Raw genomic sequence first — 68,947 nt, 5'->3', positions numbered from 1 at the left:
GCTCAGCTTCTGACGAAACTCCACCCTTCATTCTCTTCTTCTCATTCCCCTTCCCCTTTGCATTCCCCTGCACTTCCCACAAACCTTTCACAAATCTACCTGAATGTATGTCTGTTATCAACCTAACGAGTTGTGGATCGTCATCTTCACCTGGCCAAATAGGATACATCTCTTCAATTGAGTCTTTCAAAACCATTCTCCTCACACGCACCTGCAACACCAGGTTATAACAAAACTCAGCCTCCAAACTAACACAAAACTCAGCCATCAACTAAAATAATTAAGCCGTGATTTAACACATAACTCAGCCATCAACTAAAATAATTCAGCCGTAATTTAACACATAACTCAGCCATTAAGTAACTCCGAACTCAGCCATCAAAAAAATTAAGTCAGCGTTAAACCTTACCTCGCCATACTTTTCGATTTCGGCAGACAACAATTTATCAAAGCTTGTACGTGTACGCTTTCCACCCCATCGCAAAAGCAGAACGTCTTCGTTATTGATCACTCTCCCAAAACTCTCACTGAAGCATGTGACGGATTCATAAGCCCAAATCAATAACACGTCCTTCATGCCGCTTATTGTGTATGAACCTCCACCTGGAGCCAACGTTTTAATAGAGTCAATTAGAACTTCGTATGCAGTCCGACTCCATGGATACGACCTCATGGATTCATCGTCGAATACCCTTATTGCACTTTGAAAGGGTATCATTGAATTGTGATGCAAACAATAGACTCCCATGGCTTGAAGAAGTAGCAGCCCCAACCACTTGCGCTTTTCAAAACTCCAAAGCGGACAGAACGCTAATGCTGCCTTCAGTTCATCTAACTTTGGTCCCATCCCAAGCGGCACCTTCAACTCCCCCCAAAACTCGTTGTATTGACCAGGATCAAATTTTTCTGTTGGCAATGGACCTGTGTTTAGCCCAGTGATCTCACCAAACTCGAGCAAGCTAAACCTGATAGCCTCATCAGCCACGAGACACCATATCTCCTTCTTTATAACTCGCAGCTGTCTACACAGTAGATAGTGCACGGTCCTACCAGACCACATGCTTTCGCGTTCAGCTAGCCCAGCAACTACTCCAATGGGAGAGTTCACCAGTTCTTCCCACACATCAAGTCCTATTGTTTCTCTAACGTGGGGGAAATGCCATGGATGGAAATTGTGATTAATAACTTTACCATCTAGGTTAGAAGACCCTTCAGGGTAAAGTCTTGGTGGGTAATCCCCTGATTTAACTTCAGCAGCATCCATCTGATCATATAACCCAACAATAAAATCAGCCACAATAAAACAGTAACTCAGCCGCATTATAAGAGTAACACAGTCATAACATAACATTAGGTTATTCACGACACAAATATAACTCAGCCATAACATAACCATAACTCAGCCGCAGCAAAACCCTAACTCAGCCGCAGCAAAACCCTAACTCAGACGCAACGAAACCCCCAACAAAACAAAATCACAGCCGCAACACAACCCTATCTCAGTCGCAACAAAATATAAATCAGATGAAATATAATACATAACTGACCCACAAACTCAACAAAACACAATATATAACGTCGCGATATCCTACCGGAAAAGACGAACTCGGAGATAAGAATGCGGCGAAGACGGCGGCGAAGACGATTTCGTACAAACGAGTTCAGAATTCTGATTTCAGGCACGATGATAACAGAGAAAACAGAGTACACAGACAATGTCGATGACGGAGAATGGGAGTATCTTCGCGGTTCATTTTTCGACGGTTCTTCTTCAAGACGACAAAACGATGTTCTTAGTTAGTTTTTTTTAACTTCGATTTAGTTATGTTGGAGAAGAGACGGTTTGGTTTCTATTGTGGTGGTGATGTGTAATTTTAATTACTGATGTGGATTATATGTTTAAAAGTAATTTTAATTTAAAAAAACTAACCAAAGACCCTTAGAGTCATTTACTATGGGTGTCCAAACATTCTAATCATTTTAAAAAAATGTTTAACATTCTAGTAATAAACCAATTTTTGTTATACATTCTAGTCATTTTCTCATAAAATAATCGATCTCCTGGACGGTCGAATTTGGAGTGGTCTTAGCTGCACATTAGTTGTCCCTTCAAATCGCTTACGATTGATTGCATATGGCTTTAACAACAACAAAAAGTTTATATTGATTTATATATCATTTTCTAAAGAAAATTGCAATGGTTGAACAAGGAAAAAAACACATTATTGATCTCGATCCTGACGTTAAGAATTACAATACTATATCTAAACATGTTTTTGTTTGTATGTAAATGTACATTTAGGTTTAGGTTTAATTACAATATATATAAGCAACTATTGTAATTTAAGACCTCGGTGGTATAGGAACCTCGGCTGAGGTGCCCGCCATCACGAGTTCGAGCCCCGGCCACAGCGGATTTAACATACCTTCCGTTGGGGCGCTGGACTCTTTACGGGGAGATAGTTGGGAATGTGGCTGCCCATATACCAGAATTACCAAAAAAAAAAAAAAAAAAAAAAAAAAACTACTGTAATTTAAGACATGTCTTCATCTAAATCTCAGAGCTAGATATAACGTTTTGGGTTTTTTTAGAAGTATATATATATAATGTGTGTGTGTTTTGAGTGACGGTGAATTCTACATAAACAGTCTTGTTACTCTAGGGACAAAAATTACAGGAAATCTTGAAGGTAGATACACGATTATATAGATTTTGCTATAGAAAACATATCTCGTAACAATTTAAACTTTCGGTTTTAGTTTTTTTTTTTCTAAGGTTAATAGCTAGAGAATCTGGATTTCTCAAAAGTACAACAATTAGTAAGAACAACAATATTTTTTTTTTCAATATTTCTAGATGGTGAATTGATATGTTGATATGCGTATAATCAAAATCTTATGTCCAAAATGTGTGTGCACGCATTTTTCAGTAAGTATTTGAAAACGTCAAATGAATAAGTGCTTATTAATCAATCTTGATGACGTGTAGATGTTCCAACAAGTTGGGATATGAAAAAACAGAAATTCGTTGTCAGAAATGTGAAAAGTGAAAAGTCAACTACGTTGATGAGCTCAGTACTTTCTGTGTTGTTAAATTTGCAACATGTGTACTCTTGCTATATTAATCTGGGAGTATATAACAATGGAGGCAAGGGAATACTACAATAATGATTATCAATGTATTATCGTTCACCATGTGGTTTATTTATTCTGATTAAAGTCAAGACAGCTCTCAATTTGTAAACTTTTGTAAATATATATATATATATATATATATATATATATATAACTGAAATATACATAGATAGACATATTTTAAAATTGTTGACAAAAAAATCAATTTTCCGATTACAAGAGCAACCTTAATAAATAGTAGAAAATAAAAGATACTGATTTTAACAGTGGTTTTAAAATCAACTGTACACATCTTTCTTTGAACTTTATTCTAACTAGATCTTTTTTCCGCGCTACGCGCGGATTAGTGCACTAAAATATTTTTAGATATTTTGTTTTTATATTTAATTTTTTTTTTACATTTCTTTTCTCTCGAAATCATAAAAGGTTTAATAAAAAAACAAAAAAAAAATAATAACTCAACATAATTTATAGTGGTTTTTTTGAATTGGTGAATTTTACTTTGTTTTTTATTGTGTTTATATTAAACTTTTTCAACAATTTTATGCAACCCAAATCTTCTTGTTTGAGGTGTCTCGTAAATTAATAATTGAGTTTTCTCTATTATGTCACTTATATATATATAATATTGTGAATTTTTGTTGGATATTATTATTGTTATGATAAATGGTAAAAAAAAAAACCTTTCAACTGTAGATATTGCAGGTTTCTAGATATAAAAGATGTTGCCTTCGCTCATGTTTAAGCGTTAGGGACGCCAATGACAGATAAACAACAATAAGAAAACTATGTGTAGATTATTTCAAGATTTGTGTATTGCTGATGCTGTAATGCATGAGTTCGATCTTTATCACCGTTTTTACTAATTTATCATCGTACAAAGTTCATAAAGTCAATCAATTCAAAAAAAAATTTCAAAAAATCAAGAGTTTAACCAAAAATTTAACACTGCTTGACTTTGTTGTAGATATAGAGCAGGTGAGATGGAAGGAATCATTTATAAAGTATGTAAGAAGAAAGAGGAGAATATGGGAAATGAGTTCATTCCACCGAAATAAAACCTTAGAGACACTACATATGAGATTGATTAGCCTCGAGGAAATGTCTCGTATGAGAATATGATTATGTTGATATATGTAATTATATTTTTATTTATTTATTAGTATTACTGGATATATTTAAGTAAGATGGCTGATTGGAATATTTTGATTGGTTACTTTTTGTAAAATATTTTGGCTTATGTTGAAGGTCTCTCTTTGAAAGATGTTTTTATCTTCTTCTTTTTGTTTTTATGTGTCATTTTTGTTGTTTTCTCGTGTTTTAATTTTCCATTTTAGATTTTTATTAGTATGAATAATAATTTATTTAAAGTATAATAGATCATTTTTTATTATTTGATTAGTGTTTTTCTACTTAGTTATATCAAAATTTTAGGAATTTTTTTCTAAACTGCCACATTCTAAATACAACTTTTTATGTTTATCTTAACCATATTTCTCTCACTTTTAAAAAGATAAATAAACACTTCTAATAATATGGTTAATTAATCTAAAATTAGGGTTTAGATTTGAGGGATAGTGTTTTGGAAAATGGGTATATGATTTTAATAAATATATAAATAAATACTTAATATTTTAAAAAATGAAAATAGTTTCAAAAAAATTTCTAATTTGAAAACAAAATCGAAAAAAGAAATTTTGACCAAAAAAGAAAATTTGCAAAAAATATAAGAAGTTTCAATTTGAAAATGTATGATTCAAAAATTATAAATTTATTATTAATTATTTAAATTTGAATAAAAATTTTCAATTTTATATGTTTTTGTGTATCTTAATTTTTTAGTTTAACCATATTTTATTTTACTAAATTTCATTGTTTTATTATTTCCTTTGTTAAAATAAATATATACTATTAATTGTCTTCGTCTTATTTTGTTTTTTTATCTCTTACTTTTATTCAAAATATATAAATACATTAATCTTTACACCTGGTGTTTTCATATTTTTATATTAATTTTAGATTAACACAGAATTAATATTTTTGTATATGCAGTATACAATATATTATTGTTTTTTGCTGTAACTTTACAATATATTATTGTTAAGTCCGCTTAGGTGAAGAATCTGTGATTGTGATGCTTTTATCGCTTTTTCACAGCTTTAAAATTGTTGATGAATCACAGTTGTTGCTGTTTCATTGCTTCCTTCGTTTTTTTCAACTACCTATATCTCTAGCTCATCATATAAATGTGCAGTTCCAGATTCTATGAGTGTGCAGCGCCTGCAAGTATATCCCCAAATATTTTTTAGATTACATGCATTGAAGATTTTTATATTTTATTGTGATTAAAGAAAACTGTTTACCATGTTGCATACTGAAAGCAAGATGAGTAGTTTAAGATATGAGGTACTGGTTTAGTACTAAAAGATCTTCTTTGAGCTCAAATACTAAGGAAAAAAAGGAAATAAGGAGAAAAGAGTAACAGAGCACATCCCCCATATAGGAGCTCCTAAAATCACATTTTTTGTTCTCTTTATAATTTGAGCATCCTCACCTTCCACCTGAAATTCAAAATTTTCCACAGGCTAAGGAACTCACATTCACAATGTAAAGATTTTGTTTTAAGAAAAAAGAAAGACTATGTTTTTAGAAGATCACAAACATATTTGCCTTTGTTTTTTTTTTTTTGCAAACAATGAGACACTAAAAGAGAGATAAGCTTGAGAATCCAAGGCCTTGATTGTCGTCGAAGAACCAATATAATTTCTAACAAAAAGTCAAACCTCAGATGAAACAAACGACTTATTCTGTCTGAAGATCTGTTACAATTTAGGAGAATGTAAAACACAACTCCCACAAGGCATAACTTTTTCTTGCAAATTGTAACCAAAAATTATAGCAGATTCTAACTAAAAAGAAAGTTTGTAACACAAAAGTTAACTTCTTCAACTCAACCACAACATTCAACGTCATATTTTAAACCAAATCGTGTCTCCAACTACATACTACTTATGTACTGTACACACCCCAAAAAGATCATCCATGTACTTGGCCTTTATGGTTTTTGTTCTGTTTTTGAATCTTCTGCAGCAACTTTTCCTTCATTTGTTCAACATAAGGAACAAACTAAACTTATTACCAAATCGTTAGCAAAAAAACCTTAAGGAAATAAAAAAGAGAATAATAACCAACACTTTCCTGCAACTAAAGCGTGTTGCTGCCGTACGAATAGAGGTGCGTCTTTTTGAAAGAAAAACATCATGTAGGACCTTTCCATCATTGATACTACATTTATATTGTGAAACCTAAAGGGGTGTTTTTCCTAACCCTGGCTTGAAAAACGTTTTTCCTTGATCAATCTAGCCAATTCTCAAAGGGATATTACTCTTACCTATAATATAATCAAATACAACAACTGAGTGATTTCATATCTACAAAACAAATTCTACTTGAATCCAATTCAGTCTTAAGAATTCCGTGTTAACACCTTGATCAAGGCTGGTTCTGGCCACAACTATTCTCTGCTCTTAGCATTTTAGCTTCATTTGTTTCCTTAACAACAATCTCCATGGACTTTGATCGAACTGTGCATCGTATCCACCTTCTGTTAGACATAAGAAAACAATATTAGCAACATTGCACAAAAACAAATCTACTAAAACCAACTGAAAGATCGACACAAACCTGTGCGTAGTAGTGATTGTCACCGAACGTGTCAAGATTCTTATTGCAGGTGTCAACAAAGAAAAAATAACCAGCCTTGTAAGGACCTAAAAAAACTGCTGCAGCAGAGAATCTAGCATACAACCCTTCTGCTATGGAAACTACCTTGGACCATACACTTGTTACTATAGAAACAAACCAAAAATCATATTTTAAATCTAGATATTAGAAGATGGATAAAGAAATTGAAGCTTTTAGGTAACCTTACATACAAACATTAAACATATAGAGAATATTGTAAAGATTCTGAGAATCAGTAAGCCATCAAATACAAAGATTCTGACCGGGTTCGAGGTATTGCCCTGAAGTTTCCAATTGCTTCCGTACAAACGTATCTGTAAAACATGGCCAGAAAATATCATAAGGTATATGTACGCAGACATTAAAAAGATGTGTCAAGAATTTCAGACCTATATCAAGGATATGATCAGGACCGGAGAGATAATGGCTACTACAATGATTTTGTTCTTTCACGTTGAGTAGGCTTGGCTGTCTCGGGGGAGAGGAAGGCTTCTCATGGGATTAGGGTTAGACAGAACTATGACTCCTATAAATACAAAATATGAGAAGAAACCGAACCAGTTTTGTGTGTGCGATAAATGCTTACGTTGGGAGGAGGAAGCTGAAGAAACTAAGAACGTGAACTGATGAGATGATGTGGCTTGTGATTATAGTTATTGAGAGTTGACATAGCACAAACTCATATTCTAAGTGGCTGATTTAATTTGCTGAGGTGGATAGGTTCAATGGAGCTCATATCCCCCTTTTAGTATAGTATAGATTGTAAAAGTTCAGTAAAAAAAAACTTAATTCTAATTGATCGATTAGGATTCCAACTCGACCAAGTGTAGATACCCAAGACAGAATAGGCTAATTCTTGGGCTTATCCTTATTCTTACTACATTATTGACGTCTAATTGTGGGTATACACAACTTGCATATATATATAACATTTCAAGTAGATAAAGTCAGAACTCAAATAAACTAATTAAGACATTTCCTAATTAGCGCTTGGGATGTTGGAGAGACTTTTAGTAATTGTGATAATAGATTCATTAACCTTCATCGTGGTCTGCCGACTTATCAAATGCTGGCAACTGAATAATTCAGATATTTAATGACGACGCACCATTAGACTTTTCGTATAATTTTCCTAGATATAGACATCCTCGCTGACTCTCGAATATACAGACTACTATTCTGTTAAACTATGATTAGATTAGAACCGATCGTCCAAGTGTAGTTTAACTTCATAAACTAGCCGTTCGCTATATCTAGGGAACCACCCCCATGCATTTTGCTACTTGTGTTTGTGTATGCAGACGTACGTAGAAATATAATATACTCTTAGCAGCAAAAAAAATATACTAGAGACATATATTACAAAATCATATAAGTATTCAAAAACTATTGCTGATAACGTAAAAGTATAGTTATGTATAGATAATTAGCACAAAAATGTTATTTCTAAAGAATAAAAATAAGATTTAAAGTTTTGTTGGCACATGTGTTTATTATCATCGACTATTCGTCTGAAGCCAAATTGTATATCACAATTCACAAACATCAGTTACACGAGAACGGGGAGAAAGGGCCTTCGCAATTTATGGCATATGTAATCACTCTTCCAAATTAAATGATAGTGGGCTAATGATATGATTAGGCTCACGAAGATCCTCAAACTTAGAGTTTCATTTTGATTAAGAAAACTTACGAACAAATGTAAATTAAGTAGGCTTGGGCCAGAGTCAACAAATAGACGCACGCTAAGACCAAAATATTAAACCCATTGGGTTACAGCTAAACGCTGTCGTTTAGTTTACTTACACGTTAACTTAAGCGACTAAACTAAAGCTAGAACTTTTAGAAAAGTATAATGTTTTACTTTTACCTAACGGATCAACTTTTCTTAATTAAACATTTAAGAATGTATTTAATAAGACAAATGCTTTCCAAAGATTTATTTTCTCTAATTACTTATTTTAGTATATAGCATCAAAGTGTAAATTGTACAATTTTTTAAACTAATAATATCTATCACTTATAAATTTGCAATTAGGAGGAGTAAAATAAGGTATTTGTAACAATAAATGTAGTTAAACCCTTTCTCAAAAAAAGAAAAAACAATAAATATACTTAGATACGATTTTATCTCAAAATTGACATGAGTAAAAAGTATAATAAACAGTTGACCGATATTTACTAAATTATTATATACATACTTAAAAGTCTTATAAAATTGAACAATTCGCTTTCTTCTTCCTTCGGCAACCGCTTCTTCCTTCCTTCCTTCTCTAGTCTTTGTGATCAAAACTTTATCCATCGAAACTCCCCTTTGATTTCATCTACTCTTAAGAGAATGGAGAACCCAAAAAACTCTCCCGATCCTTCGTCTCCTCCTCCTCCTCGCTCTACTTCTTCTTCAGGCCTCCCTTTCTCTAAGGTTCGCTCTCTTCTCCTTTATGACTCTTATTATCTCTGTAACCGAAAGTAAAGGTTATGACTATTTTAGGGTTTTTAATCCACCGATCGTCTCAATTAGGGTTAGGGTTAGGGTTAAAGATTGTATTGTTTTTTTTTTTTTGTGAAATTTTGCAGAGTAAATGCGCGATTTGTTTAGATGAGATTAGGCAGGAAGACGGCAAAGCAATATTTACTGCAGAGTGCTCACATTCGTTCCACTTCGGTTGCATCACCTCCAACGTGAAACACGGCAACAGGATCTGCCCTTTGTGTAGAACCGAGTGGAAACAAGTCCCTTTGTTTGTTAATGACCGTGTTGTCCCTGCCCCTACCTTTCCGGTTCAAACCGGTTTTGAAGATGATGAGCCTTTACCTCATGGAGTAGCAGTGAGTCAGCCTTCTGGTGTTGCTGCTGAACATCAAGCTCTGGAGATTAAACTTCTCCCACAAGTCTCCGCGGTTGAGAAGTCTGTTGCTCGCGTCGATTTCGCTGTTCTGGTTCATCTCAAGGCCGCGGAGGGAGCGAGTGATGATAGACCAGCAACACGTGCGCCTTTGGATCTCATCGCGGTTCTTGATGTGAGTGGTAGCATGGAAGGAACGAAGCTGCACCTTTTGAAAAACGCTGTTGCGTTTGTGATTGATAATCTCGGCGAGACGGATAGGCTTTCAGTGATTGCCTTCTCCTCCGGCGCTCGCCGGCTGTTCCCTCTCAGGCTCATGTCTGAGAGGGGAAAGCGCGAGGCAATCCAGGCTGTTAACTCCCTGGTCGCTGGCGGCGGGACCAACATCGCGGAAGGGCTCAAGATTGGTGCTAGAGTGATTGAGGATAGGAGGTGGAAGAACCCTGTCTCAGGGATGATGCTGTTGTCTGATGGGCAGGATAACTTCACTCTTTCTCGCTCTCATTCTCATTCTCATTCTCATTCTCATTCTCTGGTTCGTCCAAGAGCTGATTACCAGTGTCTGATTCCGAGTTCTCGGATTCCGATACATACATTCGGGTTCGGCGCTGATCACGACGCCGAGCTGATGCACACTATCTCGCAAGTCTCGAGCGGTACCTTCTCGTTCATCGAGACGGAGACCGTGATTCGGGACGCGTTCGCGCAGTGCATTGGCGGGCTTCTCAGCGTTGTGGCTCTTGACCAAGTCGTTGAGATCGAGTGCCTTCACGAGGAAGGGCTGAAGATATCTTCTATCAAAGCAGGAAGCTATAGAAGCAGAGTCTCGTCTGATGGGAGAACCGCCAAGATCGATGTTGGCGACATGTACGCAGAAGAAGAAAGAGACTTCCTCGTGATTCTCGAGATCCCTCGTTGCGAGGACGAGTCGATGCCGTTGGTGAAGATCAGATGCGTTTATAAAGATGCTGTAAGCAGAGAGATAGTCCGCGTGGAGTCGGGAGAGCTTAGCATTCAAAGGCCGGAGCAGCTGACGGGAGAAGAAGTTGTGTCTGTAGAGGTTGACAGGCAGCTAAACAGGTTCCTTGTGTCAGAAGCTATGTCTGAGGCTAGGGTTTTAGCGGACGGTGGTGACCTGGAGGGGGCGGTTGGGATTCTGAGGAACCGTGAGAGGGAGTTGGCAGAGACGCAGTCTGCTCGGGCCAGAGATGGGCTTTGTCTGTCGCTGTCTTCAGAGCTTGGTGCTTTGCAAGAGAGGATGACTAGCAGGAGGATGTACGAGAGATCAGGTCGAGCCTATGCTTTCTCTAGCATGAGCTCGCATTCGGCACAAAGGGCAACGGCTCGTGAACCCGTATGCGGGTCGGCCGCGCCGCAGGCTTATCAGACGCCTTCAATGGCTAGAATGGTGAGTAGGTCTCAGGAGCTGGGGATTAAAAGCCCTAAACCGTCTCCTGCTCGTCGAGACCGAAGCTGAATTTGAGAGAAAAGAGACTAGTTATAATGGTTGTGTGTTGATTGCTTTGCTTTGCTTGTTTGGTTTTATATGGTTTGATTAAAAACTGAGTTGGTTCAGTCTGATCTCTATGGGACAATTGCTGTTTTTTTTTTCAGAAGTCATTTCAGATTTGATGAAGTTAAAAATGTTTTAAAAATTGGTTTATGCGTATGCCTTGGCCGAAAATCAATCATAGTCGAAACAATTTTTTTTTAAATCCGATTATTATGCGATTCAAATAAGTTTAAAATTACTTAATCATAATTTAGTATTAGTCCAATCCATAAATTTGTTTAATTATTTTTGTATCTAGTTTTATAATTCATCGAAATAATTTTATAAAAACTGAGTTGGCTCAGTCTGATCTCTAGGGGGACATGGTTTCTTTTGTGGGACAAGTGCTGTTTTTCTTTTTTCTTAAAAGACATTTTTCAAATAAACAATAAAAGACATTTTTCAAATAAACAATCCAACTTAGTACAAATAGTATACAAATTACCACAAGATCTTTGTGCAACAACATAACAAGACTAAAGTTAACTCCAATGTTAGAAGAGCTTTCTTTGGAATCCTGGATCCATGTTTCTTGAAAACCTTGTAAGCTTCAATGGAGCTCCAGGGCAAGGCGGAGACAGGTGTGTGTTGGAACCATCATTACCAGACTCCTCTAGTTGAAGACAGAGAACAATGCTAAAGAGGTTTTGATACAGAGACTCAATGATTTCTTCATCTGAACAAGTTGTAGGAGAATCAATCCTCATCTGATTGTTGTAGTGGTCACAGAGTGGAGAGAGTGCAATGAATCCACTGTCTCGTCTAGAGAGAGGAGACATGGGTTCCACATATGTTGTTACTTCTTCAGTGGAGTTTTCTAAAACTTCCCATCGATCTTCATTATTCATCTTGTTGTTATAGTATCTAGACAGAAAAAAAGTAAACAGTCATATGTATATATAACAATCATACAAGTTAATTTTTCTTTTCACTAGCCACCTAATTTCCATCAGAATCTTCTTATCATGTTCAAACCCCAGTAAATAAATAGCAAAGTTCATCATCACGAAGTTGCTAGTTTTTGTATAATCATAGACGTAGGAGTTTGATGTAATAGTCTAATAGAAGTGTACAATAAGATGTACTAACATACAAATGATTGATAATTTGATATCAAGAACATGAAACAACTCACGAGTTTCGTTACCAACTACGAAGGCCGAGTAATCACAACAAGGAAAAAATTATCCACGCAACGATTTGTATAATATCAGTGTTTTCTTCCCTCCTCACGATATGAGAAAGCAAGTGTTAGTGGATGTACAACAAAGGCATAACCTAGTGCCATAGCTGGATAGAATCTAATCTAAATGGACAATTTGATACGAGAAATTAGATGGTACGAACCATCGAAGCTTATTAAAAGGTTTAGGCATTTATCAGTAAGATGCTTCAATTCAAAGAAGATAAAAAGAGGGAGAAGAAATCATACCTTTGAGTCGTGAGGTCTTCTGTAACTTTTTTTGTTTATCCTTTTCACAGCCACTTTTGTTTACCTTTGCGCCTTTTTTTAGGGATTTTAATGTTTTATAATCTGGAGAAATGGAGAAACATAAGAAAAATCATTCTTGGCCCATTTAATTATTATACCCAATTTTTTTATTGGTTAAACAGATCCAATTTTATTATCTCAAACTCTTTAAAATAATTGGTTTTGGGTGCAAATTTAATTTCAGTTTAGTTAGTATGTAATTTAATTAGTGTTTATGGTTTACAACCTAATCAATTTTTTGAAACTCTACCGATTTGATGTTTTATTTAAATCCGTGTGCAAATATTCATAATCTTATAAATAAAATTTAAATGGAAAGTACAATTTTAAGTGCTAATATAGGCATCATATTATTTCGGAATCTTTCCAGTCCAAACATAATAATTACTAATATGTAAACAAATCTTGCATAATAGTTATTAATTTGCTGTTTATAGGAAAACATGTGGAGGTAATCTTTATCTCTATAGGAAAAAAATCTTTTGTACTTTTAGTTAAACACATTTGTTGATATGTTATTATATATAATAAAAAAAAGAACCTTATAAAAGAACATATGTAATCAATCTACTCTTATATTTAGTCATCAAAACGAAAATATCATCAGATAACAACTAAATCGATGACAAGAGTTGAAAGAAAACGTACATCGTTTCGCTAGGGTCAGACATATATGAACCCACAAGATTTTTATGGTCTGCACCTAAGGGTCGGAATGTTGGGCTGGTGATTTTATTGTTAATACAAAGACTAAAAAACGAGTGCATCGTTACCTGTATGCATGTGTGGTGTTTTTCATGTTTTGGTTTTGGGAGATTTAATTATTTTATATTTTTTGAAAATGGGAGATTTAATTATTACTGGATTTGATTCTTTAAAACCTTTTAGTTGAACATGTTTATTTATTGTCGTTAATGGGTTCAGTTTTCACACATTATGGTGATTTTGTATCTTCTTCTTTACCGGCCGTTATATTTATCCTTTTCATATCATCATTACATATGAACCCAACATGCATGACCGACTTTAAAACCAACGCGAAGGACTCCGATTAGTCTATAATATGCTTTAACATCCTATTGCATAAAATTTCAATACAAGTGGATCTCATGCCGAGTTCATAGTATCGAATATATACAAGTACGTGCGAGTCTAGCATAGTAGACATACAAACACATGATATGCCTAGCTAAACTTTTTCCAATGTTTTGAAAAACGGACCACACACTGACCAGTGGCGGTCCCAGAACTTGACTTTACTGGGGTCAGATATATCTGAATTTCAAAAAATTAACAAAATATGGTGTCACTGAGGTTTGAACCTGGATTATTTGTGGTGTCAAAGGGTACCAAAGAACCAGTTTTGCTACAGATCCTTCAAGAAAACCACTACAATTTTATTTATTTCACTGTTTTAGGGGTGTCATCTGACCCCACTTGGGTCTTACTGGGTCCGCCCGACTGACTCGGCATTGTAGTTGGGTCAATGGTCGAATCGGTCCAACCGGTTCAGCTGGATTTTTAAGTTTAATTTAATTTTAGATTAAGTAACTATGTATATATATATATATAAGTATCAAACTATTTTATAAAATTTATTTTATTGTTAGAATCTAAAAATAATATGAAAATAAAAAAAAAACTTGAAAATAATATTAAATATAATGAAAAATAATTTATTTAAATAAATATTTAAAACAATATGAAATTCTTATGAAATATTTTTAAAATTTGTAGATTTTTTATATTTTTAACTTGAATTTGAAAAAATCGGGTTTTAATATCGAACCGGGTTAGCGGTTTTAGTGAATTTCACCGGTTTTTAACCGGGCTTGCTGGTTTAACTCAAATCAAGTTTTTAATAAACTCGAAAAAAGCTGAATCACAGTGCAACCGGTCTGACCTGCCGGTTCGGTTTTCAAAACACTCACTTTTTCCCTAACCGTTTGTATTTTATTGTTATCATACGTATTAACCCAACTTACCCAACACAGACATTATACCATGCAATTAATGTTAAATATATCACCTTTATTAATTTTGACCAAAGTTAAAACACGGAAATGCAATCTGATCTGTTAATATAGAATCTTATTTTCTATCTAGTTATGAAGGTAGTCATTTAAATTTTAAAAGGTCCATGTGTTTATAATTTCATATGTCAATTTTTATTAACGTATATTAAAATTCTTAAATTGGTGGACTAACCAATATAAAATCGCTATTTTCTAGAGAAACGGAGACAACAAAAACTCCAAACTCTAAATCGCTGTTAGTGAAGGATGCAACTATGCATTAAAATAGTATTTTCATATTTTTGAATTTTTCTCAAAATCTATGGGTTTAACCCCTACGAAAATATTGAATTTTTCGGTAAATGCTCTATACACTGAAGCCTATGATCTTTAGTGTTTTTTTAAAAAATTTAAACACATTCTACATTTGTATTAATATATATTAAACTATCTTTCAAGGTACATGAAATCGTTTTAATTTTTTCAATTAATATAGTAAACTTCATAATACTCCCTAAATTGGTGGAGTAACCACTATAAAATCACTATTTTCTAGAAAAATGAGACAACAAAGGTTCTAAATCTCTTTGATCTTCATCATATGCTAGTGACTAGCATATGATGCAACTATGCATTAAAACAGTATTTTCATATTTTTGAATTTTTTTCCCAAAATCTATGTGTTCCCTACTAAAATATTGAGTTTTTCGGTAAACTCTCTATATAACGAAGCTTATGATCTTTAGTGTTGTTTTAAAATTTCTAAACACATTCTACATTTGTATTAATATATTAAACTTTCTTTCATGGTACATGAGCATCGTTTTAATGTTTTGTCAATTAATTTAGTAAAACTTCATAATAGTCCCTAAATTAGTGGACTAACAAATATAAAATCGTTGTTGTCTAGAGAAGCGGAGACAACAAAAGTTCCAAACCTCTTTGACCTTCATCATATGTTAGTGAAAGATGCAACTATGCATTAAAACAGTATTTTCATATTTTTGAATTTTTCTCAAAATCTATGTGTTAACCCCCATTGAAAATATTGAGTTTTTCGGTAAATGCTCTATATAACGAAGCCTATGATCTTTAGTATTGTTTTAAAATTTCTAAACACATTCTACATTTGTATTAATGTATATTAAACTCTCTTTCATGGTACATGAGCATCGTTTTAATTTTTTGTCAATTAATTTAGTAAAACTTCATAATACTCCCTAAACTAGGATAAGACCTGTGCCTTGCGCAGGATGAGTTTATTTGTATATATTATCGATAGTTTTTTTTATATATGTGATCATTTTATTTATATATATAAAATATTTTTTGTTGTTATTATATAATTTCTTTCCGATGGATCGGATCAATTTTTATTAAAAATAATGGAACAAAACTATAATTAATACATCATGGGTTGATCGGATTGGACATTAAACAAATTATGACATAAAAACCTTATTTTTTCCATCGAACACATTCTTGAAAAAAGTGAACAGTATTGTTTTCACAGTTGAATTATTTTGACTTTTATCTTCCATATGGTTTTGAAAGCTTTCAAATCAACCATCGAATTGATACATGTCATTTTAATGTTTTTAGTCGTATACTTAAGGAAAACTTACATTTTTGTAATTTAAAGTCGTTTTAAAAAATTCAAAATATAATATCTAAGAAAAAATCTAACATATAAGAAAAATCTAACATATAAGGTGTCCTCATTTTTGTATTTTAAAGTCGTTTTTAAAAAATATAACATATAAGGTTTTCTCATTTTTGTAATTTAAAGTCATTTTAAAAAATTCAAAATATAACATATAAGAAAAAATCTAATTTTTTAATATATGGTTAATGTGATTGTTTATTTTTTTTAATAATATAAAATTAAAGAAAAAGAAGAAGGATGCAAAAATTGTTATCAAATCTTTATTATTCATAATCATTAATTGACATATATATGTAAATCATATTAGGTAATTTCGTAGCTTTTATTTAGGGAACGAATACACACTTCTTATATTTTAAGTTAATATAATGTTCTCTAGTGGACATTATACAAATTATGACATAAAAACCTTATTTTTTTCCTCGAACACAATTTTGAAAAAGTGAATAGTATTGTTTTCACAGTTGAATTATTTTGACTTTTAACTTGCATATGGTTTTGAAAGCTTTCAAATCAACCATCGGACTGATACATGTCATTTTAATGTTTTTAGTCGTATACTTAAGGAAAACTTACATTTTTGTAATTTAAAGTTGTTTAAAAAAAATTCAAAATATAACATATAAGAAAAAATCTAACATATAAGGTGTCCTCATTTTTGTATTTTAAAGTCGTTTTAAAAAAAAAACATATAAGGTTTCCTCATTTTTGTAATTTAAAGTCATTTTAAAAAATTCAAAATATAACATATAAGAAAAAATCTAATTTTTTATTATATAGTTAATGTTATCAAATCTTTATTATTCATAATCATTAATTGTCATATATATGCAAATCATATTAGGTAATTTTGTAGCTTTTATTTAAGGAAAGAATACACACTTCTTATATTTTAGGTTAATATAATGTTCTCTAGTAGACATTAAACAAATTATGACATAAAAATCTTATTTTTTTCCAGCGAACACATTCTTGAAAAAAGTGAACAGTATTGTTTTCACAGTTGAATTATTTTGACTTTTATCTTCCATATGGTTTTGAAAGCTTTCAAATCAACCATCGAATTGATACATGTCATTTTAATGTTTTTAGTCGTATACTTAAGGAAAACTTACATTTTTGTAATTTAAAGTCGTTTTAAAAAAATTCAAAATATAGCATATAAGAAAATTCTAACATATAAGAAAAATATAACATATAAGGTGTACTCATTTTTGTATTTTAAAGTCGTTTAAAAAATATATATAACATATAAAGGTTTCTTTATTTTGTAATTTAAAGTCATTTTAAAAAATTGAAAATATAACATATAAGAAAAAATCTAATTTTTTTATTATATTGTTAATGTGATTGTTTAATTTTTTTTAATAATATAAATTTAACAAAAATGAAGAAGGATGCAAAAATTGTTATCAAATCTTTATTATTCATAATCATTAATTCCCGTATATATGTAAATCATATTAGGTAATTCCGTAGCCTTTATTTAAGGAAAAAATACACACTTCATATATTTTAGGTTAATATAATGTTCTCTGGTGTTATATAATTATGGAATAATGTGACACCATTAGATGAAACTATACTTTATATTAGATGCTCTAGAATTCTTTGAAATAGAATTTAGAAGGCATTTAGAGTGTCACCTAGGATTTGAGGTTTTTTTTAATTAATACAAAATTAAGGTTCTAATTTTTCAAATGCTTCTTAATTAATATATAGGGGATTAGTGGACTAACCAATATAAAATCGCTATTTTCTAGAGAAACGGAGACAACAAAAGTTCCAAACCTATTTGACATTCATAATATGTTAGTGAAGGATGCAACTATGCATTAAAACAGTATTTTCATATTTTTGAATTTTTTTTCTCAAAATCTATGTGTACCCCTACGAAAAAATTGAGTTTTTCGGTAAATGCTCTATATACTGAAGCCTATGATCTTTAGTGTTGTTTTAAAATTTCTAAACACATTCTACATTTGTATTAATGTATATTAAACTTTATTTCATGGTACATGGGCATCATTTTATTTTTTTTGTCAATTAATTTAGTAAAACTTCATAATACTCCCTAAATAGGTGGACTAACCACTATAAAATCGCTATTTTCTAGAAAAACGGAGACAACAAAGGTTGTAAACCTCTTTAGCCTTCATCATATGTTAGTGAAGGATGCAACTATGCATTAAAAAAGTATTTTCATATTTTTGAATTTTTTTTCTCAAAATCTATGTGTTCCCTACGAAAATATTGAGTTTTTTTGGTAAATTCTCTATATAACGAAACCTATGATCTTTAGTGTTGTTTTAAAATTTCTAACCACATTCTACATTTGTATTAATGTATATTAAACTCTCTTTCATGGTACATGGGCATCATTTTAATTTTTTGTCAATTAATTTAGTAAAACTTCATAATACTCCCTAAATTGGTGGACTAGCCAATATAAAATCGCTATTTTCTAGAGAAACGGAGACAACAAAAGTTCCAAACCTCTTTGACCTTCATCATATGTTAGTGAATGATGCAACTATGCATTAAAACAGTATTTTCATATTTTTGAATTTTTCTCAAAATCTATATGTTAACCCCCTTTGAAAATATTGAGTTTTTCGGTAAATGCTCGATATAACGATGCCTACGATCTTTAGTGTTGTTTTAAAATTTCTAAACACATTCTACATTTGTATTAATGTATATTAAACTCTCTTTCATGGTACATGGGCATCATTTTAATTTTTTGTTAATTAATTTAGTAAAACTTCATAATACTCCCTAAATTAGTGGACTACCAATATAAAATCGCTATTTTCTAAAGAAACGGAGACAACAAAAGTTCCAAACCTTTTTGACCTTCATATTATGTTAGTGAAGGATACAACTATGCATTAAAACAGTATTTTCATATTTTTGAATTTGTTTTCCCAAAATCTATGTCCCTGCGAAAATATTGAGTTTTTGGGTGAATGCTCTATATACAGAAGCCTATGATCTTTAGTGTTGTTTTAAAATTTCTAAACACATTCTACATTTGTATTAATATATATTAAACTCTCTTTCGTGGTACATGGACATCATTTTAATTTTTTGTCAATTAATTTAGTAAAACTTCATAATACTCCCTAAATTGGTGGACTAACTACTATAAAAAAGTTATTTTCTAGAGAAACAGAGACAACAAAAAATACAATCCTCTTTCACCTCCACTATATGTTAATGAATGATGCAACAATGCATTAAAATAGTACTTTCATATTTTTGAATTTTTCTCAAAATCTATGTGTTAACCCTAACGAAAATATTGAGTTTTTTGGTAAATGTTCTACAGACTGAAGCCTATGATTTTCAATGTTGTTTTAAAATTTCTAAACACATTCTAAATTTGTATTAATGTATATTAAACTCTTTTCACGGTACATGGACATTGTTTTAATTTGTTTTCAATTAATTTAGTAAAAACTTCGTAATACTCCCTAAATTGATGGAATAACCACTACAAAATCGTTATTTTCCAGAGAAACGGAGACAACAAAAGTTCCAAACCTCTTTGACCTTCATCATATGTTACTTAAGGATGCAACTATGCATTAAAACAGTATTTTCATATTTTTGAGTTTTCTCAAAATGTATGTGTTAACCGCTACGAAAAGATTGAAATTTTCGTTAAATGCTCTATATACTGTTTTAGTGTTGTTTTCTAGAGAAACGGAGACAACAAAAAATCCAAACCTCTTTGACCTCCACTATATATTAATTAATGATGCAACAATGCATTAAAATAGTATTTTCATATTTTTGAATTTTTCTCAAAATCTATGTGTTAACTCTAACGAAAATATTGAGTTTTTTGGTAAATGTTCTATATAATGAAGCCTATGATTTTCAATGTTGTTTTAAAATTTCTAAACACATTCTAAATTTGTATTAATGTATATTAAAGTCTCTTTCACGATACATGGACATTGTTTAAATTTTGTTTCAATTAATTTAGTAAAAACTTCGTAATACTCCCTAAATTGATGGAATAACCACTATAAAATCGCTATTTTCCCGAGAAACGGAGACAAAAGTTTCAAACCTCTTTGACCTTCGTAATATGTTAGTTAAGGATGCAACTATGCATTAAAACAATATTTTCATATTTTTGATTTTTTCTCAAAATCTATGTGTTAACCCCTTCAAAAATATTGAATTATTCGGTAAATGCTCTATATACTTAAGCCTATATTCTTTAGTGTTGTTAAAAAATTCTAAACACATTCTACATTTTTATTGATGTATATTAAATTCTTTTTCATGGTACATGGACATCGTTTTAATCTTTTGTCAATTAATTTAGTAAAACTTCATAATACACCCTAAATTGGTGGACTAACCACTATAAAATCGTAATTTTCCAGAAAAACGGAGACAACAAAAGTTTCAAACCTCTTTGACATTCATCATATGTTAGTGAAGGATGCAACTATACATTAAAACAGTATTTTCATATTTTTGAATTTTTCTCAAAATCTATGTTTACCCCTACGAAAATATTGAGTGTTTCGGAAAATGCTCTATATACTGAAGCCTATGACTTTTAGTGTTGTTTTAAAATTTCTAAACACATTCTACATTTGCATTAATGTATATTAAACTCTATTTCAAGGTACATGGACATCATTTTAATTTTTTTGTCAATTAATTTAGTAAAACTTCATAATATACTACTTAAATTGGTGGACTAACCACTATAAAATCGCTATTTTCTAGAGAAACGGAGACAACTAAAGTTCAAGACCTCTTTGAACTTCATCATATGTTAGTGAAGGATGCAACTATGCATTAAAACAGTATTTTCATATTTTTGAATTTTTTTCAAAATCTATTTGTACCCATACAAAAATATTGAGTTTTTCAGAAAATGCTCTATATACTGAAGCCTATGATCTTTAGTGTTGTTTTAAAATTTCTAAACACAGTCTACATTTGTATTAACGTATATTAAACTCTCTTTCAAGGTACATGGGCATCATTTTAATTTTTTGTCAATTAATTTAGTAAAACTTCATAATACTCCCTAAATTGGTGGACTAACCACTACAAAATCGCTATTTTCTAGAGAAACGGAGACAACAAAAGTTCAATACCTCTTTGAACTTCATCATATGTTAGTGAAGGATGCAACTATGCATTAAAACAGTACTTTCATATTTTTGAATTTTTCTCAAAATTTATGTGTTAACCCCCTACGAAAATATTGAGTTTTTCGGTATATGCTCTATATACTGAAGCCTATGATCTTTAGTGTCGTTTTAAAATTTCTAAACACATTCTACATTTGTATTAATGTATATTAAACTTTCTGTCGTGGTACATGGGCATCTTTTTAATTTTTTGTCAATTAATTAAGTAAAACTTCATAATACTCCCAAAATTGGTGGACTAACCTCTATAAAATTGTTATTTTATAGAGAAACGAAGACAACAAACGTTTCAAACCTCTTTGACCTTCATTATACGTTAGTGAAGGATGCAGCTATGCATTAAAACAGTATTTTTATATTTTTTATTTTTTTTCAAAATCTTTGTGCTAACCCCTACGAAAATATTGAATTTCTCGGTAAATGCTCTATATACCGAAGCATATGATCTTTAGTGTTGTTTTAAATTTTCTAACACATTATACATTTGTATTAATGTATAATAAACTCTCTTTCATGGTGTATGGGCATCATTTTAATTTGTTGTCAATTAATTTAGCAAAAGTTCATAATACTCTCTAAATTGGTTGACTAACCACTATAAAATCGCTATTTTCAAGAGAAGCGGAGACAACAAAGATTCTAAACCTCTTTGACCTTCATCATATGTTAGTGAAGGATGCAACTATGCATTAAAACAATATTTTCATATATTTGAATATTTCTCAAAATCTATGTGTCCCTACGAAAATATTGTGTTTTTCGGTAATTGCTTTATATACTGAAGTCTGTGATCTTTAGTGTTGTTTTAAAATATCTAAACACATTCTATATTTGTATTAATATATATTAAACTCTCTTTCATTCTATATGGGATTAATTTTAATTTTTTGTCAATTAATTTAGTAAAACTTCATAATACTCCCTAAATTGGTTGACTAACTACTATAAAATCGTTATTTTCAGGAAAAAACGAAGACAACAAAGATTCTAAATCTCTTTTACCTTCATCATATGTTAGTGAAGGATGCAACTATGCACTAAAAGAGTATTTTCGTATTTTTTAGTTTTTTTCAAAATCTAAATATTGAGTTTTCCGGTAAATGCTCTATATACTGAAGCCTATGATCTTTACTGTTGTTTTAAATTTTCTTAACACATTCGACATTTGTATTGATGTATATCAAACTCTCTTTCATGGTACATGGACATCGTTTTGATTTTTGTCAATTAATTTAGTAAAACTTCATTGTACACCCTAAATTAGTGGACTAATCACTATAAAATTGTTATTTGCTCGAGAAACGGAGACAACAAAAGTTTCAAATTTTTTTGAACTTAGTCATATGTTGGTGAAGGATGCAACTATGCATTAAAATAGTATTTTTATTTTTTTGATTTTTTCTCAAAATCTATGTGAAAATATTAAATTTTTCGGTAAATGCTCTATATATTGAAGCCTATGATCTTTAGTGTCGTTTTAAAATTTCTAAACACATTCTACATTTGTATTAATGTATATTAAACTTTCTTCCATGGTACATGGGCATCGTTTCAATTTTTTGTCAATTAATTAAGTAAAACTTAATAATACTCCCTAAATTGGTGGAATAACCTCTATAAAATTGTTATTTTATAGAGAAAGGAAGACAACAAAAGTTCCAAACCCCTTTGACCTTCATTATATGTTAGTGAAGGATGCAGCTATGCATTAAAACAGTATTTTCATGTTTTTTAATTTTTTCAAACTTTTTGTGTTAACCCCGACGAAAATATTGAATTTCTCGGTAAATGCTCTATATACTAAAGCATATGATCTTTAGTGTTGTTTTAAATTTTCTAACACATTCTACATTTATATTAATGTATAATAAACTCTCTTTCATGGTGTATGGGCATCGTTTTAATTTTTTTTGTCAATTAATTAAGTAAAACTTCATAATACACCCTAAATTGGTTGACTAACCACTATTAAATCGTTATTTTCTAGAGAAACGGAGACAACAAAGATTCTAAACCTCTTTGCCCTTCATCATATGTTAGTGAAAGATGCAACTATGCATTAAAACAGTATTTTCATATTTTTGAATTTTTATCAAAATCTATGTGTCCCTACGAAAATATTGAGTTTTTCGGTAATTGCTTTATATACTGAAGTCTGTGATCTTTAGTGTTGTTTTAAAATATCTAAACACATTCTATATTTGTATTAATATATATTAAACTCTCTTTCGTGGTATATGAACTTCATTTTAATTTTTTGTCAATTAATTTATTAAAACTTCATAATACTCCTTAAATTGGTTGACTAACCACTATAAAATCGCTATTTTCTAGAAAAACGAAGACAATAAACATTCTAAACCTCTTTGACATTCATCATATGTTAGTGAATGATGCAACTATGCATTTAAACAGTATTTTCGTATTTTTTAGTTTTTTTCAAAATCTATGTGTTAACTAACCCCCTACGAAAATATTGAGTTTTCCGGTAAATGCTCTATATACTGAAGCCTATGATCTTTAGTGTTGTTTTAAATTTTTTTAACACATTCTACATTTGTATTGATGTATATTAAACTCTATTTCATGGTACATGTGCATCGTTTTAATTTTTTGTCAATTAATTTAGTAAAACTTCATTATACGTCCTAAATTGGTGGACTAACTACTATAAAATTGTTATTTGCTTGAGAAACGGTGACAACAAAAGTTTCAAATCTTTTTGAAGTTAGTCATATGTTGGTGAAGGATACAACTATGCATTAAAACAATATTTTTATATTTTTGATTTTTTTCTCAAAATCTATGTGAAAATATTGAATTTTTCGGTAAATGCTCTATATACTGAAGCCTATGACCTTTAGTGTCGTTTTAAAATTTCTAACCACATTCTACATTTGTATTGATGTATATTAAACTTTCTTTCATTGTACATGGGCATCGTTTTAATTTTTTTTCAATTAATTTAGTAAAACTTCGTAATACTCCCCAAATTGGTTGACTAATCACTATAAAATCGCTATTTTCTAGAAAAACGAAGACAACAAAGATTTTAAACCTCTTTGACCTTCATCATATGTTAGTGAATGATGCAACTATGCATTAAAACAATATTTTCGCATTATTTAGTTTTTTTTCAAAATCTATGTGTTAACTAACCCCTACGAAAATATTGAGTTTTCCGGTAAATGCTCTATATACTGAAGCCTATGATCTTTAGTGTTGTTTTAAATTTTCTTAACACCTTCTACATTTGTATTGATATATATTAAACTCTATTTCAAGGTACATGGGCATCGTTTTAACTTTTTGTCAATTAATTTAGTAAAACTTCATTATACACCATAAATTGGTGGACTAACCACTATAAACTTGTTATTTTCTTGAGAAACGGAGACAACAAAAGTTCCAAATCTTTTTGAACTTAGTCATATGTTGGTGAAGGATGCAACTATGCATTAAAACAGTATTTTTATATTTTTTATTTTTTCTCAAAATCTAGGTGAAAATATTGAATTTTTCGGTAAATGCTCTATATACTGAAGCCTATGATCTTTAGTGTTGTTTTAAAATTTCTAAACATATTCTACATTTCTAGTGATGTATATCAAACTATCTTTCATGGTACATAGACATCGTTTTAATTTTTTGTCAATTAATTTAGTAAAACTTCATAATAAACCATAAATTGGTTGACTAACCACTATAAAATCGCTATTTTCTAGTAAAACGGAGACAACAAAAGTTTCAAACCTCTTTGACCTTCATCATATGTAAGTGAATGATGCAACTATACATTAAAACATTACTTTCATATTTTTTAATTTTTCTCAAAATCTATGTATTTTCGGTAATTGCTCTATATATTGAAGCATGTGATCTTTAGTGTTGTTTTAAAATATCTAAACATGTTCTATATTTGTATTAATATAAATTAAACTCTCTTTCATGGTATATGTGCTTCGCTTTAATTTTTTGTAAATTAATTTAGTAAAACTTCATAATACTCCCTAAATTGGTTGACTAACAACTATAAAATCGCTATTTTTTAGAAAAACGAAAACAACAAAGATTCTAAACCTCTTTGACATTCATCATATGTTAGTGAAGGATGCAACTATGCATTAAAATAGTATTTTAATATTTTTGAATTTTTCTCAAAATCTATGTGTTAACCCCAACGAAAATATTGAGTTTTTTTGTAAATGTTCTATATACTGGAGCCTAAGATCTTCAATGTTGTTTTAAAATTTCTAAAAACATTCTCAATTTGTGTTAATGTATAATAAACTCTCTTTCATGGTACATGGACATCGTTTTAATTTTTTGTCAATTAATTTAGTAAAACTTCATAATACTCCCTAAATTGGTGGACTAACCACTATAAAATCGCAATTTTCTAGAAAAACGGAGACAACAAAGGTTCTAAACCTCATTTACCGTCATCATATGTTAGTGAATGATGCAACTATGCATTAAAACAGTATGTTCATATTTTTTAATTTTTTTCAAAATCTATGTGTTAACTAACTCCTACGAAAATATTGAGTTTTCCGGTAAATGCTCTATATAATGAAGCCTATGATCTTTAGTTTTTTTAAAAATTTCTTAACACATTCAACATTTGTATTGATGTATATTAAATTATCTTTCATGGTACATGGACATCGTTTTAATTTTTTGTCAATTAATTTAGTAAAACTTCATTATACACCCTAAATTGGTGGACTAACCACTATAAAGTTGTTATTTGCTTGAAAAACGGAGACAACAAAAGTTCCAAATCTTTTTGAACTTAGTCATACGTTAGTGAAGGATGCAACTATACATTAAAACAGTATTCTCATATTTTTGAATTTTTCTCAAAATCTATGAATACCCCTACAAAAATATTGAGTGTTTCGGAAAATGCTCTATATACTGAAACCTATGATCTTTAGTGTTGTTTTAAAATTTCTAAACACATTCTACATTTGCATTAACGTATATTAAACTCTCTTTTAAGGTACATGGGGATCATTTTAATTTTTTTGTCAATTAATTTAGTAAAACTTCATAATACTCCCTAAATTGGTGGACTAACCACTAGAAAATCGCTGTTTTCTAGATAAACGGAGACAAAAAAAGTTTCATATCTCTTTGAATTTCATCATATGTTAGTGAAGGATGCAATTATGCATTAAAACAGTATTTTCATATTTTTGAATTTTTCTCAAAATTTAAGTGTTAACCTTTACGAAAATATTGAGTTTTTCGGTATATGCTCTATATAATGAAGCCTATGGTATTTAGTGTTGTTTTAAAATTTCGAAATACGTTCTACATTTGTATTAACGTATATTAAATTTTCTTTCATGGTACGTGGGCATCGTTTTATTTTTTTGTCAATTAACTAAGTAAAACTTCATATTACTTCCTAAATTGGTGGACTAAACGAAGACAACAAAACTTCCAAACCTCTTTGACCTTCATTATATGTTAGAGAAGGATGCGACTATGAATTAAAACAATATTTTCGTACTTTTTAATTTTTTTCAAAATCTATGTGTTAACCTGTACGAAATATTGAATTTTTCCGTAAATGCTCTATATACTGAAGCCTATGATCTTTAGTGTTGTTTGAAATTTTCTTAAGACATTCTACATTTGTATTAATGTATAATAAACTCTATTTCATGGTGTATGGGCATCATTTTAATTTTTTATCAATTAATTTAGCAAAAGTTCATAATACTCTCTAAATTGGTTGACTAAGCACTATAAAATCGCTATTTCCTAGAAAAACGAAGACAACAAAGATTCTAAACCCCTTTGACCTTCATCATATATTAGTGAAGGATGCAACTATGCATTAAAACACTATTTTCATATTTTTTATTTTTTTTCAAAATTTATGTGTTAATATGAGTTTTTCGGTAATTGTTCTATATACTGAAGCCTGTGATCTTTAGTGTTGTTTTAAAATATCTAAACACATTCTATATTTGTATTAATATATATTAAACTCTTTTTCATGGTATATTGTCTTTGTTTTAATTTTTTGTCAATTAATTTAGTAAAACTTCATAATACTCCCTAAATTGGTTGACTAACCACTATAAAATCGCTATTTTCAAGAAAAACGAAGACAACAAAGATTCTAAACTTCTGACCTTCATTATATATTAGTGAAGGATGCATCTATGCATTAAAACAGTATTTTCATATTTTTGAATTTTTCTCAAAATCTATGTGTACCCCTTCAAAAATATTGAGTTTTTCGGAAAATGCTCTATATACTGAAACCTATGATCCTTAGTGTTGTTTTAAAATTTCTAAACACAGTCTACATTTGTATTAACGTATATCAAACTCTCTTTCATGGTACATGGGCATCATTTTATTTTTTTGTCAATTAATTTAGTAAAACTTCATAATACTCCCTAAATTGGTGGACTAACCTGCATAAAATCGCTATTTTCTAGAGAAACGGAGACAACAAAAATTCAAGACCTCTTTGAACTTCATCATATGTTATTGAAGGATGCAGCTATGCATTAAAACAGTATTTTCATGTTTTTGAATTTTTCTCAAAATTTATGTGTTAACCCCTACGAAAATATTGAGTTTTTCGGTATATGCTCTATATACCGAATCCTATGATCTTTAGTGTCGTTTAAAAATTTCTAAACACATTATACATTTGTATTAATGTATATTAAACTTTTTTCATGGTACATGGGCATCGTCTGAATTTTTTATCAATTAATTAAGTAAAACTTCGTTATACTCCATAAATTGGTGGACTAACCTCTATAAAATTGTTATTTTATTGAGAAACGAAGACAACAAACGTTCCAAACCTCTTTGACCTTCATTATACGTTAGTGAAGGATGCAGCTATGCATTAAAACAGTATTTTCATATTTTTTAATTTTTTTCAAAATCTTTGTGCTAACCCCTACGAAAATATTGATTTTCTTGGTAAATGCTCTATATACTGAAGCATATGATCTTTAGTGTTGTTTTTAATTTTCTAACACATTCTACATTTGTATTAATTTATATTAAACTCTCTTTCATGGTGTATGGGCATCGTTTTATTTTTTGTCAATTAATTTAGTAAAACTTCATAATATTCCCTCAATTGGTTGACTAACCACTATAAAATCGCTATTTTCTAGAGAAGCGGAGACAACAAAGATTTTAAACCTCTTTGACCATTATCATATGTTAGTGAAGAATGCAACTATGCATTAAAACAGTATTTTCATATTTTTGAATTTTTCTCAAAATCTAAGTGACCCTACTAAAATATTGAGTTTTTCGGTAATTGCTTTATATACTGAAGCCTGTGATCTTTAGTGTTGTTTTAAAATATCTAAACACATTCTATATTTGTATTAATATATATTAAACTCTCTTTCATGCTATATGGGCTTCATTTTAATTTTTTGTCAATTAATTTAGTAAAACTTCATAATACTCCCTAAACCTCTTTGACCTTCATCATATGTTAGTGAATGATGCAACGATGCATTAAAACAGTATTTCCGTATTTTTTAGTTTTTTTCAAAATCTATATGTTAACTAACCCTTACGAAAATATTGAGTTTTCCGGTAAATGTTCTATATACTGAAGCCTATGATCTTTAGTGTTGTTTTAAATTTTTTTAACGCATTCTACATTTGTATTGATGTATATCAAACTCTCTTTCATGGTACATGGGCATCGTTTTAATTTTTTGTCAATTAATTTAGTAAAACTTCATTATACGTCCTAAATTGGTGGACTAACCACTATAAAATTGTTATTTGCTTGAGAAACGGAGACAACAAAAGTTCCAAATCTTTTTGAACTTAGTCATATGTTGGTGAAGGATGCAACTATGCATTAAAATATTATTTTTATTTTTTTGAATTTTTCTCAAAATCTATGTGAAAATATTAAATTTTTCGGTAAATGCTCTATATACTGAAGCCTATGATCTTTAGTGTCGTTTTAAAATTTCTAAACACATTCTACATTTGTATTAATGTATATTAAACTTTCTTTCATGGTACATGGGCATCGTTTTAATTATTTGTCAATTAATTAAGTAAAACTTCATAATACTCCCTAAATTGGTGGACTAACCTCTATAAAATTGTTATTTTATAGTGAAACGAAGACAACAAAAGTTCCAAACCTCTTTGACCTTCATTATATGTTAGTGAAGGATGCAGCTATGCTTTAAAACAGTATTTTCATATTTTTTTAATTTTTTTCAAAATCTTTGTGTACCTACGAAAATATTGAATTTCTCGGTAGATGCTCTATATACTGAAGCATATGATCTTTAGTGTTGTTTTAAATTCTCAAACACATTCTACATTTGTATTAATGTATAATAAACTCTCTTTCATGGAGTATAGGCATCGTTTTAGTTTTTTGTCAGTTAATTTAATAAAACTTCATAATACTCCCTAAATTGATTGACTAACCACTATAAAATAGCTATTTTCTAGAGAAATAGAGGCAACAAAGATTCTAAACCTCTTTGAACTTCATCATATGTTAGTGAAGGATGAAACTATGCATTAAAATAATATTTTCATATTTTTTTAATTTTTCTCAAAATCTATTTATCCCTACGAAAATATTGAGTTTTTCGGTAATTGCTTTATATACTGAAGCTTGTGATCTTTAGTGTTGTTTTAAAATATCTAAACACATTCTATATTTGTATTAATATATATTAAACTCTCTTTCATGGTATATGAGTTTAATTTAATTTTTTGTCAATTAATTTAGTAAAACTTCATAATACTCCCTAAATTGGTTGACTAACCACTATAAAATCGTTATTTTCTAGAAAAACGAAGACAACAAAGATTCTAAACCTCTTTGACCTTCATAATATGTTAGTGAATGATGCAACTATGCGTTAAAACAGTATTTTTCGCATTTTTTAGTTTTTTCAAAATATATGTGTTAACTAACCCCTACGAAAATATTTAGTTTTTTGGTAAATGTTCTATATACTGAAGCCTAAGATCTTCAATGTTGTTTTAAAATTTCTAAACGCATTCTCAATTTGTATTAATGTATATTAAACTCTCTTTCATGGTACATGGGCATCGTTTTGATTTTTTGTCAATTAATTTAGTAAAACTTCATAATACTCCCTAAATTGGTGGACTAACCACTATAAAATCGCTATTTTCTATAAAAACGGAGACAACAAAGGTTCTAAACCTCATTTACCGTCATCATATGTTAGTGAAAGATGCAACTATGCATTAAAACAGTATGTTCATATTTTTTAATTTTTCTCAAAATCTATGTGTTAACTAACCCCTACGAAAATATTTAGTTTTCCGGTAAATGCTCTATATAATGAAGCCTATGATCTTTAGTTTCTAGAGAAACGGAGACAACAAAAGTTCCATACATCTTTGAATTTCATCATATGTTAGTGAATGATTCAACTATGCATTTAAACAGTATTTTCATATTTTTGAATTTTTCTCAAAATTTATGTGTTAACCTTTACGAAAATATTGAGTTTTTCGGTATATGCTCTATATAATGAAGCCTATGATATTTAGTGTTGTTTTAAAATTTCGAAATACGTTCTACATTTGTATTAACGTATATTAAACTTTCTTTCATGGTACATGGGCATCGTTTTATTTTTTTGTCAATTAATTAAGTAAAACTTCATATTACTTCCTTAATGGTGGACTAAACGAAGACAAAAAAACTTCCAAACCTCTTTGACCTTCATTATATGTTAGAGAAGGATGCGACTATGCATTAAAAGAGTATTTTTTTAATTTTTTTCAAAATCAGTGTGTTAACCTGTCCGAAAATATTGAATTTTCGGTAAATGCTCTATATATTGAAGTCTATGACCTTTAGTGTTGTTTTAAATTTTCTAAATACATTCTACATTTGTATTAATGTATAATAAACTCTCTTTCATGGTGTATGGGCATCATTTTAATTTGTTGTCAATTAATTTAGCAAAAGTTCATAATACTCTCTAAATTGGTTGACTAACCACTATATAATCGATATTTTCTAGAAAAACGAAGACAACAAAGATTCTAAACCTCTTTGACCTTCATCATATGTTAGTGAATGATGCAACTATGCATTAAAACATTATTTTCATATTTTTGAATTTTTTTCAAAATTTATGTGTTAATATGATTTTTCGGTAATTGCTCTATATACTGAAGCCTGTGATCTTTAGTGTTGTTTTAAAATATCTAAACACATTCTATATTTGTATTAATATATATTAAACTCTCTTTCATGGTATATTGTCTTCGTTTTAATTTTTTGTCAATTAATTTAGTAAAACTTCATAATACTCCCTAAATTGGTGGACTAACCATTATAAAATCGCTATTTTCTGGAGAAACGGAGACAACAAAAGTTCCAAACCTCTTTGACTATAACTATATGTTAATGAATGATGCAAGTATGCATTAAAATAGTATTTTCATATTTTTTAATTTTTCTCAAAATCTATGTGTTCTATATACTGAAGCCTATGATCTTTAGTGTTGTTTTAAAATTTCTAAACACATTTTACATTTGTATTAATGTATATTAAACTCTCTTTCATGGTACTTGAGCATCGTTTTAATTTTTTGTCAATTAATTTAGTAAAACTTCGTAATACTCCCAAAATTGGTAGACTAACCACTATAAAATCGCTATTTCCTAGAGAAACGGAGACAACAAAAGTTCTAAACCTCTTTAAACTTTATCATATATTAGTGAAGGATGCAACTATGCATTAAAACAGTATTTTCATATTTTTTATATTTTTTTCAAAATCTATGTGTTGAATTTTTCGGTAAATGCTCTATATACTGAAGCCTATGATCTTTAGTGTTGTTTTAAATTTTCTAAACACATTCTACATTTTTATTAATGTATATTAAACTCTATTTCATGGTACAAGAGCATCTTTTTAATTTTTTGTCAATTAATTTAGTAAAATTTCATTATACTCCCTAAATTGGTGGACTAACTACTATAAAATTGCTATTTTCTAGAAAAACGGAGACAACAAAGGTTCTAAACCTCCTTGACCTTCATCATATGTTAGTGAAGGATGCAACTATGCATTAAAACAGTATGTTCATATTTTTTAATTTTTCTTAAAATCTATGTGTTAACCCCCTACGAAAATATTAAGTTTTTCGGTAAATGCTCTATATACTGAAGCCTATGATCTTTAGTGTTGTTTTAAAATTTCTAAACACATTATACATTTGTATTAGTGTACATTAAACTTTCTTTCATGGTACATGTGCGTCGTTTTAATTTTTTGTCAATTAATTTAATAAAACTTCATAATACTCCCTAAATTGGTGGACTAAACACTATAAAATCGCTATTTTCTAGAGAAACAGAGACAACAAAAGTTCTAAACTTCTTTGAACTTCATCATAATACTCCCTAAATTGGTGGACTAAACACTATAAAATCGCTATTTTCTAGAGAAACAGAGACAACAAAAGTTTTAAACTTCTTCGAACTTCATCATATGTTAGTGAAGGATGCAACTATGCAATAAAATAATATTTTCATATTTTTGAATTTTTTTCAAAATCTATGTGTTAACCCGCGTACGAAAATATTTAATTTTTTATAATTTAGAAATACACATTCAACATATATTAAAAATATGTAACACTAAATGTTAAACTACATATTCAATCAATTTATCAATTAAAATTTTTTATTACTATAAAACAAATATAACCGCGCTTAGCACGGATTGTAATCTAGTCTAATCTATTAATTTATGATCATAATTTTATCTACTATAAAATATTTTATTTTTATTTTTTAATTATAACAAAATATGTTGAGAAAGAATCTGAGAAAATTTTACTAAAATTTTAAATATTTTTGTAAAATAGCACATTAATTAATTTTGTAATTAGCAATATAATGTTATTATAAATTAATTTTAATTAAAGTTTTATTCTAAAACAAGAAAATAAAAAAATTATAATACTTTTTATAAATTTTGTAATTATATTTTGTACTATATAAAATAGAACTGACTAATGATTAAAAAAAAATAGAAGTGATTTATGAATTAAATATGACAAAATAATATTAAATAGGTAAATTAACAAAAAAAAATATTTGTTTCATTTAAATAAATTATTTCTCATCATTAAAATGAGTTAAAATTCGTAAACTATTTAATATTTTTACCCAGGAATAAATTTATTAACATAGGTTAAACTTTTATATCAACAACTATATATTTTCTTTTTATTTATTTTGAAACTTAAACAATGCATTGTTTAAAAATATTTATATACAAAAATATAATAGTATATAATAAGATTTAGTTCATGTACTATTTTAAAAATATGTTATTATAAAACTATGAAATTTTAATAATTCATTTAAATGTTAATCACAAATCATATTTTAATTATAAATTTATTTTTATTTTAATTATAACAAAATATGCTGAGGAAATTTTAGAAAATATTGCCAAAATTCAATATTTTGTATAAAATAATGTATTAATGTAGTAACAAAATCAAAGTCAAAATTCATGTAATTTTCCAAACTCAAAAATAGTTTTGTAATCATCCAAACTCAAAAATAGTTTTTTAATCTTCCAAACTCAAAAATAGTCTTCAAAAATAGTTGATCAGTTGGCCCGAAAACCACTTCATATTCCTTTAAAATCCTGAGAATGGTTTGACATTCTTCCTTTTGTGCTTTACAAAAGAAGAGGCTATCATCTGCAAAAAGCAAATGAGATATTGTCGGGCTAGCTCTAGCCACCTTCATCCCCGTCAAATGTTTTCCTCTCTCAGCCTTTTTAATGTTTGCAATCAAAGCCTCTGTGCACATGATGACTATTTTTGTATTGTACCTAACTCGAAAATATATTTGTAAGTAATAAAATTAATAACAAAATAAAATGTATTAAGCAAATCACTATATATTAATAATGTCGAATAAGAAATATAAAATACTATAGAGTTACATAATATATAATATTAAAATAAAAATTATATAGTCATAACATTTGTAACAATATCAAATACATTTATAAAATGATAAAAATATCTGCATGGACGTGCGGGTCGAAAACTAGTTAAAAGTTAAAGAGGAGTCAAAACATTGTTCACAAAGAAAACCGAAAAGATATGGATTTAAAAAAATAATAATGGAAAGATAGTTGATTTTTTTTAGATTAATCAAAGTCAATAAATAGTAAATTTTGGAAGATCATAAGTGAGGATTTTTGGCAAATTCTTTACAAGAAGCTAAATATTTATTTCTTAGATAAAATAAAAACACACAAAAAAAAAAGCATTGATCCAAAAAAAATGAAAACTCTCTCTCTCTATTGTATAAGCATAATCAATTCTCGCACTAGTGTCCTCTCCTCCTCAGTGCGTGTTTCCTAAAAGTTTAGTTTTTTCGTGACCAACTCTTCTCTCGGGAGCGCACACAAATCTCTCTTCGTTCTTTCATCCTTGGTTTTGAGCTTATCGCAGGGCCTAGTAACATCGATCGAGGAGAATTTATGAGCACGAGATCTCGATTCCCCATACACTGAATACACGTAGGCCTCCTCTCTCTTCTCTCTCATGTTCCTCTGTTCCTTTCACATTTAATTTTTGCGATCTTCTGGGTCCCCCCACCCCTCTTGTCCCTCTTGTCTCCTTCTCCCAACATTTTCAGTTTTGTTTCGTTTTATATTTACTTTTAGTACACAAAACTCTTCAACCGTTTTCAGTTTCTCTGTTTTATTCGTGTCGGAATCTCTTTCTTTCTCGTAAAGCTTTGATTTTTATTCTGTATTTTGATTCGTCACCAGTAGGGTTCGAAGTCGGGGCGCAATGCAAATGAATCGTATCTCGAAGCTGGCTCTCGTGGGGTTAATACTTCTCTGCTCAGGTTTGTAATGTAAAGAATGTTACTTACATAGATTTTGATTGGTTCCTGTTTCATAAAGCTTGTTCCTTTTTTTCACATTCAGTTCTTGTCTCCTCTGCGGAACTTGAGTTTGGTCACTGCGAAAGAGTTGTGAAAAGATGGGCGGATGCTTCTTCTTCATCTTCTAGTGAAGAACAACATTCTAATAACAAAGACAAACGCTCTCTTCAGGATCTGCTCTTCTTTCTCCATGTTCCTCGAACTGGTGGCAGAACCTACTTTAACTGGTGTGATCTCTCTCTCTTACCAAAAACTGAACTGAAAAATGATTTCTTTTGATCGGTAGTGTGTGGTTTAATGCTTTGTAGTCCTCCTCTCTTGTAGTTTCTTGAGGAAGTTGTATGATAACGCTGAGGAATGTCCTCGTTCTTACGACAAGCTCCGTTTCAATCCAAGGTATGGTTGTGTCTCCTCTCTTTTGTCATTAACTTCATTGTTTTGATGCCAAAGATTTATGTTCAAAAAATAGCTATGCGGCTTATATGAGATTATTAATTAGGCGGGCTAGTAGACCGATTTTTTTAATAACTTTGAAAAAAATCAGTCTAAAAAATTATTTCGTTTAGATCCGATTTGCTGATTAGAAGGACATCTCGTCGCTACCTAGACCGATTTTTTAGAACACTGCCAAAGATTATGTGGCTTGTGAAAGATAACTTCTAATGAAAGCTTTGTTCCCCTCTCTGAATCTATAGGAAGGAGAAGTGCAAGTTGTTGGCGACGCATGATGACTACAGTTTGATGGAAATGCTACCGAGGGATAAAACTTCGGTGATGACAATAGTCCGTGATCCCGTTGCGCGTGTGCTGAGCACTTACGAGTTTTCAGTAGAGGTAGCAGCTAGGTTCTTGGTGCATCCCAATTTAACTTCTGCTGCAAGGATGGCTGGCCGCATCCGCAAGAAGAATGTTATAAGCACGCTAGACATATGGCCTTGGAAGTACCTTGTTCCATGGATGAGAGAAGACCTCTTTGCTCGGGTACATCCCCTTCACCTTCCTTTGAACATAGTTTTTGGGTATAGTTATAGTTTTTGAGTTTAATTATAAAATTATTTTGATGAAATGTCAAAATTAGATACACCAAACAAAAAAAAAATCAGACAACTTTGTAGATTTCTACGAATATTATTGCTTAATTTAACAGATGTAGACTAATTAAGATCGATTTAAACCGATTTAGAACATTTTAAACTGATTTGAATTCTATAAATCGAATTTTAAGAAAATTGTTTTGGCTAGGACCGAGTTGTCGCCTAGACCAATGTTTAGAACCATGACAAGACTATCGTCTGAAGCTTGTGTTACTCATGCTTTGTCTTTGATTAGAGAGATGCAAGAAAAGTTAAGGGAGTGGTCATCATTGAAGACGCTAACCCTTATGGCATGGAGGAGATGCTTATGCCGCTGCACAAGTATCTCGATACTCCCACTGCTCATGACATAATCCACAATGGAGCTACGTTTCAGGTACTTTTTGTCATGTTTCTTTGTTTTTCTTTTGTTAAGTGATCTCCAGAGAATTTTCATTTCATTTTCACAGATTGCAGGATTGACAAACAATTCACATTTAGCAGAAGCACACGAGGTTAGGCATTGTGTGCAGAAGTATAAAAGCCTCGGCGAGCTTGTTCTTCAAGTCGCCAAGGTAGTTTGTTTAACACTTAGTTCTTCATCGTAACGAGAGACGCATCTTGGTATTGTTCTCTTGTACTCTTTTCTGGTCTTTGCAGAGAAGGTTGGATAGCATGTTGTATGTTGGACTTACAGAGGAGCATAGAGAATCTGCATCGCTTTTTGCTAATGTAGTGGGCTCTCAGGTGCTTTCCCAAGTGGTTATGTCAAACGTAACTGCAAAATCCAAAACTACTAAATCAGGTTAGTGTAAGTTTCTCATCTTTCAATACTCTTTTATCCGATAAGAACATAGCAACATAGAGTCAGGGTAATGAATCATTCTGTAGTCACAGTGACATTTGCTCAGAGTATACCTCTCTTGGATCTATGCTTAAGGTGTTGACTGTGATGGTTTTTATTTTATTGTTTTGCTTTTAGAAGTCCAAAACTCATTATAGCACTCATTCAACTGTTCTTTAGATTAATTTTTGAGATTGACAGTTCTTGTATACAAACTTGTAATTGTAATCATATGTTCTCTTGATGCTTCAGAAGAAAGGGATACAGTTTCAGAATCAGGGTCAGATAAGAGTGAGATTAAGGTAAAGTTCTGCTCCTCATAGTAATACATTAAATTGTAATTTTCTTGCTGAAGATGACTGACATTGCAGAATGGTACAACTAAAGTTGCATCTGACAAGATAGAAGCTAAGAGTGGGACTGTAAGTAACTTTTCTTTTTTTTTAGCCTTTATGATCAACAACATGTGAAGTGTTGTGATCCTTATGTGTGTTGAATACACCTCAGATGACGGTGAAAACTCTAATGGAAGTCTATGAAGGCTGCAGTACTCATCTACGGAAGTCCCAAGGAACCAGACGTGTCAACTCCTTGAAGAGAATCTCGCCAGCAAATTTCACCACAGAGGTAAAAAAAAATTGTTTAGGACATGAAAGCAAATGAGAGGAGAAGGCTTGAATAATCAATAATGCATTTTACAGACACGTACAAGAGTTCCTAGAGAGGTGATTCAGCAGATCAAATCGCTTAACAATCTAGATGTGGAGCTTTACAAGTATGCAAAAGAGATCTTTGTCAAAGAACATGAACTTGTGTCAAAGAAGATCGTTTCAACAGTAAGTCCCTCTTCTTGATCCAGAGAGTTTTCAGTTTCACCATTTGTTTTGAAGATAAGAGTTGCAATGAAACTTGCTCAAGGTTTCTCATTGACAATGTTGTTGTTGTATGTGTGCAGTCTAAGAGAAGCATTGTTGATCTGCAGAACGTATTTGGAGAAATGGATGATGAGAAGCTGTGGACAGTGGCATTGATGCTTTTACTGCTCTTCCTTTTCTTTCTATTTGTAAATGCTAGAAGAAGAAGAACCTCTAAGGTTAAGATTTGATCATCCTCACTTTCTTTGGGGCCAAATTAGGCAGTTGGGAGAAGATTTTGGGTCTAATTGTAATATTCTTAAAGCTTCTGGGTCCAGTTGTAATATTCTCTTGTTTTCTTTTCTACTTCTCGTGGTAGAGAAAAAGTTTTGGGCCTTACAGGTGAAAAGGGGAAAATTAGAAGTAAGCCCATATCTTCTTTCTTATAAAATGGCTAAAAAATATAAACGAAAATAGTTTTATTTATTATAAAGAATAAAATAAGCTAAAGTATTTTCTTTGTTGGTAAACTATAATCTAAAGTCTTAGCTTAATCCTCTATTTTTTAGTGGTTTTAAATTACAAAAGGAAAAACAAATATCATGATACTCAAAATTCTTTTTATTTTCTTATATCTTGGACATCAATATCAATACCATATGATATATATTTATTGTATGATATGGTTTATTTGACCGACATATGCTCATCCTCATCCATTCTTGTCGATATATATTTGACAGGTAATATCTATCATTTACTTACCTTATTTATTTGTATTCGAATGTTCGTAAAAGATCCTATTTACTGCAGAAGATAAGGTACAGAACTACTTGGTATTAACTACAACGTGTGAATTGAATTTTATACAGCTAAGTATGTTCGGTTAATGTATTTATTGATTCGTTTAGAGAAAAAAAAACATTTATTGAGTTACTAAAATGTTTTTAAGTAAAGACGCGTTAATAGATATATATTTTCTTTTATGATCAAAAAAAAAAAAGATATATATTTTCTTTCCTCCATTATAGAACCAAAATCGATTGCGTATTTTCTTTAAAGTTAAGTTATGTCTACATGATAAAGCACTTACCATATTTTCGTTTTAATTCTAATCTTTATAAAAAGAACACGACACGAGACATTGCAAAGAAAAAAAACACATCGTACGACTCTTTTATCTCTCCGTGTAGTAGTCCATATATATATATATATACTATCTTGACAAGGTTCATACGTCACTCTCTCTTTTTCTCTCTTGGTCCTGTTTAGTTTCTTCACGTGTATATTTGTGTCCCTAGGATGATGAATTGGTTACCTGAGGAAGGTCTTACTGCTGATGATTTCTTTGATGACTTCATCAACACCATCGACTTTCCATTACAAGACATTGATGATGTCACCACCAATGGTGAGGTAGAAGATTGGGAAGCCAAATTTCAACACCTCGAACCTCCTCCTATGGATGTCTTTACGAGTTTTCCCTCGGAGTTCACCTCCTCTTGTGGCGTTAACAGGCTCGGCCCTCTGGGGACGGTACCTGTTTTGGTGAGTTCTTCCTTGCTGCCAAAACTCAAAAGCATATATTTTCAGATTAGTATTATCTCAGGTTACAACATGTCATAATATGGGTCAGTTGGTATATATTTACTAACAACCACGATTTGCATGATATTATGTAACATATTGGTCATACTTTTTTACTGCTTTAGGTTAGAAGAGTTTGTGAAAGTATTCATATGCTTTGATAATTTACTTATACATATTACTTTATATATATTTACTCACACATGCAGTATTATAACACTTATGCAGAATATGTCTGTCATAGTATAATATAATGACAATGACTTTGGGGTTCAAACCTTGGCAGTTTTTTTTACCGCCATAGATTTCTTTTGGGTAATATTTTACCGCAGTAGATAGATCATAAGACTGAGGAGGTTAAAGTCTAATATTCTTTCATGGGTGCAGAAACAGTCCGGTGCTTGTGGAGCCTTGTCTGGCATAAACAGCAGCACTCTCCACCAGGCTTCATCACCTCATGATATCAAAGTCTCAAAGCTGTTTCAGTCTTTAAGCCCAGTGTCAGTTTTTGAGAGCAACTATGCTTCTTTCTCACCACAGGACTCAAGATCTCAGAGAATGACTTCCCCTGTGAAAGGCATGAGAAGCAAGCGCAAACGCCCCACACCCACACCAGTGAGATTCAAATACCTTCACTCGTTTGAAGCCAGTAAGCCTGAGAAGTTAACTCCTGGCGAATCAGGATTCAGGACTTACTATGCTTTTGAACAACATGCCAAGAAGGGACGCAAGATTTCATCCCAAGTGACAAGAAAATGCAATCACTGTGAGACAACCGAGACTCCGCAGTGGAGGGAAGGACCCAATGGACCAAAGACTCTCTGCAACGCTTGCGGCGTGAGGTTCAGATCAGGCCGTCTAGTTCCAGAGTACAGACCAGCCTCGAGCCCGACCTTCGTCCCATCTGTGCATTCAAACTCACACAGGAAGATCATGGAGATGAGGAGGAATGAAGGTGATCAGTTCCACACCAAAATGATTCACGGAATGATATCAAGAGCATAGAGACAAGAAGGCTGAATCAGTTTTGAGTTTGGGAACTCACTGCAGGAAGAGATGGTATACAAACGTAGGGTTTAGTGACTGTTTTAGAGGGGTTTAGTTTGAAGTTAGGTCTAACTTTTACAAATTTTATCTCTATCTTATGTTGTTCTTTCAGAAGACACGATTCAAACTTCGAAAGAACAGGCCAACAACAGGAAACATGTTTTTTCAGACTCTTCAACTTAAGTTTTCTTACGTAAACACTCTCATACAAAATCACACTGTACAGATAAACTGACATTACTCCAAAACTCCGACATCTTGATCCACTTTCCAGTAGTTGTTATCGTTGAACTCCTTCTCTCCTCCTGAACTACTTTCCTCCGCCTTTTGGCTGTCTTCACCAGTCTCCATGTTTATCTTCATGGCTCCAGCTTCTCCTACAATCCCTTCTTTCATCGCTTGCTCCATCGCTTTCTCTGTCCCTTCTGCTTCCACCCCCACAAACTCCACATCCTTCTCGAACAGTGATCTTTCCGTAGGGGACGACGACCCGTTTGGAATCACAGGTTCGGTTTTTGCCTCGAGCATTGGTGTGTCGAGGTTCATCACGTTTTTGCTGTCCTCATCATCATCATCGAGGAATGGGTTCAGACCAGTGCCACTCACTTGCATATCGGATGATGGTTCGTCCCACCCAACCCATCCGGGTGGCTGTTCTGAAAAAGCTTCTTCGGTTTTCTCCAACGTGTTGAAGTCGAAGAACCCCATTGGACTCTCCGTTTGGAAGTTGGTTTCACCTGTGTTCAACGCGCTATCTTTTGGATTCCTGGTGAGATCATCGTCTTCTACTCCAACCACAACCTCGTCGTCGTCACTGCTGCTGGTGTTGGCATTGACGGTTCTGTTCAACTCCGCGTCCTCTATTGTATTGGAACCTGCTGGGTCGGGAGGCGTGCTGCTGAATCTGTCGTCTTGGAATGTGAACCAATCTGAGTTTGTAAACAAGCTGCGGAAAAGTAACGAGAAAGACTCGAGTCATTATTTGGACAGATGTTCATGAGTCTATCAGCAAAATGCAAATAACTTACCTTCCTTGGTCATCGCCGAGTCTTAAGGATGAAATTATTACTTCAGCAGATTCATCATCGAAGTAAACATCCTATGTAGCATGAACCAATTCCAAATTTTCAAAATAATGTTATTGATGTATATCTATCAGGGTGTGATAAAAGATGCAGATACGTTTGTTTAAAGAAAAGGGGGGAAGAGGAATTTTGGAAGACTTACATCATCATCTCTGTCGAGAGCAATGTGGTCCTAACCAAAGAGATGATAAGATTCAGTATCATTTAAAATCGTTCATAAATGAGGGAAAAAGAGAGCATTACCTCTCCATTGTCACCATTATCATACGTTTGGTACCTAAAGGCTTGGCTTAAATTATTGGCCAGAGCAGCAACATCATAATCCTTGTCTTCCTCATCGCTATCTCTTATCCTATCTTGTACTGTGGTTGGGCGCCTGCATTTAAAAGTGGGTTCAGAAATATATACAACCAAGAGTACATGACGAGAAGGGATATCATGAGAGTAAGACTTTAAGTTGTACAATGCTAGAGTAATAATCCAAAGTCTCACAACAGATCACCACAATATATATACATACATATTTGACATGTATTATAGAGCAAACACTGCAGTTTATCAGGTCTTACTAATCATGAGAAGTTTTCGTGATTGGTTACCTTACGGCAGAACTTACTAGCGTCAGTCAACATTAAGTAACATTTTTAAGGGTATTATTCAAATATGGACAAGGATCGCACATAAACTTTTACATCAATAATCAGCATACGTAGCATTGACTGATTATTTTGCTGGTTACTATATATGATTAGTGAGCAGAGGTAATGAACGTACCCGCATCCCCATCTGTAGACATTCTCAACAGTGTTGCGTTCCTGCAGAACACTACCTTGCCACTCATTCCATTCGTTGTTTTCCTAAAGATTTGAGAATTAAAAAGTGTGAGGACAGCTATATTCCGTATACGGTGACAGAAGAAAAACTAAACAGCAGAGCTTGTATGATTGTAATACGAACCTGGAGGTATGTCTTTATCTGGTCATTGCTGGTACCCAGCTGAACAATTTTATTAGATATTCTTGTGATATGTCCAATATATCCGACTCGAGGGGTTTTCTTCCCAGTGGCGGCTATCGTGGGCTACCTCACACAAAAGAAAATGGCAGACAATACTTGTCAGCTAATATGAACTTCGGAGTAGTGAATCAATGGCTTTAATTTGACACTGCCTTAACATGACACTACGTCGTAGCAAATTGTTATACCTGGCTATCGCCTGAGAGATCCGAGTCCTTGTCTGAAGCTAGGAACTTTCCAATCAGATTGCATTCTCGAAGAATATGGTTAACCATCAATTCGCTCTTGTTTTCCAAACAAGAAAGTATTATACTCTCCACTTGATGATGCAGAGCGTTATTGTATGGGTACCTACATGTGTTGACAACATTTGATTAGTTAAGATCTAGTAGAAATCACAACACTGAGATCAAGAGTTTGAAGTTTGTCAAATGCCTACTCGAAAAACAGATCAAGGGTTCTTTTAATTGTTCCTGAACTAACTAACTCCTTCTGTGCAGCTTCACTTCCAGTTCTCAACAAAATTGCAATAAACTCCACAATCTGAAACAAAAATAGGGAACTCAGTCTATCTAAACATAGAGACTTTACAATTATAAAAAAAAGCACTGTTGTTACTATAAATTTGGATCTGACCTTTAGACGATGCTTCCCAAGAGGAGGCTTCAGTTCACCATATGTTGTAGGCAATACTGTGCTGTCAGGTGCTACCGTGAGAAGCATAAGCAAGTCGTCTGCAGAAGAAAAATAATTGATTATTTAAGGCCATTGAATACGTAAACCCAGATATGGAATACTTGTATGAGACCGTATCCTACATATACAAGAACTACGTAAAGTTTCCAAGAATTTATGGTATTACTATGACAGAAGTTTCATATAAATCAGTATAAACCAAAATAGGACAAAAAGGAGGGGAGTACAAATCTTGCTAGTCATGTGAAGATATTACATCATATGATCAAACTTACTGAGTTTAGGAAGCATGGCACCAATTGTCTCCTGGGACACTGGGACAGGAGACTCGAACATATGTTGACCACTATAAGAATTGAACATCGATGATGACGTAGCAGATTTCCTCGGATCTAACAGAGAAGTGCATACTGAAAGCGAATGAACTAGACAAGATTTTGAGTGTGAGTCTTCAAGAGCATGACCAAGTATCCTAGAAACAAAGCTGCAAAAACAGGGAACAAGTTGTGATGCCTCGTGAAATTATTATGTATCAACATATTGAAACAATATGATTCAATAATGGAAGAAAAGATTACAAACCCAGGGCTAGAGAGCTGTGAAGCTAAAGCTGACGGTGCATTCCGAGAAATTGCACATAATGTTTCTGCTGCATTTGCCTGAACCTCAGGAGGACACTGATTCAAGTTGGAAAAAATCGTAAGAAACTACATATATTAGATCAGACTGAAAGCCACTAGCCTCTTGTCTTTTAGATGAATATAGAAAAGCTTCACCACTTACAGATGGTTTAAGTTTGTCCACAATCATTTCAAGTAAATTGCTATCCGCCAACCATTGCATCACATCCAGAAAGTTGGGATAAACGTGATCATCAGCCCCCACCAAGCGAACCAAAACCTACACAGTGTCTCATAAATAACATTGCAGAAATAACCTCTGAAGCCACACCAAGATGCACTGCGTCTAAACAACCAATTACCTCCATGATGGATGTTATTCCAATCAAATCAACCAGCTGGCAGAAAACATTTTGATGCCCCTGCGATCACAAAAGTTACTTTAAGAATAGTAGCCAGTGTAGGTACCTCAACACAAAACAAATCATAAACGATTCAACTAATTTTTGTTATCATGAGATAATAACTTTCAGCAATTCAACTGAAGAATAGGGTCATGTCAATCTTATATTCTTACAATGCACTACATCTATCTGTCAAGACTTACTCTACCATGCTCCTACAAAATTCCAGTAATCAGGTCAAATAAATTCCCTAATTTATCATCAAGTTCTCATCTAAATTTCCAGCCACCTATAATAGGTCGTCGACCCGGATTTGACAGAGATGTACACACTTTTCAGCTAAAAAAATAATCTAATCATAACACTCAGGCAAGAAAGTGAGAGAGAAAATAAGACCATTTATTAACTAAACGTTATTACTTACTTTTACATAATTCATAAGCGCTGCAGTCTTTCTCACCATAAGGCAAATGACGACCTACACCAAGAAGAGACAAGTAAGAAGTATGCTGCACGGTTGCAGAACTTTGAAATTATTGCAGCCATAGACTGTAAGGATAAACTACTGGAAGTTGGCTAATACACAAACTAACGTACTGTAAGAATACCTTGCTGAAATAGCCAGCCAGCAATGCACTGTGAGGACGATTTGGTTCCAGAAAGGAGAAAAGCAAGTCCATCAGCTGCAACATAAGCCACCAAGTGATAAGTATGAAATGTCATCTGTGAGAAAGGTAAAAAGGATGAAAGAAGAAAAAATACCTCGTCCTCCTCCACCAAAGTCTTTAGAATAACATCAATTTCACATGTAAATATCTCACACGAGATGAATGGAAACCTAAGAGAAGAAGAAACCATTTATCAGCCCGAGAGGAAACAAAAGAGTAAGACAAGGTAAAAACTCCAGCAAGAAAGCATATATATTTTACTTGAAAGCACGTTTACTATCATCAGCATCACTCGGAGGTTCTTCAACAATATACCGCAATAACTGCTCCACCTGAGCTTTATCCCTTAGACTGCAATCATTAATTAACACTCAACAAATCCATATAGCGTTTATTATTAATAAGCAAAAATAAAAAAAATAAAAAAAAAAGATTACAAATTAATGAGGCGGCTATTCAAAGCCTTGCACTCTTGAATAATCTCTTCCTCGTCAAGAAGCTCTTCCAAGGTGAAGTTTTCTTTGTCTAGAATCGTCTCCACCTAACATAAATCAAAGAAAAATCAATACACAAGTTCAAAGCAAGGAGAAAGAGAAAGGTCAATGATCCAAAAGTAAGCAGATAACGACGCGCACACACACACACACACACAATCCCAGAAGAACCGTTCAAAGTAACGAACCTAAAATTCAATTTCAAGGGAAAAAGCAACACGAAAAGAACAAAAAGAAGATTATCTGTTAGCTCACCGGAGAGGATGCAGAGAGAGATGTGAGCTTCCAGAACATGGCTGCTGCGAGGGAGGAGATGAGCTGAAAAGCTTCGCCGTAGCTGAGAAAAAGGAATAGATCCTAGAACCCTAAGCTGTGAAGAATCTAGGTAATCGCTGCTTCTTCGGCGGCGATTTCGTCTGGGGGGGAGATTGAGAGAAACCCTAACCGATCAGTCAAACAGAGAGATTGATTGATTGGAGATCCTGAGAAAAGAGAGCAGCGATGAAGAGAGGGGAAAAGTAAAAAAAAAAACAAACGAGGCTTATTCTTATTTGTTTTTGTTTTATCTTAAGACTTTATTTATCATATAAAGGAACTTGACTGAGTGTGTGTTATTAATTAAAATTTAGTTAAAGGGCAAATCTCCAAAATAGCATCTTTCTAAGTTTATATCACAAAAATAACATTCAAAAACTAAAATGATCAAAATAGCAACTTTCTAAGTTTATCATTTGAAAATTTTAATTTTTTTATTTTTCAAAATTTGAAATCTTATCCTCAAAACTTCATTTCTCAACTCTAAACTCTAAACCCTAAACCCTAAACTCTAAACTCTAAACTCTAAATCCTAAACTCTAAACCATAAACTCTAAACCCTAAACCCTAAACTCTAAACCCTAAACCATAAAATCTAAATCCTAAATCTCATCTTTTAACTCTAAACCCTAAGTTTGTGACTTTTGATAAAACATTAAGTGCTATTTTTGTGACTTTTAACCTTAAGTGCTAGTTTGGGAACAAAAACTTGATTTAGTGCTATTTTTGTCTTTTTCTCTTAGTTAAATTTGCCAAGTTTGACTCGTGATTTTTCTTGGTCGTATATGATGATGATTTGTGGTGGTGGTTTTAGTCATGAGTCATGACGACGGTGATCTATATATAACTTGTTATGGATTATGTTTCACCCAAGCACAGGTGACTTGTGATAAAACATCACTTTTTTAAAAATAAAGTCAAGCTCTTTTTGCGTAATATGTATATGTATATAGTTTTTTTTTTTGAACTGTTTCTTCGTATTGAAATGCATAAAAAATGTAAAAATTACAAGCCGTAGGTTTAAGTTTTAGAGCCCAACCCAGTTACAAAAAGAAACCCACATCAAGAACCATTAAGTAACCAACCTAACCAAATAGAAACCCAATCACAATAAGGCCCAAAAAAGTTTAGGAGGCAGAGAGTTGAAGAAGCTACGGACGGTGGCTTAGTTATAATCAAAAGTCAAAGAGATGTAGAGGAGCACGACGCGAACAGACCGAGAAGGATGGATGGGGGAGAGTTGGAGCGAGTGATGGGGGTGTTAAGATAGCTATTGCTGCATCATGATAGAAGAGGCAGAAGGGTTCGATGTTCTGAAGCTCAGGATGCGATCCTTGATTTGCCTGTTTAGTAGTCGAATGATTGCATCCCCCGATCGGAAAGCATTACGATGAATTCTGGCATTTCGTTATGTCCAAGTCCAATAGATACATCCTTGCCAACAAAGAAGAGTAAGTATGCCTCTTGTTGATCGCCTGTTTTGAGTTGACAATTGGGTCATGACTGAGTGCCAAGATCTTGCAGGATTCACACCACATCTTGGCGCCAAAGTGCTCCAGATTCCCCAAGCGAAAGGGCATTCGAAGAAGAGATGATCTCGTCTTTCAGATGCTACATTGCAGAGCAAGCATAGCGGTGAAGATTGAAGCCCCCAACCAATGATTCTATCACGAGTTGTGCACCGATTCAACACAAACAACCATGTTAGGAAATTGTGGCGCGGAATTCCTCCTTTGTTCCAAACCGATTGAAACCAAGGAACAGAAGCTTCCTTCTCAAAGGTTATGATACACACTTCCATTAGAATAGTTATGCACTACTATAACATCAAGTTCCCATTCATAGTAGTCCTCTTCATTATTTAGCAGGATGGTAGTTAAGTGGGCATGTAATTGAACCTGTGTATCAGAGCGTGATGGAGGGAGCCGCCAAGAGTTATTGGAGGAAAGAGAAGCAAGAGTTGCTGTCGGAGAAATCCCCATGGAAGAGTAAGCACCCAGTTGAAGAAAACTCTCAAGCTGCCGAAGGGGGACCAATTGTCTGTCCAGAACTGGCAGGAGAGGCCATTTGAGACTCTAAGGTGAATCCATTTATAGATTAGGGGACTCAGTTTTAGGAGTTTGTTCACTTGCCACGAGAACCGTCTGTTAGGAGCAGTTGTCCATAAGTTTCTTAGATCTCCATTAAGTACTTCCTCCTTGAACCAAGCCACCCAAACCGATCCAGCTTGAAAGAACAGAAGCCAGATTAGCTTCAAGCAGCACGCCTTATTCCAAAGTAGCAAATCATTTATCCCAAGTCCACCTTCTTTCTTTGGCTTCGTTACCTCATTCCAAGACACTCTTGCTGTGTGATGATCCTCTATGTTCCCTTTCCAAAGAAATACACCACAAAGAGAGTTAATCCTCTTTACACAAGCCTTTGGCAGTATGAAAGTAGAGCACCAAAAAGTAGTAATCCCCGATATCACAGTCTTTATGAGGAGTAATCTCCCTGAAAATGATAATGCTTTTGAGCTCCACGAAGAGAATTTTCTCTTTATCTGTTGAAGGAGTCTCTCACAGTTTAATAGGGTAAGTTTTTTGTGCAGAGAGGAACACCAAGGTAGCGAACCGGAAGGGAACCCAATGGCATGCCTGTGGAGACTTGAATGGCATCAGTCTTTGAAGATGTTAATCCTGAAGCAAAGAATGAGGTCTTGTGCACACTGACTGCTAGTCTTGAGCGTGATTCAAACTCATGGAGAACTTGGAGTACTGCCTGAACCGATTCCAAAGAGCCATCGACAAAGATCAGAAGATTATCAGCGAAGCACAAATGGGTTAGTCTCGAAGAGGAGCAGTTGAGATGATAGTTGAAGCGCATTTCCTGAGCAGCTTTGTTAAGCATAAGTGAGAGGTTATTGCGGGAATGACAAAGAGATACGGGGACAGTGGATCACCTTGGCGCAGGCCACGAGTGCCCTTGAAGAAGCCATTAACCGCTCCACTGTACCCCACAGTGAAGCTAGTAGTGCAGACACAAGCTCGAATCCATGAAATGAAGTCCCTTGGCAAGTTAAAACCCTCCAAGCATGAGAAAACGAAATCCCAGGATAAGGTATCAAAAGCCTTTGCTATGTCGACTTTTATTGTAATCCGTTTTGTCCCATTATCTCTGTGATAACCATTTATGAGCTCTCCGACAAGTGATGTGTTCTCTACTAACAATCTGCCTCTTACAAATGCCGTCTGATTAGGGGCAATAAGAGGTGCTAAGATGGGCTTGAGTCGCTTTACCAAGAGACGTGAGACAACTTTGTAGAGAGTATTCAGGCATGCAATGGGATGGAATTCTGTGATCAGCGAAGCTCCAGGATGCTTGGGGACCAAAGAGAGTATGGTATTATTGGTGGCTGCAGGAATGAATGAGGAGAGGAAAAAATGTTGAATAGAGTTCACAACTTCACTCCCCACAATAGACCAAGAAGCCTTATAGAACCCAGATGTAAGTCCATCTGGCCCTGGGCCTTGTTGGGATTCAGCTTATGCATTACTTGCGTGATCTCCTCAACACTCGGAATAGACGTCATTTCAGCACAAAAGCTCTGTTCACAGCGGAATGAAGTCAGAGACTGGAACCATTCCTGAGTGGAGACTACACCCAGCCGGGGGAGAGGCTTTGGTCCAAGAATGCTGGTAAAGTGATTGACTGCGTGAGAGCTCATTTGGAGAGGGTCCAACAGAATTACACCTGAGGGAAGCACAAACGATCTAATAGTGTTGTAGCTGAAGCGAGTATGCACAATCCAGAAGAAGTAGGTTGTATTCTGATCACCCTCCTTCAGCTACTTTATCCTTGATCTCTGTTTGAAATAGCACTCTTCAATCATTATTAGGAACAGCCATCGCTCATTTGCTTGCTTCTCCAGTTCGAAAAGTTGTGGTGTATGCGTCTGCATAACCTGTACCTGCACATCTTGTAACACACGATTAGCCTCACTCACTCTCAGTTGGATTTGAGAAAAATTATCTTTGTTTAACTATTTTAAAGCACTCTTTATCTGTTTTTGTTTTCATGAGAGAGCTGTGAGGTTCCAGGTAGTGCCTCCGGCTTGTGTCCAAGCTTCAAGTACCAATTGGTGAAACCACGGGTGTTTGGAGAGATAGTTATAGAATTTGAAGGGACGGGTACCAAAGGAAGGGATTTTATAAGCTAGGTTCAGGAGACAAGGGGAATGGTCAGAGGTAAGCGAAGGGAGAAAAAAAGCAGAGCAGTCTGGGAAGAGGTTTAGGATTTGGCTATTAATGAGCACCGGTCGAGTTTTTTAGCAATGGGTTCTTCAGGTCTCCGGTTGGTCCAGGTGAAGAACGAACGTTGATAACGCAAGTCGAACAGGCCCATTTGGGTGAGACAATTTTTTAAGTCAATCAAGGCAGGAGTTAATGAGTTTACTTCAAAGAGGGAGTGCTCAGCAGGGTGCAAGATCTGGTTGAAGTCACCTCCTACCATCCAAGGTGGGCGTCAAGGGAGAAATTTTGGTATGTATTGAGGAGCTCCACCCATAGGTCAATTCGCTCTGAACTCTCGTTAGAAGCGTAGATTGCAGTATAAACAAAAGTTGAGCTGTCTGGTATCTTTACTTCACAAGTTAATGCTTGTCTTGTCTGATGTAGGACTCGAACAGAGATGTTATCCTTCCAAAAGACTATGATCCTTCCATCGTCGTCTGCCAAGTGATTAGAGGTAAAGTTCCAACCTCTACATAGCTTTCCCATAAGGTGGTTAAGGTTATGGGTTTTGATGTGAGTTTCTAGTATAGTCCCAAAAGAGGGTTGATGACTCGATAGCCATTGACAAAAGGGCGAATGTTTAATAGGGTCATTTAATCCCCGAACATTCCAAAAAAAGAATTTTGTATTCATAGAGAATTAGTCAATGGCCTCTTCAGGATGAAGAGAGCCATGAGGAGCCAAAAGAGTAAAGAATTAGAGGAAAAGTTAAACTGATGGGTAGAATCGGGTGGAATCGGGTTGAGAGATGGGCCAGCAAAGAAGTTTAGTTGGCAAGTAAAGGAAGGGAACTTTTGATTAGAGGGGGTGAATCGTGGTCTTTTTAGAGGAGATTTTGAAAAAGAGTCAGGGCTGAAGGTGGGTGGAGCGTTTTGTGAAAAGGGGATCAACTGATTATGGGGTATTGGGCAGTCAATACGAAGGGGCTGTTTCTAGTTAGGTGATTTAATGGGAGCTGCAGGGTTTGCAAGTTCCAAATTATACCCTTTTTTTCATTTGGTTCTTTCTGATTTGTTTTTTTGGTTTACAAAATAATCATCAGAACTTTTGTATTTAGAAAATGAATTTAAAACTAACAATGATTCTTAAATTCTGTAAAAAAAAACATTTAATTAAGTAGATTAATATAGATTTCGTTGCCGTAAAAGTTGTAAATCTTTTGCATAATAAGATTTAGTATATGAAAACATTTCAATATAACTTATAGAGTATGAAGAACATATGATATAATGAGCCTATTATAAACACAAAATAATATTGTCACCATATAAACTGAAAAATATATAAACAATACATACTATAATATGGAACTCATATTATGTTCAAACATGTGAAATTATCTAACACTTGAATGATCCGTAAAAAAAACATTCAGAAAAATATATCATCCGCGCAGGCGCGCAGGTCAAAAGCTAGTCTAATCTATTAAAACAGGAGTACGTTTTGAAAATAACTCTGAGTTTTTCACAAATATTACCATCCTATGTCACTCTATTTTTAACCCAAAAAAATTAACTTTTGGGCTGGCCTACCCGATTAGATATGCACGAAGCTCAATATCAATTATTTGGACCGAGATATTATCTATCTTAGAACTCAAAACATATATCTGCAACCCCTTAGACCATATGCATATGAATGACCCATACAAATTGAACCGGTATTCAATATATAATTTAGAATATTGATTCATACGTATACGTATACGTATATTTGAAATCCTGAACCATCTTTTAACATGCAATATGCAATCGTATACTTTAGCATATTGATGCAAACACATACGTCTATAATAACGATCATTGTCTATTGAAATCATACAGTTTAGTTAAATAACTGGTTTTGTATTTATATCGAATACGAGGAAATTTTAAAAATAACCCAAAATATTAACTAATGAACCGAAAATCTTGCAAAAATGTAAACAATATCACGTGCTAGATAATTACTTGCCACAATAAAATATGTAATAAATTAGTTTCGTAAATATAGTCAACTAATTGAAAATTAAACCTGCATCTTATATTTGATACTCATAATAAAGATAGATTTCCGGATATGAACTAATTGCTAAAAACTTTCTAAATTTAAGATAACCACTAATTGATACGAGATATCCTTAGCGTGATTATGAAAGTCAAACGCAATACACAGATATTCACACATATTTTAAAAGAAATATACTAATTTATTTGTCCTATAATCTCGTCTAAATCTATCCTAATTGAATACGATATTAAATGTAATCCCTATTTAATATCGAAATCTACTTGCGTGTATATATATATATATATATATATACATACCTCTCTTTCTGTTGACTCAATTCACAATCAAATTCTCAAAACACCCCTAGAAATGGCGAACCAAAAGATGTTACACTACTTAATGTAAAACCGTATAAACTCGTGGAAGCAAAACATAATTTATGGAGGGGAGACACTTGAATTTATTCTTGCTTACCAAACAGTAAGTTACTTCTCTGTATATAAATGCACATTACTTCTCTACACTACGAATAGTTTTGTATTAAATACAAACTGTTTGATTTTGTAGGGTGTGCAAATTTGTTTGGCTTGCGAGATGTGATGATATTGTCAATGGAACACTGAAAGCATTTTTGGTATGTCCGTAACGATTTTCTAAATGTACTCTCTTTTTTTGTTCAAGTCAAAATGTATTCTATATAATTATATTCAAGCGAATTAGTAATGTGTTATGTACTCTATAAACTTATCTAGATTGTTTCTTACTAAAAACAGATGTCTTTGGCTGAAGTTTTTGATTTTGGAGGAATAGAAACAGTGCAAGTTACCGGGAAAAACAGGAAGAAGGTTCAGATTGGACTACTTGACACCAAGTAAGAATTTGAAGAAAATAAACAGAGTATTTATTTGTTACTAAATAAAAGTGTATATGTGACTGGTTGGATTTTTAAAAAGATTAGTAAAGGAGGTTAATGGGAGATAAATTTGTGTAGAGTATGTAAATTTTAAAAGTTGATAGATCTTAAAAATTATGTGTATTAAGAAAAAAAATATATATATATATTGACTTATAAAATTTGATCATAACTTTTTAGATTTTTGTTTCATGAATTTATATTTTTATTTTCTATATGGTTGAGAATTAAAATATTTTTTAGGATTTTAAATTAAATAATAAATACTTAAAATGTAAATTAAAAAAAGAATTTCAAAAAGAATTTCGAATTTCAAAAAAAAAATTGTGAAAAAATTAAAATGTTTCGAATTTTTTTTTTTTTTAAGTTTGAAAAAATTATTAAAATTTTATTTAAAAAATCAATAATTTGAAAACTATATATTTTTATATGTTTTTATTTAATGATAAGCAATAAAATATAATTATACATTCAAAAAAGGAATTATATAAAATGTAATGAATTATAATTTTGGACATATAATTTGGATTGAAGGTGCAGAACTTATGTTTATGTTTCACTACTTATAGCTAAACAAAATATATGCAACAAACATTTATAATCCAAACAAAAATAATAATAAGCAATTCTAATCCTTATGAACTAATCAATTTGAATTGCAGCCATATACACACGTTCATTGATCTCTATGAGCCTCCGGCATAGCTTTTATTTTCCCTCCAACATGTACTTTTTCATTAAAAAGAATATGTTGTGTTAAAAACTAAAAATTTACGTATGGACTCAATTTAAACTCAATCAAAAATTCTCACCTTCATCCGATAAACAATTGTACATAGCATAGATCGATGCGACTTATAGTGAAAACATAAATATATTTCTCTCGAATTTCATAGATCAATCGACATACAAGGATTTTGATGAATACAAAGAGATAGCATATTGAATGCACATAAGGAAAAGTCAACCGAACAAGAAAAGTCGGTTGCCTTCGTTTCGGTTTTTTCCCCATAAAAAAATCACGGGCTTAGATTAATATTATATTTTTAAGTCCGCTATGTAATAAAAAATTACGTTATTTAGACCTACTTTAAAATCAACGAAAATGGCCAAGTATTGTAAGCTAAGGTTAACATGTCTTTGTTTACAATAATCATAAAATTAAATTTATACTTAATATACATATTTCAAAAATAACCATGTTTAAATTTACTAAAACTATAAAGTGTACTTAAAATCTGATATTTTGCATCTTAATAGATACTAGGTGATAATCCGCGCCCTGCGCGGAGCGAGTAGATTTAAAAGTATTATAACTTTTAATATGTAGACATAATAAAAGTTAAAGTCATAGTAAGAAAAATATATCACTACAAGAAAACGTGCCCATAACAACGAACATTTACGACGAAAATATTTCGTCGTAAATTTACATGGTCTTTACAACGAAATTACGAGGAATCTAACTTTCGTCGTAAACGCCATGTAAATTTACGACGAACTGATTTCGTCGTAAACTCCATGTAAGTTTACGACGAATGTACGTAGAATGAGAAATACGTCGTAATCATTACATCGACATTACAACGAAGCATGTTACCGTTATATTTAGGTGAAAACGTGTATTCAATGTGCTTTAACTTACCTAATTTCGTCGTAAAGTCGTTGTAAATAATATGTTAAAACCATGTAAAATCCATGTAAAATATTCCTTGTAAAATCGTTGTTATATTTCAACTACCCAACTCGAAAATTTCTCTATATATATGTCATTTCCCACAACTCTCTTCCTCACAACACACAAACGGGAGAAAAAAAAATCCGAAAAAAAATCAGAAAAAAAAAGATTTCAAAAAATAATCTAAGAAAAAAATGGCCGGTGGCGGTAGTATTTACGAGTTACGGAGTTGGATGTATTTGCACAAAGATTCCGACGGGAGGGTGACGAACGCATTTCTGAGCGGGCTAGAGACATTCATGCACCAGGCGGGCTGTACACCGATCACACAGGAAAGCGGTAAGATGTTCTGCCCCTGTCGGAAATGCAAGAATTCAAAATTTGCACGTAGTGAAACTGTATGGAAGCATTTAGTAAACAGATGATTTACACCACAGTACTACATTTGGTATCAACATGGAGAGGGTTATGGGGGAAATGAAGCTAGTAGTAGTAATAATAATTTTGAGGATGGTCATCATAGTGAAGAACCGAATCATTTGCATAATGAATATAATTATCATCAAGATCATGAGCAGATGGTAGATCATGATAGGGTTCAAGATATGATTAGTGATGCATTTTTAGAAACAACTACAACAATAGCTGATGGAACTGGAAATGTAGAAGAACCTAATTTGGATGCAAAAAGGTTTTATGAAATGCTAGATGCTGCAAATCAACCAATCTACACTGGTTGTAGAGAAGGTCTCTCTAAATTGTCTCTAGCAGCTAGGATGATGAATATTAAAATGGATCATAATTTACCTGAGAATTGCATGGATGCATGGGCGGAGTTGTTTAAAGAGTATTTGCCAGCAGACAACGTGTCTGCTGAATCTTATTATGAGATTCAGAAATTGGTTTATAGTCTTGGGGTGCCTTCGGAGATGATTGATGTTTGCATCGACAACTGCATGATCTACTGGAAAGAAGATGACAAGTTAGAAGAGTGTCGATTCTGCAAAAAACCACGATTCAAACCGCAAGGCCGTGGGAGGAATAGGGTACCGTACCAAAGGATGTGGTACCTACCAATTACAGACAGATTGAAAAGATTATATCAATCTGAGAGGACTGCTGCATCGATGAGGTGGCATGCGGAACATGTCCAGAGAGATGGTGAGGTTGCACATCCATCAGACGCAAGAGCGTGGAAACATTTCAACAAGGTACACACAGATTTTGCTACAAATATTCGGAATGTCTATCTTGGGTTATGCACCGATGGATTTAGTCCATTTGGAATGTCTGGTAGACAATATTCTTTGTGGCCAGTCATTCTTACGCTGTACAATTAACCGCCGGATATGTGCATGGAACAAGAATTTCTATTTTTGACCATATTAATCCCTGGGCCGAAGCATCCAAAACGGTCTCTTGATGTTTTTCTTCAACCGTTGATAGAAGAGCTAAAGCAATTGTGGTCAGAAGGGGTGAGGACGTACGATTGTTCCTTGAAAAACAATTTTACGATGCGAGCAGTTCTGCTGTGGACGATAAGTGATTTCCCTGCTTATGGGATGTTGTCTGGCTGGACAACACATGGAAGATTATCTTGTCCATATTGTCTTGGATCGACAGATGCTTTTCAACTGAAGAATGGTAGGAAGAGTTGTTGGTTTGACTGTCATCGTCGCTTTCTTCCACTTGCCCATCCGTACAGAAGAAATAAGACATTGTTTCGGCACAAAAAAATTGTCAGAGACGGTCCTCCTCCATATCTCACCGGCCAGCAGATCAAAGCAGACATTGATTATTACGGAGCTCAGGAAACAGTTAAAGTTGGAGGAAATTGGCATGTTCCTGGAAATATGCCTGATGGATATGGTGTGTCTCACAATTGGCATAAGAAGAGTATATTTTGGGAGCTACCCTATTGGAAGGATCTTCTCTTACGCCACAATCTGGATGTCATGCATATTGAAGCTAAAATGCGTCCTCTTCAAATGTGAATGGTTCGATCCTGTTGTGAACCGAGGGATTCGGTATAACAAATTTGGTGTTGTGGATGTCAATTTTGGGAGAAGATACAACAAATTTGAGCCTTTCATCTTAGCTTCACAAGCCGAGCAAGTAAGCTTCCTTCCTTATCCTCGGCTTTGAACTTCCGGGATAAACTGGTTAGCTGCTATCAAAATTACACCTCGTGGACGCATTGTCGCTGGAGAAGAACCGCCCTTGCAAGAAGAAGACGCTATCAATGAAGTTGAGGTACCAGAACAACCAACTGATGAAATCCTTTTGATCGACCCGCAAAACTTTCAATATGAAGATATTCCCGAAGATGCGACAGATGAAGCACGTGAAGACGAGTTCGAGAGAAGCGACGATGATGATTGTAATGATAGTGATGAGAACGAAAACGATTTAGAGTGATGTAATATTGATGAGAACGAAAACGATTTAGAGTGATGTAATATATGTCTCTGATGTTGTATTTCTCTATTGTAACGTATGTTTAAAGAAATATTGTTTTTTTACCATCCTAATGTATGTGTAACAAATGTTGTTTTATATAATATGTATTTGTGTTAATTTTAAAAAAAATTATTTGGAGTTTTAGGGTTTAGAGTTTAAGTTGGAGAAAGAGCACAAAGTAGTAGAGAAGAAGAGATATGATGTTAGATGATATGTGACTTTGGGGTTTAGGGATTTCATTCTCGGTGTTTAGGGTTAAGCGTTGTAAAATCGTCGTAAACCGATGTTTCCACGTAATTTCGTCGTAAATGGAAAAACGCGGGCCTGGTAACTTCGTCGTAAACGTGGGCCTTTTAAATTCGTCGTAAACCGATGTTTCGACGTAATTTCGTCGTAAATCGAAAAATGCGGGCCTGGTAACTTCGTCGTAAATGAAAAAACGCGGGCCTGGTAACTTCGTCGTAGTGTTACGTCGCGTTTACGACGAAACATTTTTTATATATTGGGACGCCGAGACGAGGCTGCCTCGTCCATTCCTCCTAAACTCCTCTCCTCTCCCTAAGGTACATTCTCTTCCCTCCTTTTTTTTTTTTTTTTTAAGTTAGTTTAGGTTATTAATTAGTTAGGTAATTAGTTTAGGTGATTATTTAGATAATTAGTTTAGGTGATTAGTTAGATGACGGAATCCTATAGTTTAGGTGATTAGTTAGGTAACGGAATAATTTTTTAATTATGTCGTCATAATTGATTAAATTTATTTAAATTTTTTTTAGATGGCTCCTAGACGGAAACCAGCAGCACCTACTTATGTCCAGTTGTTTGGCGATGGCTCCGGTACATCTTCTTCCGGTCCATCGTCTTCCGATGCAGTTCCAGACTCTCAGACTTCTCAGAGAGTTTTTTCGAGTCCTCCTCTTCCACCGCAGATGCCTCCACCTCCTCCTCCAGCGGCTGCACCTGAGCCTGTCCTAGAAGGTGCAGTTCATCCGGATTTGCGTGTGCCTTCATATGCTCCCTTCGCGAGATATACGGTGGAGGATTTGCTTGTCCAGCCTGGACGAGAGGGTTTGGATGTTCTAGACCCCGATAGATCCCGAGGAACTTATTGGTAAGTTATTAATTTTTATTACTTTAAAATTTAATTAATTTTTATTTTGTAACGGTTAAATTATTTTTTTTCAGGTTTGGGGCTAACAACCGTGTTAGCCGGAGCGTTTCGGCGACGATTAAGGGTTACTACGATGGGGCATACCCGAACTGGAGCAAGACACCAAATCACGTGGTTTAAATGTTTTGCGGTAAGATTTTTAAATTTAATTAAATTTTCACTTTTAAATATATATATATATTTTTAATATTTATTATTAATTGTAATTTTTTCAAAATTTTTATGTTTCAGCAAAAGTGGCATTGGTCTTTGGGAATCACCGAGAGGGTGAAGGCGGAATTCGTTGCAAAGGCAAAGATACGCCTCTGCAACACAGTCTCTGATTGGAAGGACAAGTGGGAGATCTACGGGTATGAGGGAAAGCCCACTGAGCTCACGACGGATGTGTGGGATGGCCTCATCGCCTATTGGGAGCACCCCTCTTCGATCAGAAAGGCCAATTCGTGCTCGGCTTCTCGAAGGACGAAGGATAAAGATGGTCATTTGCCCATGCTTCACAGAACCGGACAAAAACCTCATGCAGGAGTCCGTCTAGAAGCTGTAAGTTTTGTTTTAAATATATATTTTAAAATATTCAATTAATATAATTTATAATATTTAATTTAATTTTTTTTTGTAGTTCGAGAAGACGGGAGTCTTACCTTCTCTGTCTGACCTATTCAAGATGACTCACGCCACATCTGACGGAGTTTTTGTGGATCCTGCATCTGAAAAACTCTTCCGAACAGTGGCTGGTCGGATTGAAGAACGGGAGACGCAACTAACCCAGGAGTCTCCCGATGGATTACCAGTCACATTGTCCACCCAAGAGGTCGACAGAATCTTCGAAGAGGTAACTTAAAATTTTAGTTTACATTATTTTAAATATTTTAACATAATTAACTATATTAATATATGTTTTGATTTTATAGGTGGCTCCTAAAAAGAAGGGACGGATAGTCGGTATAGGCTCTGTTAACGAAGTTGCAAGGTCAACTTCGTCATACACTTCGAGACGGGATGAAGAGACTGCTCAGATGAAGGCTCAAATGGATAGCCAGAAGGCTCAAATGGATAGCCAGCATGTTCGTTTAGACTCTCTTGAGGATTTGCTAGACGTGATGGCCGTGGGAAACCCGGTTATGCAGAGAATGTTGAGTGAGAGACGAGCCGCTCTTGGAATGCCACCACGAGATCCCCAAGAGTCCGATCCAACCCGTCAACAGCCGAGCAACCCCACCAACTACTTCGACAATATGTAGTTTTTTTTTTCTGTTTGTATTATGAATTTAAATATTATTGTATGACTTTTTAAAAATATGTTTTCCAATTTCATATTTTGTTTTAAAATTTAAATTATTTTAAATTCTGAATATTAAATATAAATTAAAATCTATTATATACTAATTAATAATAATATAATAAGAAACGATGTAAACTCCTCGTAAACATTACATGGAGTTTACATCGAATGTTTACGAGTGATTAACATCGAAATATTTATGAGGATTTTACATCGAAATGTTTACGAGTGATTTACAGCGAAAGTATTTACGTGTGCTTTACATCGAAACAATTACGTGGGCTTTACGACGAAGTCTTACGTGGCGTTAACGACGAATCATTTCCCTGCGCTTTACGAGAAATATATTTCGTCGTAAATGTAACGAGTCGTTTACGACGAAACCTCCGTTACGACGGACGTTTAACAACGAAACGTCTTTCGACGTTAATTCGTCGTAACACCCCGTTTACGACGAATTTACAACGAATACTGCCCTAGTAAAAAATATGTTTTCTTGTAGTGTATGTAAGAAAGTACGGGTTATAGCTAAAAAATTTAGTATGTCAATATAAATTTATATGCGATGGACTTTAAAATTAAATTGTATATTTGTTTGCATACAGGTAAATTATAAATATAAGATTAAATGAAACATAAGCAATAGTCTAATAAAATATAAAAGGAACAATGTATCAGAAAACAAAAAAAAATGAAAAATAGTGACAAAATAACCGCTGTCAATAATGTTTTGATTATCAACTTAATTTTAAAGTCCATCGCATACAAAATAACTATTTGGTGTTCTCTCTAATTTTTGATTCAAATCTAGAATCATAAGATAAATTGAATACCTATTTCATAGATTTTTTTTAACAAATCTAAAAACGAAAAAAAATGTATGCATCGACAACACCGAACAAGAACAATCAAGTTAATTGCATTCTCAAATGTTAGTCACATATAATGATAGAGAGAACACCTGCGAGCCCGTGATAAATTATAAATTTTAGCAACTAAAAACATTGAAGAAAGAATAGAAATCTAACAACAAAACATATGCATCGACAACACAAACCAAAACCTTCAAGTTGAGTGCATTCTCAAATCAGTCGCATCTAATTTCTAAAATACATCCGCGCGGACGCGCGAATCAAACTCTAGTTTAAAGCTTTAATCCTAGAGCAAAAATCTTAAAACTACGGTCATTGCCAATCAAACCAGTAAATATCATTAACATAGCTCAATGGCATATATGATTTATATGGATGCTTTTATGAAAAACTTGCAAAAACTGAGCATAAGAGATTAAATAGTGAGAGAAATTGATTTATTAGAATGTCTAACCAGCAAAAGCGCAACGATCTACGTCAAAATCACAAGACCCCCACAACAAAAGAAAAAGCTACGCAAATCCGAGAGTACATTAAGCAATAAAATGACAAAAGTTCAATGCAATGCAAATCATCCGACCCCCCTCCCAAAAGCAGGTCTGAGTCTTGGAGACACCAAAATGTCACAGCTCAAGCATCAGCAAACCTGCAACCAACAAAAAAAAAAAAATCAAACTCGAATCATAATACAAGTCAATGTAGAGTTACTTCTACTCTAATTCAGAGATTAAGTACCCTAGCTCAGAAAGCTTCAAGTGGGCCTTGGCGTAATCAGAGAAAAAGGCGTCCTCATCCTGTTTAATGCAAACGTTAATTCTCTATACCAACGCAAGAAAAGAGACGAGTTTAGAATGAAAAGATGCATACAGCAGCGTATTTCTCAACCAAAGAACGGAACGTGGGATCGTCCAATAGCGCCTTGTCAGATACAAGTTGAATTAGACCTTCCTTCTCACCACTCAAGAGTTCCCTGAGTCACACATATATTATCAGTTGATAACATATCAACTTTAAATCACACAACCTGAGAGATGGGACACTTACTTGAAGTAAGAGTTGTCGAAAATAAGAGGGTTTGAAGTCCAAGCACCTTCGAAGCCAGACCTATCCTTGTGGCATTTCCCCTGTGTTAATATCATAATTTTGGAATCATTCATCAAATCTGTAGATTGGCACCAACAACAAAGACAGAGTGTTTAAGAAGAGTTAGGAGAGTGATATAACGAACCAGAGTGTGGGCACCAGATAAAGCGACAATGTCATAGTCAGTCAAACCCATCTGCTTCGCAAAGACATCTCTCAAGTGGTTACATCCCTTTGTAGCATCAGGGAGACGACCCTCTGGAGGTGGCTGGGGCTTGTCCTGGAATCAAGAAATGAATGTTAGTAATGGCTTCGCTCTCAATACTCATCCCTACATACATTATCTTACTAACCTCTCTTCCAGGGTGGAATTGAATTTCAGGTCCACCGGTGACTTCAACGGCAACAACACCAGCAAGCTGAACAAAGAACATGGTGAGTTAGAATCCAAATCTTGGAGGGATAATCACCACTAAACAAAGAGTACCTGATGGAAATCAGCAAAGGAGATGGTAGGGAACTGGACCCTGACGGGGTCCAACAACCCAAGAGCAATCTGGATACCACTGTTGGCCTCATGAGCTTGCTCATCGGTAAACCTCATTGTTCCGAAGGGACCACCAGTCTTTGTGACACAATCAAATGTTCCAGCAGAGTGCCATCTACAGTTTAAGCAAAACCAGACTCAGCACATCATATAAGACTTAATTAACCACACGCTGAAATGGTTAGTTCACTTACGCGAGGCGGACCATGATAGGTGCGCAGTGCTTCTCAGCGATCAAGCCTCTAAGCTTCCTCCTGCACTTCTCAATAGCCTTCTTGTAATCTTCGCTCACATTTGGGTAGTTCTTCGTCATCTCTGCTCAAAATCTGGAAAACATTGCACATATACATGAGCTTAACTAGCAAAGTTACGCACAGATCACATCCTAAAACATGCATCATTCATTAAAACCCTAATTGAAAACGTATGGAAATAATAACAAGCTGAGAATCATAAACAGAGCCTTTAAAACATCTTTCACACGAATACAAAATCAAAATCAAATCAAACCACCACTAAAACAGATTCTGGAGAGAAGCTACACTCATAAATAGCAAGAAACGCCACTCATGTGGACTGAATAAGCAATAAACCTTAAAAACTTCAACCGATTCGAAAACCTAGCCAAGAAACACACCAAGATCGAACCACATAACAGCAAATGAGAGGAAAAACCGATGGCTAACGTTTAACAAACAGTGAGATTTAGTATGATAAACACACCATTCAACTCAGATAAAGCCATGCATAACGATGATCAGATCAGATCAGATCCATTAATTAAGAGAAATGAAAAAACAACGAATCGAATGCAGAGGGAGAGTTTCTGTTATACCTTTTTCTAGCGAGGATAAAACCTGAGAGAATGTGAGTGAGGCTGGTACGAGGTGAACACGAGCAAATGATCTTAGAGAGTCCAAATATATAGAGGGTCTGTTACGAGAAGAGAACATTTTATTAAACGCCGTCAGGTGACGGAAATCGTGTGGTTTATATTTGCCAAACGTAATCGACGGTGACGATTCAATGAATATAATTGTTTAAAAAATAGTTAGCGTATAATTGGCGAGTTTCTATTGGACGAACCATGATTCGTGTGACGGCCCCACCTTAAAAAGGCGAGGTCTGGATTTTGTTGCCGAGGGGTGTGGGATATGCCACCACGTTCCGTTATTTCATTTGTCGCAGGTGTGAACGCGTCTCACGCACAAGTAGTTACTGACCCTTCTTCATCCCTTATTGGTTATTAATTGTGTGTTTACTATGGGTTGGACAAAATTGGAACCAAAACTAAATTTTTTTTTGGTTTTCTTTTTGTAGCTTTGGTCTATAGAAATTTATTTTAATAGGTGAATTTACTTTTTATCTTCTTTCAGATTCGACTTGGAGGCGACAACCTTGGATGAACAAGAAATCAAGGAGCTTATCAGGAGAGAGTCTTTAATTTACACTTCAGGAATAATCTACCTCCCAATATTGAAGATACTTGAACGTCAAGCAACAAACTGTTTAAAGCTGTGAGGAAATAAGTGAATATAGGTAGTCGTATTTTTTTTTTTTTTTTTTTTTTTTTTTTTGTAACTGAGGTAGTCGTATTCTTGTGTGTGAGTGTTTGTTTGATGGTGTGATTGTGCAACCAGAAGAAAGTGACCAAGATTTTTATGTGCTAGTACATTCATATAATAACACGATAAACACCTGGATTCATGTTAAGAAGAAGGCAAAAAACCGAGCACATCATACTGCCTCCTATGAATTTTTAAAGTTATCGTAATTTATGTTATTGTTTAGTTTCCCTCCAGAACCATGTTGTTGTTTGTTTTTTTTATTCTCCCACAACTATGAGACTTCTTTCTTAGATCTTTATATGTTTTGATTGTAGATAAATCTATATATTAGTCATCATCTTTTTAATTATAGAGGTTTAAGGCTTGCAATTTTTAGTTTGATGAATTATATAACATTTACTGTAGTAGTATAATAATCGATTTGTTTGTCATCAAAATCAAAACGATGATACATGTTAAAACATTATCTTTGTTCTGACGTATGAATTAACATTGGAAGTATATTTGTAAGTGATAGAGTTTGAATCCGATTTCTCAATACGATCGCAATAGAACAAACTCGTATTTAATGAATCAAACAAACGTATTTGGACTTTGTATCAAAGAACAACTGAGAATCGATGGCTTAACCCACTCGAATTCTCCTCAAGTCTCTCGACTCATCCCAAGATACAAAGCTACCCAACAATGAATACAAAATGACTTATTTAAAGCAGCCAACGGACTCTAACAGAAAACCCTTTTTTTCGTGTAGAATCTTTCTCTCTTCTTCCTTCTTCAAGACCCTCCAAATGACTCAAAGTCTTCCTTCAAACTCTCACTTTCTCCATTCTCCCACGTTCCTCCCACATCCACCTTTTTCTTCCTTCTCACGTAACGATATTGTAGCTTATCAATACCCTTCTTTTCGAAATTAAGCTTGTCCTCAAGCTTAAAAGTAGGGTATTGGTCACGAAGCTCCCCATACAGCACCAAAGTATTCTCCGAGGAAGGAAGAGAACGCCACTGCACTAACAACTCCAAAGCACCTTTATCGTTGTAACAAGTGTCCAATATAGCCTCCGGAAGTATCACCAAATCATCCAAGCCCGAAGGAAGGACCGGTAGAGGAAGGACCTGATGCTCAGCCCCCAAGACAGCCTTGAGCTGACACACATGAAAAACATGATGAATCTTCATCTCAGGTGGTAAAGCCAGGCGTTACGCTTCCTTACCAATTCGCTCCAATACTTCGTAAGGACCAAAGTACTTTGCAGAAAGCTTCTGACAGACACGGCGAGCAACTGACTGCTGGCGGTACGGTCGCAGCTTCAAGTAAACCATATCTCCCATTGTAAACTCTACATCCCTTCTATGTTTGTCCGCGTTATTCTTTATCAACTGCTGCGCGTGAGTGAGATGCTGTTTAATGTCAACTAACATAGCATCATGTTCCACCAGCATAGTCTCCAGATCAGCATTAGTCGTTGAACCCGACTCAAACCGCAGCAAAGCAGGAGGATCACGACCATACACAACGCGGAACGGTGACGTCTTCAAAGAAGTATGGTACGAGGTATTGTACCAAAGCTCTGCCCAACAGAGGTACTTGTGCCAAGTACGCGGGTGTGACGAAGCGAAACAGCGTAGATATGTCTCCATACAGCGGTTAAGTACCTCAGTCTGACCATCGGTTTGAGGATGGAAAGCTGTGCTAAACTTCAGCAACATCTCGGATAAACGAAATAACTCCTTCCAAAAAGAACTGAGAAAAATCTTATCACGGTCAGAGACAATCGACTTCAGAAACCCATGCAAACGAATCACTTCTCTAATAAACCTCTTCGCAACATCAATCACTTGAAATGGATGCTTGAGGCCGATGAAATGAGTGCATTTTCTCAAGCGATCCACTACCACGAAAATGACATTGTAACCAAAAGATGTTGGTAAGCCTTCGACAAAATCCATAGAAAGGTCTTCCCATATAGCAACCGGAATCGGAAGAGGCTGGAGTAGACCTGCAGGACTCAATGTAGAGTATTTGTGTGTTTGACACACATGACAAACCGCTACTGATGTGTCTAGGTTTTTGGTACTTGTTTGTATATTTTTTATTATATTTTTCTCGATTATTTGTAGTTTTTCGTTCGTGTTTCAGGTATATAGGTGATTTAGCGCATTAGGAACCATTGGCATGTGCATACTGGAATTTCAAGGGATTTTCATATTCATCTGAACGGTTTAGAGCGCATAACGAACAATGGATCGAGACGCAGAGAAAAAGAAGAGCAAAAAAAATAAAAAAAAATAAAAATAAAAATAAAAACCCATCGATCGATGGGTTTATAGACAAAAACCCATCGATCGATGCAGGATCTCGCGCCGGGAATTTTTAATGCATCAATCGATGCGTTAGAGCCCATAAACCCATCGATCGATGCATCCTCGCTGTGTTCAACTTCACCCACTTCCTCCACTTCACCTACTGCATCCACTCGTCTTTCATGATGAAATTGGAGCCTTTGTCGAAAAAGGAGGGTCCTTGGCCGATTATAAATAAGGAGGACGAGCTCCATAAGAAAACACACCATCAACACACCATCTTAGAGATCAAAACTTGAGAGAAAATAGATTTGTGAGTGTTTTTCTAGTTTGAAGATTTGTTTGAGTTTGAAGTTTGTAGAAGAAGAAGAGAATCTCTTTCTCTTCCCAGAGAAGCTTCTAAACCCTCTTGTTTTCTTTATTTTCTTTAATAATGTCAATTATGAATTCTGTTTTTGGTTCCATATGTGAGTAATCTACTAGTTAGGCTAAGGTGATTCAAAGGAATCCATGAATCCATGAAACTGATATGTTAAAGAAAAGGGGTAAATCATTTGGTTCTTCATCTAGATCGATCTTAAGGCTTGAATTAGAAGGTACACCTAGTTCTTGATCATTAGGAAGTTCAACACACCAAAAGTGATAGTTAAACTCCTGAAAAGAATCTAGATGAGCAAGTCTTCGTAACCAACGAGAGTTGTTGTTATGGAATTTGTGAACAAATCGAACCTGTTAAAATGCATGTTTAGAATTATGAATATGGCGAGAGTAGATATTTAAGATTCTAAAACATATGATTTAGTACTGCGAGAGTAGGCTAAATTACTTAAGCTGTTTGAGTTCAAGAACGGTTCTAAAATATACCCCTTGTTTAATGTTTGTTTCTCGATTTATGTCATTCCCGAGAATTACCCGATGCCTAACGTTTTAATCTATAATTTAAATTCCATTTCAATTTATTTACAAGTTGTGACAATTAAAAGCTACCAAACAAACAATCATTTTCGTTCTAGCTTGACTTTACTCTAATAGATTCATAGTGTAACCTTGGTCTCTGTGGAATTCGATCCCTAAATACTACTGCGCACTACCGTGCACTTGCGGTTTGTTTTAGTGGTAAAACCTGAGGACATCAAGTTTTTAGCGCCGTTCCCGGGGACCAACAGCGTTACCTTTGGAACTAAGACTAGAGTCTAGTCTAGAACCTTAAAGAGAAAACAACAAAAAAAAAAAAAAAAAAACATGGCCGGAGAACAAGAACCGCCTCGAGCTTAGACACACCGAAAGTCAAGCTAATGACTGTAAACAAGCGCTTAGTGGGAGGTAAGCCACTGGTAAGTGTGAATTAGAATTAGTTTTCATCTCGGTTTAAAAAAAAAAAAAAAAAAAAACCTCTCCATCGATCTATCCGGAATCGGATCGATCGATCACTAAGATGGTCCAATGCGTAACAAAGTGATCGATTGATCCGTATATCCCATCGATCGATCCGTATATCCCATCGATCGATGTGGATACCCAATCGATGGATCGAACAAAATCTCGGAAGCCTTTTTATAAACCCATCGATCGATGCATTTTTGTATAAAAACCCATCGATCGATGCAGATGCAGGAAACCGAATTATAAGGCAAAACCTGGCCCTTTTTGGATCAAAACCTCAAGCTATCACTGGCCAGTGTTGTCATTTGATTTCCGACCGCGCTATTTTATTTTCATTTCTATTCTAACGTTTTATGGTTTTATTTTCTGTTGTCACACCAGGGACGGTGTAAACTAAGTCTGGGGGAGGGTACTTGTCATAGTTCCATTTAGGAATCTGCCTTAACTTTTTCGGTTAATTTTAAACTTAGTTTTTGATGAGTTCGTATTTCTTTTACGTAGTTTCTTTGTTTTATTTGGTTGTGTTTTACGTAGTTTTTTCGTATTTAGTTTTGCCTTGCTAAACAAACCAAATAACTAATATCTGAGTACCATTCTTTCAGCTACCAACTCCAGGGTGTGAAACATGGAAAAGCCACAAACATTGATCAACCAACAACATCCATGCTTTTAAGAGTGCTCAAAGGATCCAAACTGACCGACCACTCAATCTACTCAAATTTTCTCATCCTGGGGCTTGGTATACACTAGATCGGAATCCCTCTTCAGGACTAAAAGACGAAGTCTGTATCTGTCCGGCTCCCCTCTCTTTCCCCTAAAATAAAAAAATAAAAATAAAAAAAATAAAAAAAAAAATAAAAGGGAATTCAGGTCAAAAAAAAGTGATCAGGGCTTGGTGGCTGCAACCATTAAGACTTGAATCATGGAAGCCTGTCCAAAAATCTCAGTCAATTAAAAAATTAAAATGATACCCTTGAAATAAAGGGGGACATTGACTGAGTGGAACGAGAAGAAAGGGAGGAAATGAGCTAGAAAAGACCAATCACGCAATCAAAAACCTGAACGAGTAAGAATCCATGTGTCTTTTGATCGATACCCCCATGATGAGACCACACCGTAAATC

At 33.6% G+C, this 68,947-nt stretch overlaps 6 protein-coding genes across 9 annotated transcripts; 3 read left to right on the top strand and 3 right to left on the bottom strand.

Annotated features, from left to right (window-relative positions):
- Nucleotides 1-9,101: 9,101 nt before the first annotated feature.
- LOC106433188 (E3 ubiquitin-protein ligase WAV3-like) lies at nucleotides 9,102-11,386 on the top strand. Its single transcript, XM_013874031.3, has 2 exons — nucleotides 9,102-9,301; nucleotides 9,457-11,386. The coding sequence occupies exons 1-2, from the start codon at nucleotides 9,218-9,220 to the stop codon at nucleotides 11,200-11,202; spliced, it is 1,830 nt and encodes a 609-aa protein (XP_013729485.2). The 5' UTR covers nucleotides 9,102-9,217; the 3' UTR covers nucleotides 11,203-11,386.
- Nucleotides 11,387-11,666: 280 nt separating this feature from the next.
- On the bottom strand, nucleotides 11,667-14,176 carry BNAC08G02400D (cyclin-dependent protein kinase inhibitor SMR16). Its single transcript, XM_048765661.1, has one exon. The coding sequence runs from the start codon at nucleotides 12,123-12,125 to the stop codon at nucleotides 11,772-11,774; it is 354 nt and encodes a 117-aa protein (XP_048621618.1). The 5' UTR covers nucleotides 12,126-14,176; the 3' UTR covers nucleotides 11,667-11,771.
- Nucleotides 14,177-34,793: 20,617 nt separating this feature from the next.
- Nucleotides 34,794-38,893, top strand: LOC106433216 (protein-tyrosine sulfotransferase). Of its 4 annotated transcripts, none has more exons than XM_048765660.1 (13): nucleotides 34,794-35,228; nucleotides 35,484-35,563; nucleotides 35,646-35,829; nucleotides 35,927-35,998; nucleotides 36,298-36,583; nucleotides 36,932-37,072; nucleotides 37,146-37,250; nucleotides 37,336-37,480; nucleotides 37,775-37,821; nucleotides 37,891-37,941; nucleotides 38,027-38,146; nucleotides 38,221-38,355; nucleotides 38,475-38,893. In XM_048765660.1, the coding sequence occupies exons 2-13, from the start codon at nucleotides 35,506-35,508 to the stop codon at nucleotides 38,622-38,624; spliced, it is 1,494 nt and encodes a 497-aa protein (XP_048621617.1). In that variant the 5' UTR covers nucleotides 34,794-35,228; nucleotides 35,484-35,505; the 3' UTR covers nucleotides 38,625-38,893. The 4 variants fall into 4 exon arrangements, with proteins under 4 accessions (XP_048621617.1, XP_013729522.1, XP_013729521.1 ...); XM_013874068.3 differs by having other exon boundaries at nucleotides 34,807-35,228; nucleotides 37,146-37,190; nucleotides 37,772-37,821; XM_013874067.3 differs by having other exon boundaries at nucleotides 34,811-35,228; nucleotides 35,487-35,563; nucleotides 37,772-37,821.
- A 505-nt stretch (nucleotides 38,894-39,398) lies between these two features.
- Nucleotides 39,399-41,205, top strand: LOC106433212 (GATA transcription factor 11). The gene is made up of 2 exons (XM_013874057.3): nucleotides 39,399-39,921; nucleotides 40,348-41,205. The coding sequence occupies exons 1-2, from the start codon at nucleotides 39,676-39,678 to the stop codon at nucleotides 40,963-40,965; spliced, it is 864 nt and encodes a 287-aa protein (XP_013729511.1). The 5' UTR covers nucleotides 39,399-39,675; the 3' UTR covers nucleotides 40,966-41,205.
- LOC106433214 (serine/threonine-protein phosphatase 6 regulatory subunit 3-like) lies at nucleotides 41,058-46,545 on the bottom strand. The gene is made up of 19 exons (XM_048765658.1): nucleotides 46,247-46,545; nucleotides 45,935-46,038; nucleotides 45,759-45,848; nucleotides 45,592-45,667; nucleotides 45,438-45,512; nucleotides 45,254-45,307; nucleotides 44,788-44,847; nucleotides 44,589-44,705; nucleotides 44,388-44,482; nucleotides 44,081-44,289; nucleotides 43,746-43,843; nucleotides 43,549-43,652; nucleotides 43,298-43,460; nucleotides 43,050-43,172; nucleotides 42,867-42,949; nucleotides 42,336-42,468; nucleotides 42,235-42,264; nucleotides 42,036-42,106; nucleotides 41,058-41,953 (listed from the first exon to the last, which is right to left on the bottom strand). The coding sequence occupies exons 1-19, from the start codon at nucleotides 46,283-46,285 to the stop codon at nucleotides 41,245-41,247; spliced, it is 2,433 nt and encodes an 810-aa protein (XP_048621615.1). The 5' UTR covers nucleotides 46,286-46,545; the 3' UTR covers nucleotides 41,058-41,244.
- Nucleotides 46,546-61,354: 14,809 nt separating this feature from the next.
- On the bottom strand, nucleotides 61,355-63,473 carry LOC106419633 (L-ascorbate peroxidase 1, cytosolic). The gene is made up of 9 exons (XM_048765657.1): nucleotides 63,405-63,473; nucleotides 62,764-62,895; nucleotides 62,510-62,684; nucleotides 62,376-62,441; nucleotides 62,168-62,302; nucleotides 61,984-62,063; nucleotides 61,807-61,909; nucleotides 61,675-61,733; nucleotides 61,355-61,585 (listed from the first exon to the last, which is right to left on the bottom strand). The coding sequence occupies exons 2-9, from the start codon at nucleotides 62,880-62,882 to the stop codon at nucleotides 61,570-61,572; spliced, it is 753 nt and encodes a 250-aa protein (XP_048621614.1). The 5' UTR covers nucleotides 62,883-62,895; nucleotides 63,405-63,473; the 3' UTR covers nucleotides 61,355-61,569.
- Nucleotides 63,474-68,947: the final 5,474 nt, after the last annotated feature.

Source organism: Brassica napus, chromosome C8 (genome assembly GCF_020379485.1).
Source record: "Brassica napus cultivar Da-Ae chromosome C8, Da-Ae, whole genome shotgun sequence".
NCBI classification, from domain to species: domain Eukaryota; kingdom Viridiplantae; phylum Streptophyta; class Magnoliopsida; order Brassicales; family Brassicaceae; genus Brassica; species Brassica napus.
Note: the sequence above shows the minus strand (reverse complement) of the source record. Positions and strands in the feature narration are given on the sequence as shown.

Bases quoted from the DNA above. Each gene is read 5' to 3' on its own strand.
- LOC106419633 (XM_048765657.1), bottom strand. From the start codon at position 62,882: ATGACGAAGAACTACCCAAATGTGAGCGAAGATTACAAGAAGGCTATT. The intron at 62,064-62,167 runs GTTCGTTATATC...ATATTAACACAG, and splicing joins TATCTGGTGCCCACACTCTG to GGGAAATGCCACAAGGATAG. The intron at 61,910-61,983 runs GTAAGTGTCCCA...TGTGTGACTCAG, and splicing joins TTCGACAACTCTTACTTCAA to GGAACTCTTGAGTGGTGAGA.
- LOC106433188 (XM_013874031.3), top strand. From the start codon at position 9,218: ATGGAGAACCCAAAAAACTCTCCCGATCCTTCGTCTCCTCCTCCTCCT. The intron at 9,302-9,456 runs GTTCGCTCTCTT...GAAATTTTGCAG, and splicing joins CAGGCCTCCCTTTCTCTAAG to AGTAAATGCGCGATTTGTTT.
- LOC106433216 (XM_013874067.3), top strand. From the start codon at position 35,506: ATGCAAATGAATCGTATCTCGAAGCTGGCTCTCGTGGGGTTAATACTT. The intron at 37,822-37,890 runs GTAAAGTTCTGC...CTGACATTGCAG, and splicing joins CAGATAAGAGTGAGATTAAG to AATGGTACAACTAAAGTTGC. The intron at 38,356-38,474 runs GTAAGTCCCTCT...GTATGTGTGCAG, and splicing joins CAAAGAAGATCGTTTCAACA to TCTAAGAGAAGCATTGTTGA.
- LOC106433214 (XM_048765658.1), bottom strand. From the start codon at position 46,285: ATGTTCTGGAAGCTCACATCTCTCTCTGCATCCTCTCCG. The intron at 45,308-45,437 runs GTATTCTTACAG...TTCTTGGTGTAG, and splicing joins TGGCTGGCTATTTCAGCAAG to GTCGTCATTTGCCTTATGGT. The intron at 44,483-44,588 runs GTAAGTGGTGAA...AACTTGAATCAG, and splicing joins TGGACAAACTTAAACCATCT to TGTCCTCCTGAGGTTCAGGC.
- LOC106433212 (XM_013874057.3), top strand. From the start codon at position 39,676: ATGATGAATTGGTTACCTGAGGAAGGTCTTACTGCTGATGATTTCTTT. The intron at 39,922-40,347 runs GTGAGTTCTTCC...TCATGGGTGCAG, and splicing joins TGGGGACGGTACCTGTTTTG to AAACAGTCCGGTGCTTGTGG.
- BNAC08G02400D (XM_048765661.1), bottom strand. From the start codon at position 12,125: ATGAATAATGAAGATCGATGGGAAGTTTTAGAAAACTCCACTGAAGAA.